The sequence below is a fragment of the Prionailurus bengalensis genome, chromosome D3 (assembly GCF_016509475.1).
Source record: "Prionailurus bengalensis isolate Pbe53 chromosome D3, Fcat_Pben_1.1_paternal_pri, whole genome shotgun sequence".
Taxonomy (NCBI): domain Eukaryota; kingdom Metazoa; phylum Chordata; class Mammalia; order Carnivora; family Felidae; genus Prionailurus; species Prionailurus bengalensis.
Genome location: NC_057356.1, coordinates 37,474,243 through 37,546,331, shown reverse-complemented (window position 1 = coordinate 37,546,331; position 72,089 = coordinate 37,474,243). Strand labels below are relative to the sequence as shown.

General features: G+C 42.4%; 1 pseudogene; it reads left to right on the top strand.

Moving 5' to 3' along the window:
- Nucleotides 1-34,090: 34,090 nt before the first annotated feature.
- On the top strand, nucleotides 34,091-34,276 carry LOC122471109 (annotated as a pseudogene).
- Nucleotides 34,277-72,089: the final 37,813 nt, after the last annotated feature.

Genomic DNA, 72,089 nt, shown 5'->3' with positions numbered 1-72,089 from the left:
TGCCTTATTCAGATGATACATTTTAAACTTATTTTGAGATAACAGAGAAAATATATGAATATGTGTGTGTATGCATACTTTTTGTGTATGTGTGTGTGTGCTTGTGTGTATACTTCTGTATGTGTCTATGTACATACACACACACACACACACATATATATATGTTTATATATAATTATTAAGATGCAGTTGAAAGAAATAACACAGAGCGATCCCACGTGCCCTTCCCCAATGGTAACATCTTGCATGACTATACTATAGTATCACAATCAAGAAATTGATATTGATACAAGCTACCCACCTTCCTGGCAAATGATAGGGGTTTGATTCACCATTAAGTGTAGTCACCATCTGTCACCGTACAATGTTATTACAATAGTAGTGACTATATTCCCTTTTCATATATGTACTTTTCATCTCCATGACTTACATATTTTACAACTGAAAGTTTGTACCTCTTAATCCTCTGTATCTATCTCACCCATCCACCCCCACCTCCCCTCTGGCAACCACCAGTTGTTCCCTATATTTAAGAATATGTTTTGGGGCCCCTGGGTGGCTCAATCGGTTGAGCGTCCACCTTTGGCTCACTTCATGACCTCATGGTTCGTGGGTTCGAGCCCCGTGTCAGACTCTGTGCTGACAGCTCAGAGCCTGGAGTTAGCCTTGGATTCTGGGTCTCCCTCTCTCTCTGCCCTCCCCCCAAATAATAAATAAACATTAAAAAAATTTTTTTAAAAATCTGTTTCTTTGTTTTTTTTTTTTTTGGTTTGTTCATTTGCTTTCTTTTTTACATTCCACTTATAAATGAAATCATTTGCTATTTGTTTTTCTGTCTGACTTATTTCACTTACCCTAATACCCTCTAGATCGATCCATGTTATCACAAATAACAAGACCTTATTTTCTTAATGGCTGGATAATATTCCATATATATATATATGGTATATATACATATATACCACATCTTTATCCATTCATCTACTGATGGACACTTAGGTTGCTTTCATATCTTGGCTATTGTAAATAATGCTGCAATAAACAGAGGCATGCATATATCTTTTTGAATTAGTGTTTTCATTTTCTTTAGGTAACTACCCAATAGTAGAATTACTGGATCATATGGTATTTCTGTTTTTAATGTTTTGAGGGAACCTCATACTGTTTTCCACAGTGGCTGCCAGTTTGCATTCCTACCAACAGTGCATGAGGCTTCCTTTTTCTTCACATCCAACCAACACTTGTTATTTCTTCTTTTGATTTTAGCCGTTCTGACAGGCGTAAGGTGCTATCTTACTATGGTTTTGATTTGAATTTCCCTGATGATCAGTGAGGATGAGCACCTTTTCATGTGTCTATTGGGTATCTGTATGTCTGTTTGGGAAAGTGTCTATTTAGTTCCTCTGCCTGTTTCAATCAGATTAGTTGAGTTTTGGCTATGGAGTTGTATAAGTTCTTTATATTTGAGATATTAACCTTTATTGGATATATCATTTGCAAATATCTCCTCCGGTTCACGAGGTTGCCCTTTTTTTTTGTTACTGGTTTCCTTCACTATGCAAAAGCTTTTAATTTTGCTGTTGTCCCAATAGTTTAATTTTGCCTCAGGAGACATAGAAAAGTGTGGTTAAGGCCAATGTCAAAGAGATAACTGCCTATGTTTTCTTTTACTGTAGTTTTAATGTTGTTGAACCAACAGTTGATTAACAGCTAGCATACTTTTCAAAAACCACACCCTATACCCTGTATTAACTATTTTTAAAGTTTGCTTTAATTATAGGTTCAGAGGATTTTTCTTCCCTTATTCTTTCCCTTCCTACCCTTTGCTTCTTCTCCTCTCCTTTTTTTTTTAATGATTTTAAATAAGAAACAAATTGCTTTAGATATTTGCTGACATATATTGATGTCATTATAAAGCTGAGAGACAGATTATTTGTAGCAACGTTCTTACAGACTAGACTTCATAGTCCAGGGGAATAATTAAATCCCCAGTGAAAGATACTTTGCTACCTAAGAGCCTGTCAAAGACTTTGAGATGTATTAAATCCCTACTACAACACGACAAAGCTAAACAGACAACCTGAACTTGAGATTTAGTTTTGATGTGTTGTTTTATAAGGCTCAGCGAAAGCATTGATGTTGAAATAAAAGGGATTTCCCTTTAAAATATTTCCCTTGAGAAAATGACTTGGAGAAGGAGATTGGGTCTCATTTCTGTCCAATCCAGATGGGACTCAAAGGAGGAGTTCCAGGTCATGGCAGCTGTCCACACAATGGAATGTTTCTTCCATAAGAAAGAACCTGGCACTTGGCAGTGTTGAGTGGAAAGAACACTCTCAACAGGGTACATGACAGGATTGGAGGGGTAAGAAAGGGCTCATTTGATTGAAATTGAGTGAAAGGTAGACCTTTCACTCATTTGAGTAAAAAAGTAGACCTTGAGGGGTTTTAAGCAGCAGATGATGAGATGATTTAGATGGTGGGTACAATGGATTGAAGGTGACAGGGGAATTGGCAGGGAGGTCATTTTGAAAACCATTGCTGAAGTTCAGGTTAGAGACAGTGGCTGGGTTGAACTGGCATCATTGGAGATGAGGAGAAAAGATGGACAAATTTGGGATAAATTTTGATGGTCAAATCTACTAGATTTGGTGATAGATTGATAGAAGGTGAAGTTGAGAAGTGTGGATTTCTGGTGCGAATGACCAGTTGATTGAAATGCCATTTAATGAGTATGCCAGCTGACGCGATGGCGTACTACTGAGTGACAATATTTGGATTTCTAGTGTTTCTACAGAAAACACTAGTACCTTTCTAGCAGAGGTACTAACTGCCTTTGTCCCAGTCTTCGTTTTCAAGGATGTTTGTATAGCCAACAGTCATAAGATAGAGATCACCTCTCTCTCTGGAGGAGCAAAGGAGAGGCTCACTTCGTGCTTAGGATGAAAGATCTGTGTCCCCTGTGCTGCAGGGTCCATCTCTGTATCACAGCATGCCATGTCTGCACATCCCCTGGCCTTCTGCACTGCCCTGGGGGAACTGAGGCTTGCAGCAGAAAAGCAAATGCTGATACTCCAGTAACCATATTGCTGTGAAAAATAAACTATCCTTTCCTTCAGATCCAGAAGGAGAGCCCTTGAAACTGTGTCTTCAACCGGAATCCATGAAACAGTGGCGCGTTAACTTAACGGGGAAACAGGGCAAAATATAGGCCTCTTCACAGCCCTTGACAGGCACCATTCCCTCCATATATGGACAGGTGTCTGGTAAATGGCTGGTAAATGGCTCGGTAAACTCATGGTTGCCTCCACCCAAAGCATGAGCTCTCACCCACTGTCTCATGATTGTAGAAGGGGACCAGATTGGAAAAGAGGAAGGAATGTGGCTGATGGAAGATCTTACGGCTCCCAGGGGGAAGCAGAGAAAGGTTTAATGCAGATCATTGAAAGCTCTGGGCTTCTTGCCTAACCCACTCATCTCACTCGCTATTTTGGATTTTGTAGTGGATTCTGGGACGCTCCACCCAGATCTTACCTTCAGAAAGGAAATATCCATTTCCCTGCTGCTGGAAGTATTAGCAAGTACAGGCCCCCTACCGAGTCCTTCTCCATAAACTGTCAGGCTGAAGACTGCTGCCTTACTTCAACACTTGCCCAGTTCCAGGTCCATGGGGCGGGCTGCTTGGAGATGCGGGCCAACATGAGGCAGCAAGTGATGTTCTGGAGTTTCTGCTTCGAGGTCGAGCAGCTCTGATCTTAGCTCCAGAGCTTCCTGAAGGAGAGACTCAAATTTTCTGCCTTGTTTACACTAACATCACAGTTCAAGTCCTTCCTCCGATCAAACCTTCCTTCACTCCCCACAGTGCTGATCTTGAGAACGTCCTCACTAATTGCCAGTACACTTCTCAGCACATAAACTATGGTAAATACTTCCTGGGGAGCACACCTAAAGCAGATCTCCTATAAATCATGATATGAAGCAAGTGGTCATATAGAAAATGTGCAAAATATTTTGCATGCTTTAAATTGCAATTTTTGTTATCTGTAGCTTTACCTAACTCATTTAAAATATCACTTATAAGCTCATCAAAATCCTATAGTTAATCCAAACTTTAATAATTACATTAAAGTGTAAAAAATTATATTTATTAAAGCATTCCAGTTGTGACAATTTTGTAGTATCTTCATTGAATTGCTTTTCCTGACACTTTATTCTACAAATAAGTAAAAAGCAATAGGAAAATCATTAGCTTATCACATAATGCCCTGATGGAAATTTTAGTATAATTGAATTTCTATTTTCCCTTGAGATACAAATACTGTGAATGTTTCACAGATTATGTAAATGGAACAGTGGGAACCATTTGCAAGTCATACAGTCTAAAACATCTTAGAAAATTATATTAACCTCCTTTCCTATAGAGAGAGGCAAGAAGGTAATATGCTTTTCGGAATGGACAAGTTGGGATTTTGTGCAACCACTCAAGAACAGATTTTTGAGGGGGACGGTGATAATGAATGCACGAAACACCCTCTTCCTGGCTTCTGACTTGAGAATAAACCCATGAGGGCAAGGCCGGTGAGAACCAAGACTGGGTAGGGCAGTACTGCGCCCATGTTATGTCATTAGTGTTATGGAGTCCAACCTTTTCTCAAAGGATGCCATCAGCCTTATTTCATCTACACAAAGTTGTACAAACACATCTACATGATGATTTTCCTGAGGATTAAAGGGCTGGCATGGCCGTGAGGAATGTTTCTGATTCCAAAATGAACTGATAAACTAACAACCATCTCTCCACGCCACCCACACCACCCATAAGTTTTGTCCTGTTTTAAAGTTTATTTATTTTTGAGAGAGAGAGAGAGAGCTGAAGAGGGGCAGAGAGACAGGGAGACACAGAATCTGAAACAGGCTCCAGGCTCTGAGCTGTCAGCACAGAACCTGACTGGGGACTCAAACCCACGGACCCTGAGATCATGACCTGAGCCAAAGTCGGAAGCTCAACTGACTGAGCCACCCAGGTACCCAAGTTTTGTCCTGTATAATAAGCCAACCAATCAGCTTCTTATCCTGTTGAGAGAGTTTTGACTTTCAAACTGTGCCAAAGGGCAGACTATTTCTTGATTGCATAAAAGGACAATCAACACTAAAATAAAATATTTTATTTTATTGTTTTTCAGTTTATTTATTTATTTTGAGAGAGAGAGAGAGCATGCTCTCACTCACATGAATGAATGGGGGAGAGGCCGAGAGAGAGAGAGAGAGAGAAAGAGAGAGAGAGAGAGAATCCCAAACAGGCTCCATGCTGTCAGTGCACACTCAAACTCATTACTCCTGAGATCATGACTCAAGAGTCAGTCGCTTAACTGACTGAGTCACCCAGGTGCCCCTAAAATAAATAATATTTTAAAGGTTCATTTTTTAGGGGCACCTGGATGGCTCAGTCAGTTAAGAGTCCGACTTCAGTTAAGGTCATGATCTTGCAGTTCATGAGTTGGAGCCCCGCATCGGGCTCTGTGCTGACAGCTCAGAGCCTGGAGCCTGCTTTGGATTCTGGGTCTCCCTCTGTCTCTGCCCCTCCCCCATTTGTTTTCTGTCTGTCTGTCTGTCTCTCTCTCTTTCTCTCTCTGTCTCTCAAAAATAAACATTAAAATTTTTGATAAAATAAAGCTTCATTTTTAAAAGTTTTACATGAAAAATGCACATTTCTCCTGAATAAATGCATTGTGTTTCATCCTTGTAATGCAACCAGTTGAACCAGTTATTTTTTAACCAAAAGAATGTTATGCAAAGCCCAATACTCAACTCAGTCATGTAAACAAACAAGGCAAGCAAAATGATTCAGAGTGTGCTGAAAATTTAGCTTAGTTAGAGCAAATCTCCTACGTAATGCAACAACCTTCAAATTGAGAAAGAAATCCCAGAGATAATAAATAGTGTTAATGCAAACATAAAGGATTGTTTGGTTTAAACCCTTGCATAACTTATGAAAAGTTACGTACAATCAACAGAGTTGCATTGTGCTCTAAACAACTAATATATTGCTTCATATTGCTAGTATCATAGCTTCCAGTCATTAGACCAAAAATAAGATAAGAGATTGAGCAAGTTTCTATGAAGGAGCCACAGAAATTCCATCCACAGAGATACTTAAGTTGACACTAAGCAGAAATTTTAGAAATGCATTATTAGGGGATCATTTTCCCTAATGGAATAAAAAGCTTCGATATTTAAGAAACTAGCAGCTTACGAGGTGCTTTATTGTTACCTAAACTCATCATTATTGTTCAGCATTTTCTAGCAGAGGGACAGAGGCAGATGTTTAGCCAATTGAAATTCAGGTGGTAAAAATGAAAGAGGAATTATCTTGAGGTCAGCATTCCAACTCAGAGATAGTGTAGTGTGTGTGTGTGTGTGTGTGTGTGTGTGTGTGTGTGTTAAGGATCAAGGACTCTTTTTGTTTTTGATTTTTTTTATGTTTGTTTATTTTGAGAGAGACAGAGTGTGAGCTGGGGGAGGGGCAGAGAGAGAGGGAGACAAAATCCAAAGCAGGCTCCAGGCTGTGAGCTGTCAGCACAGAGCCCCACATGGGGCTTGAACTCACAAACTGTGAGATCTTGAGCTAAGCTGAAGTCAGATGCTCAACCAACTGAGCCACCCAGGCACCACAAGGATCAATGACTCTTAATGAGACCTAAGATTCCATAGTTTTCCTAAGGAAGGAAATGTACTTGAAATGCCTAATATAATGGCGAAAATGTGAAAAGGTCAATATATGTCAGTCTATGACTCTACATAAATGGAGTATTGCCCGTATATGTGTCCATCACCTAGGATGAAATGATTTCAGGCAGGCTGGGATTGCAGCTATAGAAAATTCCAAGAAGAGTTCCTTGAAATCTGACTGCTCTTGGAGTCAGTACCCCTTACAGATACTTCAGAAGTTTGCTGGAGAAATATTCTTTCTGGCTGTTCTGAGCTGTGCTCAGGGATCATTTGGGAATCTTGGAAGCTGGGCAGAATTTCCTGATAGCCAAAGATTAAAAACAATATAGGGCAACATGGAGAAGAAAAGGTGTGGGCTTCTTCTGTGTGGGTGAAAAAAGATAGCTATGACAGTCACGAATCAAATTTAAACACGTCTTCACGTCCACCAGATTTGGATGCTTTTATGATACATTTTAATACTGAACTTTGGAAATTAATATCCTGGATTACAGAACTGAATCTGGTCCTTCCACTTTGCATGGGCCTTTCTTTCAGTGTTTACCATTCAGAAGCAATGGAGATCCCAAATAGGATAAGATAAGACTAAATCACAGGAGCAGATCTGAAAAGATGCCTCTTTGTGAAGCAAGTTAGTGCAAGTTCCATTGTTCTAATTGTGTAGGTAGAAGAAACCATTGAAACAGAACCACATTGATATCCTACAATATCAAGACTGCACGTTTCTTGTGGATTAAGGGAAAGGTTGCTTTCATTTCCTTTTTCCTTGTATTGAGAAAGCTCAGTTGCTTTCTTTCTACTTGAGATACCAAGCATGAGTAAGCCATAGTCTCTAAAAACTGGCATTGCCTTCAGCAGCATCATGGGCACCTAGTGGATGGGGTTAATGGGAATGTTTACATTTAATTGATCAAATAAAAGTACTTTTACCTTTTGCTGGCTTTCCTGTGTCTAAAATACATCAACTGTTGGGGCACCTGGGTGGCTCAGTCGGTTGAGTGTCCGACTTTGGCTCAGGCCATGATCTCGTATCTCGTGACTTCAAGCCCCATGTCGGGCTCTGTGCTGACAGCTCAGAGCCTGGATCCTGCTTCTGCTTCTGTGTCTCCCTCTCTTTCTGCCCCTGACCCATTTGTATTCTGTCTCTGTCTCTCTCAAAAATAAATAAACATTAAAAAAATAAAATAAAATAAAATAAAATAAAATAAAATAAAATAAAATACATCAACTGTTGACACTCAAATTCAATGAACTGTCCTAGTCTAAATGACAGCCATTCATATAACATAACTGTCTTCACAAAATGAAGAAATGTAGAGAGGTTTTCTGAATGGTAGGGTGGTTATAAAGGAAAAGTACTGAATGGGGATCAGGTGAGCCAGGATTTAATTTCATCTGGGCCATCTAATAGTTTTAGATGCTTCTCCTCATATCAGCTTCATCTCTGTGGTTCACAGATTACTCATTTGCAAAATTAAGAGTAAAAACCTTGAGTTCTAGAATTGCATGAGTTTTGTGGACTCTAAACATCCTTTTTGATTGACTTCTAGACTGAAAATACCATTTGCATTTATTGAAATTCATAGTCCAAGCAAGGGAAGTAATAAGGAAAAGGACTTTGCTAAGGTAGAAGTGATCTGTTGTCCTTTCCTTTTTTATATTTGCAAATGGTTGGGGCAGAAAGTGCTGTGTGTTCATGTGTGGGCATATATCTAGTCATGAATTTGAGATGAAAAATCCATCTGGAGAAAACTCACCTTATAACATTTTGCATGCGTCTATACCCTATTTCACTCTATACTCAACTTGGAATAAACACTGTGCTCTCAGCCAAGGAGGAGTATATCCAGCGTTAGTCATAACTATCCTGTTTCACCCACTCAGGAGAAGCCCACGCCCTTTCTGCTCTGTGTTGCCCTATATTGTTTTCAATCTTTTGCTGTAGGGAAATTCTGCCCAGCTTCCAAGATTCCCAAATGATCCCTGAGCACAGAACAGCCAGAAAAAATATCTCTCCAGGAGGTTTCTTAAGTATCTGTCTGTAAGGACAATTGACTCCAAGAGCAATCGGGCTTCAAAGAACCCTGCTTGGAATTTTCTATAGCTGCAATTCCAGCCTGACAGTAATAAATCCATACTAGGCACCTTTACAGGCAGGCAGTACCTCCATCTACACATAGTCACAAACTGATATTGTACTGAGGCTTCCTCCTAGTCTGGCCATTAAACTAGGCATTTCATGTATGTTTCCTTGTTTAGTCCCATGACAACATGGTGAATGAGACAATTATCTACATTTTCTATGGCGGGAGTATGGCCCAAACAAACCCATTAGGTTACTCCTGTAGCGTGCCCTTTTAGCTTCCCTCTTGACTGTGGATCAATTATGCCTTTGAGAGCTGACCTTCATTCCCTTGGTTTATGTGTATAAACCTCAGATGTTACTGCATTTTATATTGTTAAAAAACAAAATTCAACCAAGTAAATTTGAAGATCTAATTGACTCTACTAAGCAATTCATGAATTGGATAGCAGTCTATCTAACAAGTAGAAGAAAGCTCTGAGGAGTTGTACAAAATGGAAGTTTTTATAGGAAGGAGGGTGGGGCAAAGGTCATTAGCAAATGAAGAGAAATGATTGTTCCAGGCAAGGTCACTATTCCTTTAGGGGAAGGGCCAGCGGTCTTATTCCAGGTGAATTACCTCATCTTCTTTTGCAGAGATGGAGAGGGCCCATGTGACAGATTACCTCTTGATGCTGATCAGAAAATTCCTGACTGGTCCACTAAGACTACATTTCTTTCTTTCTTTCTTTCTTCTTTTAATGTTTAGTTATTTATTTCTGAGAGAGAGAGAGAGAGAGCACACACGTGAGCTGGGGAGGGCTGGAGAGAGAGTGAGAGAGAATCCCAAGCAGGCTCCACGCTCAGCATGAAGCCCCACTTGGGGCTGGATCTAATGAGATCATGACCTGAGCAGACATCAAAAGTCAGATGCTTAATGGACTGAGCCGCCCAAGTGTCCCAAGACTACATTTCTAGGGGAGGTTGAAACTGCAGTTAGGTTAGGTATTAGCCTTGGTTTGGTGACTTGGCCTAAATGATACCATTTTGGGCCTGTGTTCGCTTTTTCATAGTATCTACCAGAACTACTTGCACAATGGTATGTAAACCACTAGCCTTTTGAATAAAAGTCTGCCCTGTTGCTAATGTGCAATCAATCAATCAATCAATTAATGTTTGGGGAGCATTGACCACTGGAGCCTTTCCATCTGATTGAAGATGTTGCAGTCTTAACTACTTGGCACACTGTCATTTGTACTGAGGGTCACAATATCTGACAGATGACTGGTTAAGAGTGTTTTAACTCTTTTACCTTAGAAGAAGGCTTTGAATCCTCTGCTGACATGCTTGTTTCATGCAGTTTCCAGACAAGTCACAAAAACACCCAAGGTGAAACTCAAGCTGAGCAAAAGCAAGAGCATGAGCCAGTGCCTGAACAGAGGAGAGGGAGTAGAAGTAATTCCAGTAAGAGATCTGATCATCATTTCAGGTAACACTTTTATATTGACAAGATATGCAGTTGGGCTGTGACAAAATTGTTTTTGAGACTTTGTAATGGTAAAGCTTTTATTTTATCTTTTAAAAAAATTTTTTTAGTGTTTATTATTTTTAAGAGAGAGACAGAGAGCAAACAGGGAAGGGGCAGGGAGAGAGGGAGACACAGAACCAGAAGCAGGCTCTAGGTTCTGAGCTGTCAGGAAAGAGCCAAATGAGGGACTCAAACTCACAGACCAGGAGATCATGACCTGAGCTGTACTTGGCTGCCTAACCGACTGAGCCACCCAGGTCCCCCTGTAATGGTAAAGCTTTTAAAGAAATGTAGTCAAGACTAAAAAAGACAAGCCTCCCATATCCTGTTTAGTCTCCAGCAGGCTAGTTTGCAAAACACAAGGCTTAGTTTGTGCATACCTAATTTGGGCAGCCAGTTGATTGTCTTAGAAAACAGCTCAAAATTGAGCTATCCCAGCTGCTTATTTATAATTCTGCAATAATCCTCTGTTTGTGGGTCTCAACCTGCCAGGAGAACACGAGGTAAGGCATAGTACAAAGAGCAATTTTCTTGAAAATCGAGAAACCTCAATTTCCTTTCTCATGGAGTGTTTCTAAGGGATGAAAAGTGGGAAAGGAAACTAACGTTTACTATTGTTTCATTTAATTCCTTCAACACGTTGAAGGGTATTATTACCTCTGTTCCCTAAACAAAGAAGGCTCAGAGAAGATGATTCACTTGCCCTCCTCACCCACGATTTGGGGGCACAGGCTGGTACTTGGTGCTGACTCATATCCAGTGCCAACTCTCCTACACCCCAGAGATGCAGGAGAAGAAAATGTTCCTTAAAACTCAAGTCTGTTGGACACCTTAAAATATCTTTATGAATTATTACTTAAATTACTTTGGCATAATAATTCCACTGAAAACAAAAACCTTAAAGTCTCTACTATACATATGGATCACTAGCAATCTGCCCTTTTTCTTTTTTTCATTTTTTCCCTGAAAAATTGTAAAATGGTAAGTCTTGGATATGTGGGAGAGGGTTGGTACTTTATACACTTGCTTTAAACTTAAGATCTTCTTTTTCCTTCTAAATAGACTTCAGTTTTTAGAAGAGTTTTAGATTCACAGCAAACTTGCACAGAAGGTATGGAGATTTCCTATCTACTCCCTCCCTCCACATGTATACAGCCTCCCTCAGTATCAGTATCCTGCACCAGGGCAGTACATTTGTTACAGTCAATGAACCTACATAGACATGTCATTAACAACGAAAGTCAATAGTTTACAGTAGGGTTCACATTGGTGGTATTCATTCTCTGGGCCTGGACAAATGTATAATGGATGACATATATCAACCATTACAGTATCATACAGAGTATTTTCACTAAGAATCACTAAGTATTTTCCTAAGAATCCTCTGTGCTCTGCCTTTTAATCCCTACCCACCCTTACCCCTCAACCACCGATCTTTTTATTGTCTCCATGGTTTTGCCTTTTCCAGAATGTCATATAGTTGGGATCATCACTACATAGCTTTGTTGGATTGACTTCTTTCACTAATGATATGCATTGAAAGTTTCTCCATAGCTTGTCATGGCTTGATAGCTCATTTCTTTTTAGTGCTGAATAATATTCCATTGACTGGATGTACCATGGGTTACTCATCCATTCACCTACTGAGGGACATCTCGGTTGCTTCTTGGTTTCGGCAATTATGAATTGCTGTAAATACCTATCTGCAGGCCTTTGTGTAGACATAATTTTCACATCAAGGAAACAGATACCAAGAAGCAAGACTGTTGGATGATAGGGTAACAGTTTGCTTAATTGTGTAAGAAACCACTAAGTTGTCTTCCAAAGTGGCTGTATGGCTTTAGAATGATAGCATTCCCACCAGCAGTGAATGACAGTTCATGTTGCTCCCCATCCTCACCAGCATTTGGTATTGTCAGTGTTCCAGATTTTGGCCATTCCGATAGGCATAGGGTGGTCTCTCACTGTTGTTTTCATTTGCATTTCCCTGATGGCATATGATGGGGAGCATCCTTGTCTATCCTTATTTAGTATATCTTTGGTGAGGTGTGTATTTAGGTCTCTTGCTCATTTTCTGATTGGATTGCTCATTGTCTTGCTGCTGAGTTTTTATGAGTTCTTTTATGAGTTTTTATTGCTGAGTTTATAGTTTGGATAACAACACTTACCAGATATGTCTTTTGCAAGTATTTTCTCCCAGTTTGTGGCTTGCCTTCTCATTCTTCTGATAGTGTCTTTCTCAGAGCAGAAGTTTTAAATTTGAATGAAATTTGGCTTCTCAATTCTTTCTTTCTTTCTTACAGTTTTTATTTTATTTTTTATTTTTAATGTTTATTTATTTATTGAGAGAGAGAGAATGAGTGGGGGAGGTGCAGAGAGAGAGGGAGAGAGAATCCCAAGCAGGCTCTGTGCTATCAGTGCAGAGTCTGAAGCAGGGCTCAGTCTCACAAATCATGAGATCATGCCTTTGGCGGTGTATCTAAAGAGTTTAGAATCTTTTTTAAATAACAGAATATGTGTTTGTGATTCAAAATGTATTCATGCATCAGACCATAAGAGGATTAGATAATTTGAAAGCATAATTTGAAAGAATTTTCAGGGCCTTCTAATAAATAGGCTTTAATTTGGATAAGACATTAAATATGAAAAGTGAATATTCATAACTTTTCTTTTGTGAGATTCAGAAAGTTGGCAGCAATGTCTCCTATTTCATTAACTTTTCTGAGTCAGAAGGCAAAGGTGCCTTGAATCACCTAGCAAATCATCATACAAAGATGTGAAGTCAAACGTCATTATTTCGCTGAGCCCAATGGGCCGCAGCAGGCAGGCCAGACAACAACCTTGTCTAAACGTTTGACAGATTTGGAATTTTTCTTGCCATGGTCATTTAAACATGTAGTAGGTTTGTCCTAGTATCTGTCACACAGAAAGGTCCTTCTATCTACTTCTAACAGACACACAGCAAAGGCTGCAAGAATGAGTCATGCTCACGGACAGGATGCCATAGAAAAGGTTTTGGCATCACAGTCCTCTGAAGCAGAGAAAACTGTGCCCGTCCCCAGGGACCTGCCTATAAAGTTTTACTTCTTCTTCCTCCCACTAACTGCTGCTACCATTCTACAGAATATCTTGTACGCTAAGGGCAGAGTCTTTTGGAAACTAACAAAATAAGGCCAAGAAACTGAATCCTTAGGGGTATGAAATGTTAATGTGCTAGGAATTTCTTTAATAAGAAACAATTTGAATTCCTTGTATTACATAAGCTAGGCCTAAAAACAACAACTCAGTTCTAGGCTTTCCCCTGTCCCCTTGGAAAATGCCCTGAATTTTTTCCTATCAATGCAATAGGACTAGCTCCCTAGTCCTTTATATTATACAGGTCATGGGTTAAATATATATATATTAATTTTATATGTTTATTTATTTTTAAGAGAGAGTGAGTGCACACAAGCGCAAGGGGAGGGGCAGAGAGAGAAGGAGACACAGAATCTGTCAGCACAGAGCCCGATGCGGGGCTCGAACTCACGAACCGTGAGATCATGACCTGAGCTGAAGTCAGACACTTCAGCTGAGCCACCCAGGTGCCCCAGGTGAAATATATTTTTAAGGCACATTGCAGCTTAGTTGGTCACAGTGCGTCAGAAGAAAAAAAAATGGTGATTTGAAAGAATTCTCAGTGGGATAACACTAAGCAGTTATTTCTTGCTCATCAAACCAGTGTAACTGCAAACAAGTCAATACATGTACTCAGAGGAAGACGTCTACCCTCTTTCTAAGAGAGGGGTAAGTTTTCCTCCTCTGGAATTAAAATATTCCTATGAGATTAAATTATTGATTGAAATATGGGGAGACTCAGACTGCCTGAGTGTCAGCTAAGATGCTTTTGACTGCAAATCTAACTTAAAATGGCTTCAGTGATAAGGGAAGGTATTACTCAACTGGCAGTCCAAAATGGGATGGTTCCAAAGTTGGCTTCATCTAGCGGCTGTGTGTTTTTAGCTACTCCCTCCTTCCGGTCTTACCCTAGGCTGGCTTCACTCAGGGGCAGAAATGAACGTACCAGCCCCAGCCTCATATCCATGGACACCACTATATCCTGGGGAAGAGGCCGCTGGAGCCTCTAGCACAAATTGTATCACACACAAGTGAGAGTATTGTGTTCTGACTGACCTCAGCCTGAAGTCCTTGAACCAGTCTTTGAAAAACAGCCTGAGATGAGCTTGATTGAACTAAAGTAAACAGCGTCCACTCCTCAACCCATTTCCCACACAATGGCGAGGGGTGGAAGTGACACTGAACATGCCCTTGCAATGGTCACATATATTCATGAAATCCTAGCCAACGTTTCATGTATCACAGCAAATACCTAAGAGCATTATATATATATGTTTTGGATGAGAGGGGTTTTTCAGAGAAACTCACTGTAAGAAAAGGAAAGGCAACATTATTCGTAATTGTAGGGTTTAAGCTTAACTAAGAAGTGTGCACCCTGCCTCTCTTGTGCTACATTTTTCTTCTCATGCTGTGACCGCTGACTTTTCTGCCCTATAGGCCACTCCTTGAGTGCCCTGTGCATCCTCTGGGCCTCCCACCCTGTCTCTCACTGCAGCCACTGCTGAAGTGAAAGAGGCACTGAGCAGCTTGGAGCTTGCTTCCTGCTTGGGGTTTCTCTACAGATACCTACAGGAGCCTGCTGGGCAGTGTAGGGGAGTTAATGCCCACAGGCCCACTTTTGACTAATATGGGATGGGAACTGAGGGTCATTAGTTTCTTATTATGTCCTCTGGGCAGACAGCTCCATGAGCACATCCTCAGAAAGTTGATGGGTTAAGCCCTCTAAGCATCTTGTATTGGCTTTCCATCTCCCCCCCCTCTTTCATTCCCCTGTGCCTCACTTCTGCTCAGGGATGTCACGGGAAAATGGCAGTAGGTCATAGGTGACACTTACGTAGACTATGTATATGGCAAACATAAATGTTACATTGCAAATACACACAGGAGCCCCCAAACTTCTGCAGACTAGAGCAAACTCAAGTCTTGGCTTCTGTACAAAAACTAGATTCCCCATTCTTTAAGGCAACCTATATAATGCCCCTCTCTCTCCACACACCCCACCCCCGTCTTTCTCCCCACATCCCACCATCTCATCATTTTTGCCATTTCCTGCCCATGTGTTGCCCTGTTTATGTGCATTCAGAGAGAGTTAAAGTAGCTCACGAGAAGCCTGAAGTGGGGGTAGAGATGGGGAAACAAAAGTGGAGGTACCAGAGGTGCCTGGGTGGCTCAGTCGGTTGAGCAGCCAACTTTGGCTCAGGTCATGATCTCACAGCTTGAAGGCTCATGAGTTCGAGCCCTGCGTCAGGCTCTGTGCTGACAGTTCAGAGCCTGGAGCCTGCTTCTGATTCTGTGTCTCCGTGTCTCTCTGCTCCTCCCCTGTTTGCTGTCTCTCTCTCTCTCTCTGTTTCTCTCTCAAAAATAAATAAACATTAAAAAAAATTTTTTTAAGTGGAGGAACCAGACAGACAAGCTCATGGGGGGGGGGGGGGGCGTTGGTGGGGGATGAGCCATGTGAGAAAAGACACCAGCTGGAAGGTTTGCAACAATTCCACATTCCAGACTCACTCCTGGTAAAAACCTATCTTTGTTTCCTGCCCTGTTCTCCCAAGAAAGGTGGTAATTCCAGATGAAGGGAGGTCATAAGGACTTGATAAAAAAAAAAAAAAAGCATCATCTAAAGTGTTTCTAGCCTAGGCATTCTATAAATACCTCCTGTAGTTATTGGGCTAATTTTTTCCTTAGGCCCTTCTTGTTCCCCGAAGAGTTTAAAACAGCATCTTCTCCTTTATAATCTCCCGACAACCTTTGCTACAAGTTGATGTTATTTCATGTGAAGCTGGGCAAATGTTTACCATGACGAGACCATTAGTTGGAGTTGTAGGGGCAGCAAACTAATTTTTCTCACTTCCTTCATCCAAGAAAGGTTGATGGAAGTACAAAGCACTGAGGAAATGCTTAGTTGTTCTGAGCACACAGCACTGCCTCGATGGCAGAAGGGAAAGAGAGAAAAGCAGAACAGAGCAGAAACAACACTACCTGCACCCGGGAGACATTCAATGTCATTGTCAGTCTCTCTAAACTCTTCCTGGGATTTTCCCAAAGGTTTCAATTCCTGCCTTAAGGGGTACCCTACACACAGTGTAGTGTAAGAACACCACATGTTAACCAATATTTTCTCCCCAAGAGGTCAGGATGGAAAAAAAGACTCACGTAAGCACAACAGGCATGTTGTTTTCAGCAAACATCTTTATTTCTATTCAGGGTGATTTGAGCTGGAGGCAGGCCAAAAGAACTTCAGAGAAACTTATTTGTATTTTTCATATCTTAAGACCATATATATGTATTCTCTGCCCCCCCCCCAACTTGATTGAGGTACAACTGACAAAATAAAAATTGTGTATATTTAAGGTGTACAACATGATTTGATACAAGTACGCAGGTGAAATGGGTACCACAAGCAAGTTGATCAGTATACCCATCACCTCACATAGTTTCCATTTTCCATGTGTGTGGTGAAAATGCTTAGGATCTGGGGCGCCTGGGTGGCGCAGTCGGTTAAGCGTCTGACTTCAGCCAGGTCACGATCTCACAGTCCGGGAGTTCGAGCCCCGTGTCAGGCTCTGGGCTGATGGCTCGGAGCCTGGAGCCTGTTTCCGATTCTGTGTCTCCCTCTCTCTCTGCCCCTCCCCTGTTCATGCTCTGTCTCTCTCTGTCCGAAAAATAAATAAACGTTGAAAAAAAAATTTTTTTTTAAATAAAAAAAAAGAAAAGAAAATGCTTAGGATCTACTCTCTTAGCAAATTTCGAGTGTATAACACAGTATTATTAACTGTGCTCACTGAGCTGTGCATTAAATCCTCAGAACTTATTCATCCTATAATTGGAAGTTTGAACCCTTTGACTAACATTTCCCATTTTCCTCCATGCTCCACTCTGGGAAACCACCATTCTACTCTGTATTTCTATCAGGTTGACTTTTTTTTTTTTTTAAGATTCTACATGTAAGTGATATAACATTCGTCTTTCTCTGTCTGGTTTATTTCACTTGGTAGTGTTCCCCAGGTTTACCCTAATGTTGCTGCAAATGGCAGGACTTTCTTCTTTCTTATGGCTGAACACTCTTCCATGCACATCCGTCTTCTTCATCCATTCATCTGTTGACGGGCACTTCAGTTGTTTCCACGTCTTCACTATTATGAATAATGCTGCAGTGGACATGGAAGGGCAGATATCTCTTTGAGACATTGATTTCATTTCCTGTTGTTATATCCCCAGCAGTAGGATTGCTGGAACATACGGTAATGCTACTTTTCATTTTTTGAGGAACCTCCACACTGTTTTCCATAGTGGCTGCACCAGTTTACATTTCCACCAACAGTGCACAAGTGTCCCCTTTTCTCCAAATTCTCGCCAACACTTGTTATTTCCCCCATCCCTGGCCCACCCCACTCTCGCTCTCTCTTTACCAATAATAGCCACTCTGAAGAGTGAGGTGGTATTTCAGTGTGGTTATGATCTGCATTTCTTTGAGGATCAGTAATGTTATCTTTTCATGTACCTGCTGGCCATTTGTATATTTCCTTTGGAAAACTGTCTATTCAGTTTCTTTGCCCTTTTAAAAAAAAATTTAATGTTTATTTATTTTTGACAGAGACAGAGACAGAATGTGAGTGGGTTAGGGGCAGAGAGAGATGGAGACACAGAATCCAAAGCAGGCTCCAGGCTCTGAGCTATCAGCACAGAGCCCAACGCGGAGCTCGAACTCACGAGATGTGAGATCATGACCCGAGCTGAAGTTGGACGCTCAACCAACTGAGCCACCCAGGCGCCCCTCTTTGCCCTTTTTTAAAATTTAAACACATTTTTAATTTAAAATTGTTTCAATAATGGTGTTGGGGAAAATGGATATCCACAGGCAAAAGAATGAAATTGGACCCTTATCTTACACCATTCACAAAAATTAATTGAAGTGGATTAAAAACTTAAATGTGAGATGTGAAACTATAAAACTCTTAGAAGAAAACATAGAGAAAAAACTCCCTGACAATGGTCTTAGAAATGACTTTTCCTTCCTCTTTCTTTCTTTCTTTCTTTCTTTTCTTTCTTTCTTTCTTTTGGGGTGGATATGATGCCCAAAGCACAGGCAATAAAATAAAAAATAAACAAATGGGACCACATCAAACTAAAAGCTTCTGCACAGCAAAGATAATAGTTAAGAAAATGAAAAGACAACCTGTGGAATGGGAGAAGATATTTACAAACCATGTATCTGATACGGGATTACTATCTGAAATACATAAGGACCTTGTAAAACTCAATGGAAAAAAAAAAGAAAAAAAAATCCATATAAACAAATTCTTAATAAAAACAAAAAAGTTATTCCCTAGTTTATCTCATAGTTAGGTTGCATGTAGTTTATGTTCAACTAATTGTTATGGTTAGTGATTTTATTTACAATATTCATAGAAGTAAATTGTACATGTTCTTATGATGTAGTAAACTTTTTCCTGAATGACTTTGAAATCTGAAAGAAAGTATTAGCAAAATTTGAGCTGTTGCAATTATAGGTCTAAGAAAGACCCATTCTATATTATCTGTATGGCAAAACTTGTGAGCAGAATTTCCTTTATTTATAATTCATTTGTGGTTATACCTTGGGGGTCTTAGAAGCTACTCATTTGTTTTCAAAACCTCTCTCGGGTTTAAAATTCTTCTGAGTAAGGAAAGAAAGCAGCCTAGGCATATGGAAAAGTTCCTTATCTTGAGTGGCCATTAATGGAATCAAAACAGAGCCTAAAGTCAGCTTTACTAGACACAAACAGTCAGGAGCCACACAATAACATCAAACTTCGACATTGTTAGTCAAACCTCCTGTTTCTCAACCCTGAGTCTTAGTAGGACATGTGAGTTAGTAAATACATGAAGGGAAGTAATGATTCATTGTTGCTATTTCTATCATTCAAAACAGAAAATTACTAAGAGTGTTTTGGTAGATCCTTTTTTCCCCTTTTTGATATATTAACTATTAGGAATGAAATAGTAAGCAGGAGATCTTCTGTAGTAGTAGTGACGGGGAGGGGATTTTAACAGAGAAGATGGTACTCCTTTTGGAAACAACCTTAAAGACATGGTTGGGGTAGTTTTGTTCCTGATAGTGGCCTCTTGTAAAAGGGTTACCAGTTGCCAGGTCCCCTTGGATTATGTCCTTTTCTTGGTCACCATTATCAGTATCGGAGTTGGAACTCTAACTTAAGACATAGCATATGAGCATAGAACATTGAGAATTAAGACTGGAAGGGAAGAAATTCAGTGTTTTATCAATTGAAAAGAAAAATGTTTTGATATGACAAAGCAAAGTAGTATGTAATATACTCTTTATAATTAAATGTCAAATCTCAACAAAATATGAAACCAATGGGAAAAATAAAACAAAATGTCAGTCTGTGTTGTGTATTAACTTTTTAATCCTGGCATCTTACAACTTTACTTTGGCCTCTCTCAGTTGCACAGCTGATCTATTATATGTATACACCTCTTCAGTCTCTTCCTCTCTAGTTGGTTTTTTTCTATTAATATCCACATAATGGAAAAATATCTCTGATCTACTTCTTTTTGACACTCTATGATGTTAATATGTCCTTTTTCTGAAATAATTTTTCTAAAATAATAGTGGACTTCTCTTTCCGAGATTATCATGATAGTCATTCCTTTGGAAGCATCCTCTCCTCCCTTCTTCCCTGAATCATTATGTTTTTATATTTTTGCTCCCTTTCCTGGGTCAGCACCTCTGTGGGCCGGTCCCGAGGCAGCCTGGGCCCCACACCATGGAGGTGACATTGCCAGTGACTGGAGCTCTCAAGGCCTTACTTCCCTGATCTGTACAATGGAGAAAACAACAGCAATAACAATAATAGTCCATGCATGGGCTTTTAGGATTCACATAATAGCCAATATTTACTGGACATCTACTGTGTCTGGCATAGTGCTGCATGCTTATCTAGGTTACCTAGTTCATTCCTTGCAACTATTTGGGGCACCTGGGTGGCTCTGTCAGTTGAGCATTCTATGCTTGATTTGGCTCAGGTTATGATCTTGTGGTTGTGGGATTGAGTCCCAAGTCGGGCTCTGAGCTGACAGTACAGAGCCTGCTCAGGATTCTCTCTCTCCCTCTCTCTCTGCCCCTCCCCTGCTTGTGCTGCCTCTCTCTCTCTCTCTCTCTCTCTCTCAAAAATAAATTAGAAAACTTAAAAAAAATGACTATAGAGCTGACCTCCAAGATAAAAGCTATTATTATCCCATGCAACACATAGGAAAATTGATGTTCAGAGAAGTGAACTCACTTACCCCATTACTGCCAGCCAGTCAGTGTGGCAGCTGGGATAGGAGTTCAAGAAGTGTGAGTTGCAGGCCTTCCCTCATACTTCCCTTACCATATTCCCGTCATGAAACATGTAGCAGAATATGTGACACAACAGCACTTGCTCAGTAAATGTTTATTATTTATTCTTTTTTTTCATAACTTTATTGCATTATTTAGAATTCAATCCAGGCAGTGAGAGTGGAGGACCACCCAAACTGCCGGCTGTTCCAGACCACTCTGTGGGCCATCATGGCACCCGGGGCATCTCCAAGGGTAGTCTTCCCACAGGGAACTGCCTGCTAGTTTACCTGCCTCTGGAATAATGGGACACCTCTCTGCTCTGCACCCTGACTGCCTAACACAGTTTAGGAATTCAGTAGGAAGCTGATGCATGAGGGAACATATGAATGTCTCAGTAAATGAAACAGCTATCTCCCTTTGATCTTTCTGGAAAGCAGCAAGTGGTTTCCTCTACATTTCTTTTTGAAGTAAGCCACTGCCTGAGCACCTCTCCACCATCGTCTCAGAGAGATCAGTGGTGATATCACAGTCAGTAAAGACAATCGAGATCTGAGATAATATTTATTTTCTAACCAATAACAAACTCAACATTTAATTAGTAAAGCTCTGTATGTTTTTTTGTTTATTAAAAAAATCAAATTGATGTTTTAATGAGTTTTTTCATAATGTTGAGGAAACAAAACAGACCTCTTCAAATGTTTTATCTAAAATACAAATGAACAAATTCCTACAAGTTCACAACCTTTGTCTGTGCAGAATCAGGACACCTCTTCAATGAGATCAGGATAATTTGTTTTATGTGATTTGCAGTTTCTGGTAATGACTCTCCCATGTTCAAATAGTCTAATTTTACATCATATCTTTGAAAGAGCTGGGGGAAGTGTGTATTTCTAGCAGACAGAGCTGACTACTGTCAAATTCTCCCAGCTTCTTTCAGTTTTCTGGAAACAATTCTGAGGTATGCATAACTTGATGGATTTATTATTAGCCTAGCCGTGAGTCATTCTGATGCCTGACACTGCTGAGTTTGGTGGGAGTTGGGATTATCAAAAATGACTCAGAATGGATCTGGACACAGTCAAGTCACAAAACCCGGTCTCAATTAGAGTACTTTTGCTTCCTTTCAGTCTGCAGGCACACACCAGATAACCTCCTCCACCTCCACCAGCCCCATTACCTCAGGGCTCCGGAATCACCTTCCACCATCTACCAGCCAGTGTTCTGCAAATTCAGCTGCCCTGATCCCAGTGGGAGTGCAAGAAAGAAAATCTTAGAACTTCTATTTATGGTTATTTTAATGCATTTTATTATAAAAAAAATTTTTTTAATGTTTATTTATTGGGGGTGGGGGAGGGGCAGAGAGAGGGAGACACTGAATCCAAAGGAGGCTCCAGGCTCTGAGCTGTCAGCCCAGAGCCTGATGTAGGGCTCTGACTCACGAACCCATGAGATCATGACCTGAGCTGAAGTCGGATGCTTAACCGACTGAGCCACCCAGGCACCCCTTAATACCTTTTAAGTTCAATTTTCATCTATTCTTTTAAAATATACATAATATATTTACAGTTTATAAATAAATATACATGTATTGAAGATGCTCAAAACATCCTTACCAGTGGGGTATATCCCAATAATAATAACAAAAGAATAGGTTTTAACCGATAAGGATGTATGAGAAGACAGTAATCAGCCAGGGAAAGCCGGATGTTTTTGATTGGCTATATGTGATGCATATGCTTTGTTCCCCACTGACTTGGGTAGAGCGCAGACTGATAGCACTGTCAGGTACCATGAGGAGGTCACATGACTGGAAGAAGCAGGGTCCTGGGGACTTTGAGAAGTGAGGACTTTGTGTAGGAAAGACAAATGACAGCGCACCCAGTCGACGTCCTTCCGAAAGGTAGTTCTGGAGGCAATTTGATTTCCTTGAAACGGAGAAGGAAGGTAGCCTTAAAAAATTTCAGCAGGTTATTTACGGAAGGAGCAAATCTCTAATTTGAGTACTGCTCTCTTTATGAAAATTTTGAAGCAGTACAAATTCCCAAGCTTAATCTTTCCGGAAAAGCTCCTATATCGTCATTATACTGCAGAACATGCCTGCGCTGGGGAAGCAATGAACTTGAAAAACCAAATCCTTTCGTAATAATAATTCTGAAGCATTTTATCTCTATATGATATGAGGAGAGCGGTGATGATCCCTTCGGAGAAAGCCCGAGGGATATGAAAACTTGGGTTGTTTTCAGGTTCACTTCTGTGGAGGACATATTGAGGACTTCTTTCTCTCATGCCACCTTGCATGTGGGCAGGAGAGGTTGGGACCACTTCCTGGGTGATGCAGAATAGGATGAAGCCAGCTAGAATAGCTTGTGGTTGAGTGTGTTGCTTTCACACCATCTTTAGAAAGAGTTGGTTGGAAAGCTACTGGATTGGCATGTCAGTTATTTTCCCCCAAGACACAGACTTTTAGTAACTTACGCATTCTCCTTCTGCAGTCTGTTAATTTGCCTGAAATTTTATTACCAAAGGCAAAAATTATTGAATAAAAATCCTTACTTGATCTTTATTTTTCAGTTTAACTAAGAAAACCTGAGGCCATTTTTTTTTTTAAGTAAGAGATTTCAGTCCAAAGTGGAGGTATCCAAGGTATACGAAACTGGCTTTTTATTTTAGAACAGTTTTATTTTGTAAAGGATGGTCCAGTGTCCCAAGGCCAGATATTTTGAACCTTGTTTCCTATATCAGGGAGGAAGGAAATCTGCAGGTTAACCCTGAATGAGAACGAGGTTATTCTGGCTCAGAGTTTTTGAATTGGGATCAGGGCTTAAATAAGACAAATTATAAGCCATAGAAACACTTACCTCAATGGCCAGGGAAAATTCCCAAGGAAAGAAGAGAGAGACGGGATAGAATACACTGAAGAGCAATTTCCTTCTAATCTGTTGTGCGATTGATGCTATTTAACGTGAAATGTGTAGGCACCTGACCACAATTAGGGTGATTCACTGCTAGGAAGCTTGCATTATAGTTTAGGACATGAATAAATGAGCCTTGGTATAATACCATGCAAAGAAAAATTTAGAAAGCCTGTCAGCATTTCCATTCCATTAAATTTACATTTTATGAATGGATGAAGAGGAAAATATTAATACAGAAAGTATAGGGCTAAACATTTACCATATAGGTTCACTTAGCTTTCTGCCCATCAAGACACTTTTTGTTTTAGAAGGATGTTGGTCAGTTGATCTCACTTCAAATAAAATAAGATTTACTGCTGAGGTTCTGATAAATGTCTGAAATGCACTAGGAAAAACTGCTCTTTTATTTCTTTATTTTCTTATACTTAAGAAACAGTATAATTCAAAAGCAAAAACTCAATGCATGTGGGTTGGTACGCAGGATGCGAAAGAGACACAGTCTGTTTAAACTTTCAGGCTAGTCTGCCTTTAAGAGTGTAAGGAGTGTTTTATGGTGTTGCAATGTGGAGGCTATGGTTAGAAATATCAGGAGTCAGCCCACACACCCTTTGCCTGTATTATAGATTTTATTTCATGTTCCTCCTTTTCCTAAAGCTTTGATCTGTCCTCTACACTGCCTGAAAGTCATTTAGTATGTTTTGGGGAACCAGCCATCTCCTTTGGACGTGCAACTTCAAAAAGACTGGCTGACGGCATACGGAGGATAGCGGCTTCTAGCAGAAATGGCTCTATGCTTTCTCAGCTTCACATGTAACACTTGAACAAGAAGAGGACTGTCCATCAAAGGATGATTCTAGAGGCACTAGATGTTTTTACTCACACTGGTCCATAATGGATGGCAATTTTATAGCCACAGACTATGTTTAAAGCCTCCACACTCCTTTCCACATTGATGGTTTGACACCCCAATATTCAGCCACTTCTAGAAATAGGTGTTTTGTTGTCCCCCCACAACTATAAACAGCCAGCCTTTACTGACACTAACACTGTGATAGGATGGCCACCTGTGAATTACTACAGTGTAGAATTATAGCATCTGAAACAGGAGAAGGCCCCAGTCAGACCCACATCCCAGGACCCATGTCAATATTCCTTCAACATCCAACCTTTCCAGGAACACAGCTTGCCTGCTGACAAGCTAAGGAACTTAGCTGTGTGTTTTTACTTAACCTTTCTGTTCAAAACCTCTGAGCCATCCTTGACAACTCTTTCTTCCTAGCTGAACAAAGACTCACCGAGGGTACATTATACAACAAGCAATGTGCCAGCTACAGAATCACATGCACTAACGCCGGGTGAATGGAGGCATGTTACAGCTCACCTGTATTGCCCTCTGAGGTTTCAGAGCACCAGGTGAGGTAGGTGTGTCCTTCCTCCATAAGGCACAGTCATGGCTATGACTAATGTCACTTGACTCTTTCTATCTGTAGTTCTATAGTTGTCCCCACCTCCTATCAGGTCAACCATCAAAGTGTTAGGTAGAAGCTAGACACAAGCAGTGGAAGGAATGTCCTAAGGCAGAGACCCTCATGGTGGAGACATGAGCCGGAGACGGAGTCCCTCAGGATGGAGACATGAGCTGGAGGCAAGGACAGTGATAAACAAGCTGCACATTAAAAGCCTGGGAGCTCAACAACCTGAACTTGTGGCTTCCGGAGACCTTGGGGCTGACAGATGAAGAGCCACAGGTGCAGAACATGTGCTCTCCCCTTTCACTTCTACCCCAGGGTAACCCTAAGACTCGTTATAATGCATTTGCATTACAGGGACAGCACTCCCCCCATGGAGGAAGGCTGCCATGACAGTTCTGGTACAAACCTTGTGGAAAGAGTCCCCCAAATGATTGGAAGCAGCTTCCATTAGAGACCTTCCATTAGAGATCTGTACCTCACAGATCCTCCCAGCCCAGAGACCCAAGAATATCCAATCCCAAAACAACTTAATGCCTGGTTCTCCGGGAACATGCCTGCTCTCCCACCTTGAGAATGTACTTTCATTTTTATTTTATTTAAAAAAAAAATTAAGTTCATTTAAGTAATCTCCACACCTGACATGGGTCCTGAACTCACGACCCTGAGATCGAGAGTCACATACACTTAGTCTACTGACTAAGCTAGCCAGGTGCCCCTGTATTTTCACTTTAATAAACTGCTTTATGCTTGCTACTTTCCTTCTGGCTGGCTTTATTCTGAATGCGGATCCCCATGTGAATCTTCTGCAGGGGAATCCAAGGACCTGGAGCTCTATTCACATAATTCAGACTCCCCTGACCCTAACAAAAGGGTGTCTGTTCACACTGTATAAGGACCTGTTCTCTACCCCCTGCCACGCTCTGGTCTAGTCTCTTGGTACTGGTTCTGTGGCTATTTTAGTATTTGCAGTGTAGTCTCCTCTCCCTCCTTCCATCTGCCCTGCACACAATACAAGTAGAGCAATCTCCCATCACACAGATTGAGAAGGCATTCTTTTTCTCGTTCCCCGGGAGCTTCTTACTATGGCCCAACATATCATTCTGGCAGTAGCTACAACTATCCTCTAGGGCTCACTGCGCTGCCTCATCAACCTTGAATATATTTTCCTTCTTCCCCTTCTGCCTTTCTTCATTCTGTTCTCTAGTCTGGAAATTCCAACCTCAACTCCTGTGAAAAGCTGGCTTCCAGTGACTTGCCCATGCTGAGTTAGTGTGTGGCCTCTGGTGTCCTAGAGTCCTCTGGACAGACCTCTTTTGCCACACTTGACACATTGAATTCTAAATGTTGCTCACGTTTCTGTCTCCTTGCTACGACACTGAGGTCATTAAGGTGAAGAACTTTCTATTACCAGCCCATGACAAAGTCCCTGGTATAGAGTGGTATTCAGCACATATATGAAATCACCCAACATGCTAACTGCACAGTCAAAAGAGTTGGCTGTTTTTGTAACAATGAATGTTTTAGAAGAGACTATTTCTTTTAATAGGCTTACCCTCTCGCAAATAACTGATCAGTAGCGTGGTGTATAGCATAGCAAATCAATGGCATATTTCCTGAAACGGTAGTTATTTATCTTAAGACCCAGGCTATAAATATCACTTGGATTTTGGTTCAAATAGTAAGTTTATTTTTAATTCATAAAAATCCATTTCAAAAAAAGATAAATGACATTGTGGGAATTTAATTGCTTGAGATGTTCACTTTCACCAGAGTAGAAGTGAAACAATGAACTGAAGTGAATTCACTGGCCAGACGTTCAATCTGTTGTGGATATTTAGAAAAAGTGGGAGGGCACCTGAGTGGTTCAGTCAGTTGAGCGTCTGACTCTTGCTTTCTGCTCACCTCACCATCTCACAGTTTTTGGGTTTGAACCCAGCATCGGGCTCAGTGCTGACAGTGTGGAGGCTACTTGGGTTTCTCTCTCCTTCTCTCCCCCACCCATGCTCACTCTATCTCCCAAAATAGATAAATAAACACTTTTTTAAAAGCCTCAATTTGCAGTGCAGTAAAACCCTGGATTGCAAGTAACTTGTTCTGTGAGTGTTCCACAAGATGAGCAGACATTTCTAATAAATTCTAATTTGATAAACAAGCAACGTCTTGCAATATGAGTAGTACGTGATGCAGAACATCCCATGATCACAACTGAGTCAATGGTTCTTCTCTCTCTCCCTGTGGGATTATGTGTGATCACCAACACAAGATCCTCTAAATCCTCAAAAAGAGGCAAAAGCAAATGTCATTTGATAGGTTTCTTGTTAAGGTTGCATGAAAAGAAAAAAGACCAATGCTATTGAGCCAATAGATAGCAGCGATTCCATTAGTGATAGTGAAAATCGTCCCACGAAATAACCCTCCTCTCTTTCGTCTGCCTCACACCAGCCATGAAGGTTTTCAAAGGTAAGTGTGGGTTAATTTGTTTATTTTTCTTTACATTTTGTATTTTCTTCATTATTTTGTATTATATTACAGTATTGTGATCATTTTTATATGAATATTTTTGGGTCGTGGAATGAATCATCTGAGTTTCCATTATTTCTTATGGGCAAATTAGCTTTGAAATACAAGTGCTTTGGATTGCAAACATGTTTCCAGAACAAATTATGCTCATGAACTAAGGTTTTACTGTATTTGCTAATTTCCACAGTGTAAACACTCCCACCTTGGTCAGTTTCGAGCCACCAACGTAAGGTGTCTGAACACATTTGGGAACTGGTGCGAGCTGACTCCAGCACCAGCTCATGACTGTGTGGAGAGAAGGCACTCAGAGGAGGCAAATAAAAACGCTCCAGAATCCTGCTTCTCTGGGGGTTGTGTCCTTGTTATTTCTTTGTTTTGATTAAGAAGATGGAGTTTAAGACCAACCTGGCAAGAGTACTGGCTCTGCCCTAGAGGTTTGGTGCTGGCCAAGTTGCTCAGACTCACTAGACCTCTGTTTTCTCACCAGCAAACGGGGCTGGTGATACCAGTAACAACCTTTCAGGGTTGTTAGAGAAATCACACTGCATGCCAAGGGCTTTATGTAGCACCTGGCACTTTTGAGCACCTAGCAGATGTTATCAGTTGATGTTGGTGACAAGGTAGTAACAATAAGCCTTTTCTCTCGGTATAGTCTCCTGGGGATGCAAGTGCTAGGTTTTGGTGTTAGCTCCCTGGCTTGTGCCTTCTGGCTTCTACAGACCCCAGTTTCCGTGTCTGGGATCACAGTCAGTTTCTTTGATTTCTTTGCCTCATGCTTTATTTTGCTTTTGTGTGGGTCTCTGGGTGCTGGTCAGTTCCATTGACTTTGTCTACCTTAACCTTTTATGGTTTTCTGAGTTTTCATTTCCACTTGGTCTGCCTCATCACTGCCCAGCTCCCTTGCACTTCATCAAAAATATGTGGATGATTCTTTTTTAAAAAAAACAGTTCTTGGTGGTGATTATCATTTCTCATTTTTAACAACTTCTAACCTGTAGCATAATAAAGAAAGTGCCAGATTGTCCCCACTGCTGAATTTGAGACCAAGTGCCTCAAATGTAATAAAGCGTGGATCCCAATTAAGAATTTTTTTGAACTTAAAATAATAATGTTAAGAATAAGCCCCTATTTTCTTAGTGAACAGCAGTTTATATATGTTAGCTCATTTAATTTTTAAAACAACTCTTTGGGATAGGTATAATTATTCCCAATTTACAGATGAAGACACTGAGGCACAAAGAGGTTAAGTAATTTGTTATATAGGCCACGTAGCTTATGGAACATTTAAAGTTTAAAATGAGATCAGAACCCAGAAGAAGCTGCCTCCATAGACTGAGTTCACTTCTTTTCTCTACTCAACTTGTGTAACTTTTTGGATATTTTTTTTCTGAAATATGCTTACCATTATGTTAATTCCATTAACCACAATTTGAGGTAACACTAAAATCTTCTATTGTGATATTTTCCACTTACTTTCAGTTCGTTTTCCAGCATTTTATTACATTCTTATTAATGATAGGAGTACCTAAGTGGCAAATGAACAGTGAGTGGAAACTATGAAGGTATTTAGACCATGCTCTTACCAGTAGACACCCAAGGTCTACATCTTATCCATGTCTGGGGTTGAAGATACAGTACGAGTGTCAGGTGCAGCAGAAATGTATGTGGACACAACTTGAGATGTTCCTGCGATACATAAAATATACTTAATTAATCTGGGTGTGAAAGAGACAATCAACACTCAGAAATCGCCTATTGAAAACATAACAAATAAGGCGTGAAAAAGCCATTCGTATTACTGGAGAGGAACAAAGCACAGCGGATTGCAATATTCTCCCGCCGTGGTAGCAGATGCAGGGAAAAGTTAAGGCAGCAGGCCATTGATTGGAGGTCCACCCGATTCTCCAAAAGGGCAGAAGCTCTGGCTTCTTATGGAAACAGACCGAGAATAACCTTGACTAAAGATCATTGGAAAGCAGAGTGATTTTCTAAATAATCAGGTTTTTACTTTTATGCAGATTAAGCCAGAGTCAGCCAGAGGTGCTGGCATTTTCATCTGTCTGATGACTGGGGGACCTGTGTCTGTCCCAGGACTCTGCTTGTACTCAGAGTACAAGTACTCTACTTGTACCCCAACTGCCCCATCTTCCTTTTGCCTCTGCAGGCAAGTGCCATGTGCAAATTCCTTTCCTTCCCCCTGCCTTGTTCCAGAAGGCTCTGAGCCCAGCATGGACCAGGCACTGCACTCTGCATTTTGCTGTGTTTTCTCATCTAATCCTCTCAATGAGTCTCCGAGATAGGCATCAGGCTCCCCTTTTACAATGGAGAGAGCTGAGATGTCAAGAGATTAATTAAGGAGCCTGCTTAAGGCCAGAGACCAAGTACCTGGTAGAGCCCACACTTAGATCTCTGGAACTGGGTACCCATGGACTTCCATTTACAGAGATGCTTACTGCCAGCCACCTGTCATCTTGCCCAGCTATAGGCCAAAGGATGCATTTCTCTTCTTTTATACCCTGCATGGAGTCCACATTCAATTTTTTAATTAAAAAAAATATACACACACACACAACAATTTAGGGTGACATCGCAAGTTTGATTTCCTTTTATTACCCTTTCCTATTATTTAATCTTTTCCCTTCCTTCCTCCTTTCTTTCTTTCCTTTCTCTCTTCCTTCCTCTCTTTTTCTTCCTTCCTTCCCTTTCCTTCCTTCCTTCTACCTTCTCTCCCTACCTCCCTCCTTCTTTCTTTCTTTCTTTCTTTCTTTCTTTCTTTCTTTCTTTCTTTCCTTCCTTCTTTCCTTTCAAACACCCTCAATGCATAGGATTGACAGATTAATCAGTCCTTGATGATTGAAGGGTTTGTGTCTGTCTAAGGCTCTGCAGTGACTCAGCCCCAACTGCTCACTACCTAGGAGCATTTGGTAAGAAATCAGAGAGAATAAATCTCAATCTGAGAAATCATTAATGGTCCATTAGTCACTTTCTGAGTAAATAGTTACTCCTGCAAATGCCGTCATTCCAGAATCTACTTCTCCATGGATGTGAAGTGTGTAAGTGAATCCATGAAAGTGGTTTTGGCCCTGAACACACAGAGGAGAGGTAATGGTGCGGTAAGGCAGAAATGTTCTTGGAACTATCAAAATTCCCTACCATCAAGTAGATATTGTTTCATACAAAGGAATACTCATGAGCCAGAAGAAAAAGAAAAATGGTTATTATTGTACAACATGAAAGAGATTCAAAATAGAAAGAGATTCTGCTGTAGTTTCTACATGTTATCTTGGCCATTAATGTAACTTCATGGTTGGGTTGTGAGAAGCTATATTCGGTCTCATTCTTTAATATTTAATAGAACTCTGATTTTTAAAGCTGAGCAGTTCACATGGATCCAGTTAACAAGGCTCATGCCTTTGCTGCAAAGGATCATTTGTACCGTAGATACACAGCTTTATAAATGAGCAGTGTTACCAAAGCATAACCGATGCTTACTGCACTGCTGTTTTATTTAATCTTACACTGTTATACTGCCAAGGATCTCTCTCTCTGCCCCCATGTTAAAGGAGATTCTGTGAGAAGGATTGAGGCCCACAGGTGAGTTACTGGGGAAGTGTTCCAATTCTCTATGTTCACATTTCGTCAGTGCTAGCAGTGTGCCCAATTCCTGCTGCTGAGTACTGCTCAGAGCTGGGTGCTTTATAAGCACACAGTGTATGTGAATAACAAGACAGCCTCTGAAATCCTCCAGGACGTCCAGGCACTCATGGCCAGTGAGAACAGAGGCCATGGGAGCCAAGGATGGAGGCAAGCAATGGAGGATGTGTCACCTCATGGGGGAAATATACATGGGTGACCTACTGTGCTCCTCTGTCTGGTAGGTGTCCTGCAACAGAAATTAAGTCAATCCAGTCCCTGCCACCCTGCAATTACACCTTCTTGTAATTACAGTTGCCCATGCCTGTGTTTTGCTTGCTTCCTTTCTCATGTTCCCATGGTGAACGGTTTACAGAATGGGACCATGCATTCGTTCATTCATTTAACAAACAGGAGATGGGACCCCAGTATTGTGCGTCTTTTACAATCTCCCACTGTGAGTCCAAGCTAGTCCGTGTTTCTCCAGGCATCTGTGCGCATGTGTGAGTGTGTGCAGAGGTGTGTGTGTGTGTGTGTGTGTGTGTGTGTGTGTGGTGTACATACAAAATAGGGGTGTGCTAATGCAGCTTTAGAGGAACCAAAGAGAATTCTCAAGGCCATTTAAACTCCTATCTTCAGGAAAGTCAATTTCCTCTACGAATAGGTAACCAAAACAAATCTGGACTTCCAGAGCTCCATATGTTTAGGGTGGAAGGCAGCAACTTAGTTAAAAATTCAACCAATTACCATGCGCTTCTGTTTCCTAAGGGATGTGTGTTCCGGAAGAGAAAACATTAGCATCCTATCCATCAAAGTAGAGAACACATTGTTTTATCTCTTTCCCTAGGAGTTTCAGGAATTTCCATTATATCCTGTGGGAATTGAAACATCCTTCAAAGGTAATCTGCTTCATGTTTCACCCTCTATCTTATCTACCATGCATTCTTTATGCATATGCTGATATCAAGGAAGGGATCTTTATTTAGAATGATATTGTTTGGAAATCAACAGTTTGGCATCAGTTGACATACTCTCTCACTTAAAATATTTATAGCCAGAAAAACTTCAACGTTTCATAACATCTACTTGGACTTCTGATAAAGTTTTAAGGACGTGATTACTACATATCTGGTTGCAGAACCTAACGGGCAGTGTGTCTGATCTGATCAATTTCAGGGCAATGATTGGAACTCCTTCAATCATGTGTCCATCTGAGTTATGTTCGTTTGCATTGACAAGACAGAACTTTGATATGTGTTAAAAGTGTGGGTTTGGGGAATGCTGCTATGGTGGTTGCAAATGTTGGAGAGCCAAGAGTTGGTTAACAATTAACAGAAAAGTGATGGAACACACAGACTGTGGCCATAATAGCTGGGGAGTCACTGTAAGAAGAAACTGGGGGAGGTGTAAGTAAGGAGCAGAGAGAATCTGGAGTTAATCAGAGCAGAAACTGTAGTTTGTGGATAGGCACCCGAGTTGGGGTGGGGGGCTGGTATGGTACTCAGAGAGACAGACAGTCCAAAGAGTCTGGGTGGGGGGGATTATTTTTCTGTCTTGTGTTGCTACTATCACCCTTAGCTAAATAATATCATTCACTAGAGGCAACTCATTTCCAAATAAGAAACTCCATTGGAAAAAAAAAAGAATCGATGTTCAAAATTCAAAAATATGCATTATGTGTTATGAATATTTTATATATTGTAGACTCATCTTCCTCTCAAACCCTGAAAAATTTCTCGGCATGCTGTGCAATGTATTGCCTATTCTTTTGTACAGAATGATAAATTCAGGAGCTATACCTTAGTGCATTATTATTTTGCTTACTGGCAAACAAAGAAGCAGTAACGGGAAACTAATCTTTCTAAAAAATAATCATGTTCACTAATATGGTTGCCTGTGGGTAAAATATGGCCCACAACATTCTGTAGATTTTGGGTTTTGGCCCCTCAGTGTTTTATTTTAATTTTTTAAATGTTTATTTATTTTTGAGAAAGAGAGAGGGAGAGAGAGACAGAGAACACAAGCGGGGGAAGGGCAGAGAGAGAGAGGGAGGCATAGAATCTGAAGCAGACTCCAGGCTCTGAGCCGTCAGCACAGAGCCCAACGTGGTGCCCAAACTCATCAGCCTTGAGATCATGACCTGAGCCAAAGATGGATGCTCAACTGACTGAGCAACCCAGGTGTCCCTTAAAATACTGAATACAAATGTCTTTAGGCTGATCAAGTTTTCTCCATTCCTACAGGGTTCTTCCACTCCTGGTTTAATCTTTGCAGATTCATATACATATCTGAATTCTGTGGCCCCAACACTTACAAGTGCTCAATAAATGCATAAAACAAGCTAACATTCATTGAAGGCTCACTATTTTGCAGGCATAGCCCTTTGAGCTAAGTACTATTTTACCTTCCATTCTAATGTACAGACAGACCCTACGAAAGTTGCCCCAGGCCACCCAGCTGGTAAAGGGCAGAGTCTGGGTTACAAACCCCATGAGCTGCCTCCATGTCCACAATGTAGTGAACCCTCTTTCACTTTATGGAGGATTCGTATTCAAACTGGGTTCCTAGTACAGCCCAAGTTTTACCTCCTTTGTAGATCAGATTTGGAAATGCCTGAAACCCTCATGTGTGCTTGCAGGGGCACAGGAGGTGAATTGTCTGAGACCTGAGGGGCTGACCAGAAAAGACCCTCCTCTGGTCATAAGCTCAGCCTTGCAGCCAAGTGCTAGCTGTGCGATTTGTGGGGCCCAATGCAAAATGAAGGCATGGGGCGCATGTTGAAAACACAGGAGCAGCTTTGCGCAGTGGCAGTATCGTAGCCAATGAGGTTTATCCGAGGCGCGATTATTGCTAATTGAAAACACAGGAGCAGGTGCAGTTAAAATATAAGACATGAAATGTGTTCTGTCCCTCTCCAGCCTCTTCTAACCTGTAATGGTGGTTTTTGTTTGCTTTTAATGTGCTCTCTCATGGAGAGAGGGACATTCCCAGGGGGAGTGCAGGCTCCCAAGTGCCTGGTGGTTCTGCCCGTGAGGCTCCTGTGGCCACGGGTGACTGGATTCCCTCCCCCTGCCCCCGTCCCGCCAACAGCTGCTGCCACCACAGCCAGCTGTGGCCCCCCAGGGTGGGGAAGTCCAAGTGCCATGGGCCCATCACACAGTGCACAGCGAGTGGATGATTCAGTGAGTGAATGCATGGATGAAGCATTTCGTGAATCACTTTCCAAGCACCAAGAGCAATAAGAGCACCAAGAACCCTCCGTGGGACACACTAACCCAAACTGTGACTCAGACACTCCTTCAGTCTAGGCTTCTCTGTATCCATAAGGTCTCCAAAGACCACAGGGCACCTGGGCATCTTGATGGGTCTAGTGGCAGGCGGGAAGGCATCCAGAATCTGGAAGCACTGGGAGCAGTCCCACGGTGTAGAGGCATAATAGAGAGACTGAGCCAAAAGGTAGGCAGGTGAAGTGTGTTCACCTGAGCTGCAGGTGTAAATGGAAGAGGGAGAGGAGAGATCCCAGACAGTTCATAGGTGTATTTATCCACAGCTGTGCTACTTCAATTCTCTCAGCCTCGCTTCATCATTTGAAACATTGCATATTGGAACATGACAACCTTGAGCAGTTATTGTAAGGATTAAATATTTAGACGTTATGTAAGAATGCTTACAACATTTCTGCAACACAGAAAACAATATGCAAGCCTTAGGCATTTCAAAAAATTTTTTTAATGTTTATTTATTTTTGAGAGAGAGAGAGAAAGACAGAGCATGAGCAGGGAAGAGAGAGAGAGAGAGAGGGAGACAGAATCCAAATTAGGTTTCAGGCTCTGAACTGTCAGTGCAAAGCCCGACGCGGGGCTCGAACCCACGGTCCATGAGACCATGACCTGAGCCAAAATCCGACGCTTAACTGACTAAGCCACCCAAACACCCCTTAGGCACTTTTTAAAAGTTTATTTATTTATTTATTTATTTATTTTGAGAGAGAAAGAGAATCCCAAGCAGGCTCCATGCTGTCAGTGCAGAGCCCGATGTGGGGCTTGATCCCACAAACTGTGAAGTCATGACCTGAACCGAAATCAAGAGTCAGATGCTTAACCTACTGAGGCACCCAGGTGCCTCAAGCCTTAGGCATTTTTTTTCACTTATTATTTATTATTATTTTCAACCAAAACTAACACTTGGATGCCCAGTCAATATTTAGTAATCAGGAGGTAATTGAAGTATTCCAAGATGTTCGAGACTTTGTAAGGCAAAAAATGTTGACAAAATAATCTGTCCTGTGAAAGGCAGGGTGACAGGTGCTGTGGGACATCCAAAATGACATGACATAGTCCTTACTCTCAAGGATGTCTAGAGTGCTTGGAGAGGTCACATGGAAGTAAAGAACACTAGAAAGAAGACAGGGTTATTGAATTGTATGGACAATGAGTGCTACAGGAGCTCAGATGGCAGAAGCCAAGGAAGGTCTCATCAGCAGGTCCATGGGAGTCATACCCTGTAGGATGGGAGGTCCCCAATATCAAAGGATAATTTTTAGGTAGGTAAAATCATGACTCTCTTAAAAATGTCTTATGAACACATGTCAAGATTTTATTTCACTTATGAATTAGTGAGGGAATCATTCAAATTAAAAAAAAAAAAAAGTTCAAGAGAGGATCCAAAGAACATATATATGCACTTAGGAATACTGAAATAAATAAATAGATGCAAACTGGCCTCTTCCCCAGGTGGGAAATCAATTATATCTCCACCAGAACAAAATTCATTTGCATCTTCTCTGTGGACAAAAATCACTGGAAATTACTATCAGTTTTCTATGACTTACAGAGTTATAAATTAACTCAAGGACAAGCAAAGCGTAGGCCCCAAAGAAGCAGATAATCCCGAGGGGTGTGCCCATCATCCCACTGAAAGGTTACTCAGCGTGATGGTTAATTGAATGTGTCACCTGGACTGGCCACCAGTGCCTGGGCGTTTGGTCAAACACTGTAGTCCATGTGTCTATGAGATGTTTCTGGATGAGATTAGCATCCAAATCAGTAGACTGAGTAAAGTAGACTGCCCTCTGTGATGTGGTGGGCCTCATTCAACCTGCTGAAGACCCGAAAGGAACAAAAAGGCAGAGAGAGGGGAGGTACTCCTCCTGACTCTTCCTGCCTTTAGACTTCAACTGTAATATGAGCTCTTCCCTGGTGCCCATCTTGCTGACCTTTGAACCAGAACTACACCATCAGCCCTCCTGGGTCTCCAGCTTGCAGTCCAACTGCAGATCCTGGGACTTGTCAGCATTCATAATCGCATGAGCCAATTCCTTATTATATTTGTATAATTTATGTGTAATTTGTGTAATTATACACAACATATATATAGCACTACTGTTAGTTCTGTTTCTCTCTAGAACCATGACTACACCCAGTAATCTTCTCTACTGTACCCATTTCAAAGTGTGGTCATTTTTCCTGACTCCTGTGCAGTCAGGAATGTGCAAGGAGTTGTGGAAGAGACGCACCTGTTTGTCACCATGGACACAGAGAAGAGAGGAAGGTTCACAGATGGCATTGGCTGGCATTGCCTGGACTTCTCTTATCAGACAGTGGGTAGTTACTACCAGGCTAGAGGCAGCTCAGGACCTCTCAGCCTTTAGGAGCCTTCTAGGCTCCTAGGCTTTAAAGACCTCCTAGGGCTTTAGGAGACAGCCAGCTCTTTCTGCTAAAGGGTCCAAACAGCCTCTGGCCATTTGAACACCTTAAGGTGTATCACTTATTTGCACCTTGCTCAAGGTCAAACAGGGGCTGCCTTCGCCAGAGTCATTTCCTACTTCATAAAAGTTGAAGGCAAGACAATAAAGAAGTGGGTCTCCATGGAGGAGGGGAGTAGCTACGTAGTATTTACAAGGTTATAGGAAATTCATTCCATTTCTTGTGGATGTCACAGCAATCCTACAAGGTTAGTAGCATTGGCCCCCATTTTCCACAGGAGGAACTGAGATAGGAAGTTGTTTTCCCAGAGTGAGACTTACAGGGGTAGAGGCTTACTCCAGGCTTTATACCTGGACCAGGAGTCAGGAAAGGAGGGCTGTGTTTTGTCCGGGGACAAGGTGGTGGTCAGAGTGTTGAGGCCTGAAAGTGGCAGGTGCTAAAGATTTTACTCTGGCCGTGACTTTGATGCAAGGTCACTGCATCGATTGTCTAAGTGTGGCTTCACCACTGGGCGCGGCAGATGGGCCAGTGAATCCCTGGGAAGGCCCAAGAGCGTTCCCAACATTGCTGCTTATAGCTGCAGGCAAGTTGCTTCATCCCACCGAACTTCTGTTACCTTATCTATGAAACAGACGGGTTTGGGCAAGAACACTTCTCAGGCCTTTTCCAGCAATAGTGCCGTGTGACTCTCAGAATCTCAGAAGGTAACTGAAAACAGTAACGTGCAGTTGAAACCAGCTTGTCACAAGCACTAGGGAAAATATGTTTTAAAACAGTGAGTTCTATCCAAAGAGGAACTCAGCTCCTCTGTAAGTTAAGCCTGCCAATTCTCTCTGCCCGGTTAAATACAATCCTTCTCAGCATTTACTTCCCTCCAGGTTAATAAACATCATGGAGTAGGATACTTTCAGGATACAGTTCCTTGTTAAGCTTTTTAAAGGCATCTTTGGTATTGGTCCATTGGTATTCGTGTGACCGAGAGGCAAAGAGGTCTGTGCCCGGCACTCTGGACACCACAAACCTGGGGGTTATTGACTGTCCAGCTGTCTCCTCTGGTTACCGCCGGCCTTCCAGCAGCCCCGGTGCCATTAGCCTACACCGCCATGACAGGTCTGCTCAGACTTTTCACCTTCACTGTTGATTATAAAAACCCAGCTGGAGGCTGCTCTATGCAAACCCACAAGCTTAGCATCAAGTGAAGGGCAAGTCAGCCAGCAGATGAGGTAAGCGCTTGAGAAAACTGACTCTGGGTCTGGGCCCGGTTTTTACCACATTTCCAGGAGTCAATCCTCCAGCCGGGCCAGGCCGAGATCACACAGCCAGCATGTATGTTCTAGCCCTCCCACCTCCTGACTGGGGAGGCTGGGTCTCCCTTCCCTGACTCCAGTGCTCAGGCCTTGAGGGAGGACATGCAGGAAGTGTATCAGCTGATGAAGCTCCAAAGAAATCCCTACTTTCTAAAGCCTTCTCCTAAACCGTGGCATTTTTCCTAAAAGCCCCCAGGCATTTGCCAAATGTTATCGGTCATATGTGGTGAACACAATATCCAAAAAACAAAAACACCTGGATACTTATCTGTTCATTCAGTCACTATTCAAGGAACAGATACCGTGCACTATTCTGTGCCATGCACCCTTCCAACAACAGGTGATATAATAGCGACAGTCCCTGACCTCCTGGAACTTGCATTCTACTGGGGAGAGTCAGACAATGAGCAAATGAATGTTTGATATGAAGAAATATGCAGAAAAATAAGGCAGAGAAAAGGGTTTAAAGGGTGATGGAAGGATGTTATTTTATTCATGACGTCCAATAAGGTGACATTTAAACAGAGATCTGATTGAAGGAAAAAGTTGCCCATGAAGTGACATTCCAGGCAGCAAGTACAAAGGTCCTGTGGCTCATATGTGCTTGCAAGTGGGTGGAACAGCACGGAGGCCCTTGTAGCTGGACTGAGTGGTCAAAGGGAGAGTAGGAGATGAGCCACAAAAGAGGGTAGGGGGATGGAAGCACAGATCAGAATGAAGCTTCTGACCCGTAGTGAGGACATTAGCTATAGGAAAGCCATCACTGGGTTTGGGACAAATGAGTGACATCCTCTGACTTATATATTTAAAAGATCATTCTGACTGCTGTGTGAAAAATAGAATTAAGAGGCTCCGGGATAGAAGAGAGACAATTAGCAGGCTGCTGCACTCATCTAAATCAGAACATCTCTAAATTTAACGTACAAACGGACAACCTGGGGACCAGATAAGATGCAGTTCGGACTCGTCTTGTCTAAAGTGAGACTGAAATCCTGCATGTCTAACAAGCACCCGGGCAAGGCTGGTTCCACTGCTCCACACACCACACCCTGAGTAGCAAGGGTCTACGTGATACAGAAGAGTGCCCCATGATAGGTAGCGGTGAAATTGATGAGCAAACTTCAGATTCCGGATGCACTTTGAAGGAAGAGCCAACAGGGTTGTTGGTGGACCAGAGGTGAGGTGAGAGAAGAGTTAATGGTGTTTTGGACCCCACACTGGAAACACAGAGCTACCGGGTATGGAGCAGGGAGAATACAGGAAGAATTGGGTTGGGGTAAAAAAAAAAAAAAAATCAAGAGTTTCATTTTCGTTATGTTAAGTTAGAGATGCCTGTTAGAAATCCCAGTGAAGGTACTGAGTAAGCATTTGGGAATATAACCCCAGAATTCAGAGACAAAGTGTGGGCTTGAGATAAAACTCTGAGAATCATCAGCTTGTACAGTTGACCCTTGAACAACTCGGGGGTTCTGGGAATGACCGCACAGTTGAAACTTTGTGTGTAACTTTTGACTTCACAACTTAACTACTCAGTATAGGCTTAACTGCCAATAGCCTACTGTTCTTGTTGACTGGAAGCCTTACCAATGACATAAGTAGTCAATTAACCCATATTTTGCATGTTGTATATATTACATACTGTATTCTTACAATAAAGCAGGCTAGAGAAAAGAAAATGTTATTGAGAAAATTGTAAGGAAGAGGAAATACAGTAAAACAGTACTATACTTGGGGCGCCTGCGTGGCTCAGTCAGTTAAGCGGCCAACTTTGGCTCAGGTCATGATCTCGTGGTCCGTGAGTTCGAGCCCCACGTCGGGCTCTGTGCTGACAGCTCAGAGCCTGGAGCCTGTTTCGGATTCTGTGTCTCCCTCTCTCTCTCATCCTCCCCCATTCATGCTCTGTCTCTCTCTGTCTCAAAAATAAATAAACGTTAAAAAAAATTTTTTTTAAACAGTACTATACTGTATTTATTGAAAAAAAAAATCTGTGTATAAATGGACCTGAGTGGTTCAAACCCAAGTTGTTCAAGGTCGGCAGTAGTCTATATTTAAAGCCCTGTTGCTGGACAAGATCACAGAAGGTATGAATCTGGATAGAGAAAAATACTGAGGGCTCAGCCTTGGGGTGCTGCAGTATTTGGAAGCTGGGAAGATAGAGAGGCTCCAGTAGGTGTGTGAAAAGCTTCCAGTGAGGGAGGACAAGAGATAAGGATCTGGAAATCAAATGAACAAAGAATTTCCAGAAGGAGGGTCATCACCTCCAACCAATGGTGCTATAGATCAGTATATGAGGACAGAGAATGAACTGTTGGATTTGGTGACTTGGAGGCCGCCAGTGGCCTTGATGACAGCAGGGTCAGTGGAGTGGCAGGGAGTGTTTTGGGTGGGGTGGGGGGGAAGCCTGGTTAGAGGTGGCTCAAGAGAGAATGGAAAGGGTAGAGGTACAGGCAGAATCTGGACAATTCTTTAAAGCAATTTTGCTGTAAAGTGGAACTGAGAAATCAGGCAGTAGTTGGAGAGAAATTTTTTTTAGGAAGATGTAATGTTACAGCATACCATCGTTCTGAGGGGAATAATGCAGGTTAGAGAGAAAAACCAGTGATTCAGAAGGCGGAGGCGATTTGAAAATGATTGTCCTGGAGTGGATGACAGGGCTTGGCCACAGATAAGCACATGGGCCATTGTGTCATGTACCAGGAGAGAAGGCAGAGTGTGCACAGATGCAGGTAGGTGGTAGATTTGGTCATCAAGGCATGTAGAAGTTCTGTTCTAATTCTGTTTTTTCAAATAAGATGCAAGTTCATCAGCTAAGAGTGACGCCCAACTGGGAAGTCAGACCAAAGTTGAGTAAAAAGGTCCCTGTTTTCACAAGATCACGTTCCAAGCATGAGGCCAACAGACTAACCATTGTGCTAGAATGTTCTGGGGGCTGTGGCAGAGGTAAGCACCGGATGCCATGGGATCACGTGGAAGACCGCTAAAACCAGCACGGGTACATCAGACAAACCTCCCACCCACGCGCCCCATATCAAGGTGACATGACCCAATGGGAGTTGGCCATGCAGGGGTTGAGTGTGGAAATAACATTCCTGGAAGAGTGCCCTGCTGAGGCTGAGATTGCCTGGCACTTCCAGACCCCAGTCTGCCCACCAAAGCCCTATTCCTGCTAAACTGAGAGAAACCAGGACTGCCACCATGGAGGTGTGGTTCCTGTGAGGCTAAAAGCAGCAGCACAAGGGAAGAGTGGGGGCTGAAGCCCAGCACATGGGAGGCCAGCCTGACTCTGTGTCTGTGAGGTTGCATTTGCCCCAAGCGGGGTTCCGTGCTTCTAATCTGTCCACGCCAAGAAGAGCCGTTTGCATTTTCTAACTGGTATAATGTTGTCCTACAGGCTGGGGAACCCAGCTAACCTCTCTAGCTTTTCAGTATACTTCAGAGTTGCAAGCAATTTTACTGGGTACTGAGTAAAAGAAACAACTCACTGAACTACTTTAGCTATGGTAGCAAAAGTCTTAGGTGAGCCTCCCTACACTTGGGTTGGTGTTCTACCTCTTTGGAAGCTCGGAGTTTTGAAGATGGGAGGGCAGCCCCGCTCCCTTGGCATTGGAGGCCACACCAGCCTCTCTGGATTTCTACAGACTGGGAGGCTGGGAGCAGGGAGGGGACACAAGCATGTGGCATGAGGTACTTCAGGCTCAAGGAAACAGAGTAAGACCATCTGTTCCCCACATGACCGCTGAAGGCTACACGCCATCCTTCAGACCCGGCTGTGGATGCAGAAAGGAGAAGTCAAGAGACAACCAGGCAGGTGACTCGAGGGTGCCAGCACTGCATGGTACGCTCCATCGAGTCAGGAACCAGGAAGTAGGCATACAGTAGGTGCTCAGTGAATGTCTGGTGAGTGAATGGCAGCCGGAGTGGACAACAAACAGTTCCTAAAGAGTAAGCTCGAACCTCCACAGGACACAGGGGAGGTAAAGGAGTGTGAGAGGTGGGGGCAAAGAGACAGGAAATTTGTGCTCAGGGTGGGAAGTTTAAGACTCCAGAAATTCTGACGGGCTGTGTTCATCATCATCATCATTACTGGCACGTACTCCCTCAGGGTGGTACGGCTTGGAAAGCAGTTATTATACTGATAGGCAGCAAATAATTACGCTGTTGGAGCTTGGAAAATTTGTTCTCCGACTAATTAAACTTTATGTATCTAGCTGTTCCCTAAACATTATTCTAATATTGCGCTAGGAACATGACCACCTTATGCACCATGGGCACCATTAGATTGCCATTAGCGCCCACCAGGGAATATTTTCTGATGTGTGCTGATAAACTCCCAAGACAGATGAAGCCGAGACAGAAGGGAGCACCCCATAAAACAAATCTTATTGGACTTTCATTTTGAGCGTTTGGCATTCATAGTTAAAATGATAACGTAGAGCCCTTTTGCTCAACACATAAAACTCAGGGAGCACTATGAGAGCTCTGTCTTTTTATCAGCATCTCATATGCTAGAAAAATGCAACTCTACTGGAGACTGTGTGGCAGTGGAAAGTAAATAGGTATTACAACTCCAGCTGTGAAATACCCTTGAGCTAAAATCCTGGAGCAGTCATGAAAACTCCAGTTGTCAGTTTGCCGATGTCATTTCAGAAAGAGTTTTTGAGGATTTACATTGATGTAGAGACCTGATAGTCACCTGTGAAGAATAATGATAGTCCTTTAAAGCAAAGGAACTCAAACAAACTGCACTGTATACTTTGCAATGTCGAGCATTTCGTTTTATTTATTTATTTGTTTAATAGTGTTAATTTAATTTAATTTTATTTGAGAGAGAGAGAGAGTGCACATGAGTGGGGGAGGGGGCAGAGGGAGTGAGAGAGAAAGAGAGAGAGAGAATCTTTAGCAGGCTCCACACTCAGCATAGAGCCCGACACGTGGCTCCATCCTACGACCCTGGGATCATGACCTGATCCGAAATCAAGACTCGGATGCTCGACCGACTGAGCCATGCAGGCACCCCTCCAGCCTATAATTTAAAACAATCTAATACCTATGTGAAGATATAAACAACGCCATGTACCTTCAGAACACATTGAGAAGACAAGCTGTCACCCTTAGAGGTGACTGCCATGCATGACATTTCCTAGGAGAAGACCCTTAGAAAGTAAGACTGGAAGGCTGTACAAATATTCTCGCCCAGCTGCAGCCTCAGCCTAGCACTCACTTAAGGCAACAACAACAACAACAACAACAACAACAACAGCATTCATTGTTGTCAACTCATCCCATTTTCTGTTCTAGCACGTTAAAAAATACTTAGATATTTGCTGAAGTTTCTAAGGAATTTTGAATAACTGAACAATAGCATAACTTATAAAACATAATGAGAAGTCATTAGAAGCTGCTTGTAATATTTCCTGGCTGAAGGTTAGAAATTAAAGAAACTTCCTTGGCTGGGGCTAACACCCTTGAGAAGGGCGGCGTGACCATCACCTGGTTGTCACAGCACAGGACTTGGCTCCAGTGTCACGGAGAGGCCGGGTGAGCAGCTGGGTTTGCAATTCTTGCCCGCACTTCATCTGCATGACCCTGTTCTCTGACATCTCCAAAGTGGCTCTAAATTTCCTGAGAGCAAGATTTATTTTTAAAATATCAGAACTGTAGTTGGAAAATAGATTTTGGATGTATAAATCATAACATGGTAGTTTGGTTTGGCCAGGATCTTGTCTCCCTCTTAACAAATCATTTCTGAAATACAAGCTAACATGAAAACGTGCAATGCTTTGTAAACATGGTGTACTGAATCTGGGTAACTGGATCTCTTGGCTGCCTGCAAAGCCCAGAAACTTCCCTCTGAGCCATCCTGTGCCTCATCGATCCATGTGCTTCAGAGAAGCCAACGTCCTTAGGGATAGCTGGCATTTTAAAGCTCTAACAGGAACAGTGATAGTCACCAAAACCCAGTCTCCCATGAGGAGGCAAGTGAAACTGAGGATGGAAAGGAATCAACAGATGGAACAAAAAGGAGGAGAACAAACAGTTGTTGAGCACTTCCCGTGTGCCAGAGGCTTTATATACCTTGTCTCATGTATCTCTCATCAGAACCCTACCTGCTGGATTTCGTTATTCTCAATTTATAGACTGGAATGCTTCAAGTAGAAAAAGCTGAATGAGATGCCCTGAATTACTCATAAAGCTAGATGAGCACCTAAGGGAGGATTTATCTCTTACTCATTACTCACGAGAGAAATCTCTGCATACTTGGGGTTAGTGAGGACTTCCTCAGTACCAAGCATTGTGTTAGTCATCCAAATGGAAATAATAGATAAGGCTCAGGCTCTGGAGAGACCGTGAGCTTCAACAATCCTTCCCCACAGCTAGAAACCTCTGCATATGCCTCAGCCTTCTTCCTAGAACTTTAACCATGTCCAAAGGCATCCAAAATCATAGAAAGACAGCTGCGGTGTAACGCGTACTTAATTTGTGCCGATTGTTAGTTCTTCAGAGAATCCAAAAGAAACAAGAATTTGAAAGAACAAATATATCCAAAGATTGAACCCAGGGCCATTTGGAATTTGCTACAGTATGGCAAAAATAGTTTGGTAACTTGCCCCAAGCCTGAATATTCAGCGTATGAACATTCTCAAATTGATCTCCACCACCAGGACCTAACTTCCTGCCCAGGGTGGGAGCTTGGGAAAGTCAGAGCCCCAAAAGTGGGCCCATAGACAGCTTTTTGTGTACATTCTACAGAGAAAAGTAAACAGCTTCTGAAGTTCCTGTAGTATGGTCCGATCTCTGTTTTGGACAGCAGATTTGGTTGATAAGCCAAATACACAGCACATTTCTCTATGATTTCCAGAGTTTACTACTGGCTAACGTTTAAGCTCAAATTTCAAAAGGAAAAATAATTTTACCTTTTCAGTTTTATTTATTCAACCGGGCTAGGCAACAGGATAAGTAGGCAACTTGACATTTACATTTTAACTGCTCATTATGCTGACAATTCCCCCATTGTTTTTCAGAATTACTGTAACTGCTTAGTCTCTGATCAATGTTTTTCCTCTAGGACTTTCTTTCTATCTGCTGAGAAGGGATATTTGTTGCTCTCGAGAAGATTCTGTTACCTCAAAGTCACCACAGGTGAACTAAATTATTCTTTTATGAGGCCTTCAAAAATATTTCGATGATATTGCAATGGCCTCCTCTGATCGAAAGACTGGAGAGGGGAAGTTGGGAGACTGAAGTGAAGGAGGGATTGAAGCACAAAGCAGAAGCGTTGTGCCTGTGGAAAGGAGCAGCCTTGCGGACGCAGGGCCGCTGCGTGGGTGCCGATTCCCTTCATCCGCTGGGGAATGTTGTTACCAGACGACCTCACTCCCTAGCCTGGTTGGTTAACTGAGATGTCACTAACCCCCCAAAAATGATCACCGAGAGAATTAGCAGCAACAAGCAGTGTCATATTTTTCTGTAGACAAGGAGAAGTCTCCCTAAACACACAGCATTCCTGTGGGGCCCGCGCCCTCTCTTCCCCGCCGGGTGCAGGCGCTTCCTGGCAGGCCTCCCTGGCGGCAGCTGCTTGGCCACCTGACAGCTGAGGACTTAGCCAGCTGCCACTTGTTTCCGCTACATCCAGAGGTGACAAGGACAGCAGTTCCCCAGGGCTGAGCGCCAGTGCAGAAACACCAAAGAGAGAATGAGAGCCACGATTTGTAGGACAGCTAAGGCATCCCGGGAACTCTGTCGACACCTCCTGAACAGCACCGGGTTATTGGTCGTTTGGATCACTTATTGAATTAATGGATTCTTGCCTTACCTCACCCAACCCAACAGATTTCAAGCACCTTGTGCCATTCATTTAACACTTTTCTTTATGCCTGTATGAAGCCAGTGACACAGAGGAATGAGAAATAGTTCTTGTCCCAAAGAATATTCTAGGGGTGAAATCAACACCATAAGTGAGTAAACAATACAATTTGATGGCAATTGGAGCATGAAATGGTTAGAATCAGAGGGGAGAATGGTAATAATTGTGTGTTGGACTTCATACGGCTTTGAACAGTGATGGGTATGGAACCGCGGATGTCCTAGGGTGGGTGGTGGGCCAGCCAAGCCTTAACATGAATGCTGGGAGAGCCCGAGTTTGCACCCTAGCCACTGTGTGAGTTTGCATGGCCCCAACCTCTTGTCTGTGCTCTCTGACAAAATGGAGGCATTGGGCACCCTAATCTTCTAATCTCTTCCATCTAAAAATGTTGTTTGGGGGAACCTGGGTGGTTCAGTTGGTTAAGCTTCTGCTTCTTTTTATTATTTTTAATGTTTATTTATCTTTGAGAGAGAGACAGAGAGAAACAGTGTGAGTGGGGGAGGGGCAGAGAGACAGAATCCAAAGCAGGTTCCAGGTTCTGAGCTGTCAGCACAGAGCCTGACTCAGGGCTCGAACTCACCAGCAGTGAGATCATGACCTGAGCTAAAGTCAGAAGCTTAACCAACTAAGCCACCCAGGCACTCCTAAGCTTCTGACTCTTGATTTCAGCTCAGGTCATGATCTCATGGTCATGAGACTGAGCCCTGCCTCCAGCTCTGAGCCGACAGCATGGAGCCTACTTGGGATTCTCTCTCTTCCTCTCCCTCTGCCCCTCCCCTGCTCGCTCAACCTCCCCCCCCCTCAAAAAATAAAACAACATAAAATAAAATAAATAAATAAATAAATAAGTTATGTTTTTGTAAAACACTTTGTCTGGTATGTATGAATAATGCTGGCTTTTGTGTGGGTGTAGTCTAAAAGTATCACAACGTCACACAGAGGCCCTTTCTATATGTTTTGCTTAATGACAGTAATGGTTGCTGAGATCTTGATGTGAAATACACCAAGCACTTCACTCACATAAAACACCTTCAGTGTGCCCATGATCCTATAGAAGAGGCACTATAATTATAATCTTCGATTTGCACGTGAAGATGTGGAGACCCAGAGAGGTCAGCTCACTTACCCAAGGTCACACAGCCAGTACACGGCAGAGCTGGGACAGAGATGGAGACAGCCCCCAGAGCCTCTGTTCTCAACCATCACTTCCTATGACTTTCTGGAGTTGCCTGTAAGCAGCCATGGAGGGATGCTAGCTCCGTGAACGATAAGAAGCTTCACTCTGAAGCAGCAATAAGGAGAAAGAAGGAAAGACTCAGAGACTAGGGTGACTAAAAACACTTGATAGGAGCTGAAATAAACAAAAGAAGGGGCACCTGGGTGGCTCAGTTGGTTGAGCATCTGACTTCGGCTCATGTCATGAGCTTGTGGTTCGTGAGTTTGAGCCCCACATCAGGCTCTGTGCTGACAGCTCAGAGCCTGGAGCCTGCTTCAGATTCTGTGTCTCCCACTCTCTCTACCCCTCCCCCACTCTCACTGTGTGTGTGTGTGTGTGTGTGTCTCTCTCAAAAATAAATAAAAACTTTTTTAAAATAAACAAAAGAAAAGGTAGAATCAGAGAAGAGTGTCAAAGGGTACGGTGTCTGGTTCCTGGGAGTGTGAATCAGAGGAGTCGCCCTGGAACTGGAATGTGGCTTTGGACCTCAGTTTGGAACAGCCGACTTGGTGGCGAGGGGACCTGAGATTCAGGAATAGTATAAAAATCTGCATCTAGCTCTCATTAATATTATTTATTAGCCAAAGCATTCCTTGTCACTGACAGCGCAAACCACGTTTGATGACTGCAAGGGGTCACTGGGCATTCTGAAGGGGCATGAGCTACCTGAATAAAATGTCTTCCGCAATTCAATTTAAATTAAAAAAAAATTTTTTTTATATTTATATATTTTTGAGAGGCAGAGAGAGACAGAGCACAAGTGGGGAAGGGGCAGAGAGAGAGGGAGACACAGAATCCGAAGCAGGCTCCAGGCTCTGAGCTGTCAGCACAGAGCCCGACACAGGGCTCAAACCCACAAACCATGAGATCATGACCTTAGCTAAGTCGGAAGCTCAACTGACTGAGCCACCCAGGTGCCCCTCGATTTAAATTTAGTAAACATCTGTTGAGAATCTAATACATGTTGGGTACTGTGAAGTGATTCTGTACTTGCCATTTTATCCCCAAGTTCAATGTGAAATGAGGCATCACTATGACTAGAGTGTAGCCTGACTCATTGTTTATCATAATGTGAATTAGAATCACTACTGTTTATCCAACATCTCTTTTGCAGGAACTTTAAATAAAGAATGTCATTTATCCCCCCAAGATAACCCTATGAGGCCTGAATAATCATTCTTATTCTGTAGATGAGGAAACAAATATCAAATAAACTCAGCTCTCCCCCAAGGCCTTAAACCCAGTGAGGTGGAACAGAGAGGGACTTGAAAACAGACAACCAAACAAGAGCAGAATTAAATATCTACTGAGATGAGACTATTTTATAAAACAAAAATTAGTGAAAAGATAAGGAATCTTGCCAAATTGTCTTTTCCCTACACAGCAGGGAAAGGGGGTTCAACACGGAAATAGACTCACGCAATGGTAGTCAACTGACCTTTGATAAAAAGCAAAGCGATTCAATGGAGAAAAAAATACTTTTCAACAAATGGGGTGGAACAATTGGACATCGACATGAGAGAAAATGAACTTTGGACACAGAGCTTATATCTTTGACAAAAATTAATTCATACTGGATCATGGGCTTAACATAAAACAGAAAAGTATAAAGTCATAGAATAATGTAGGAGAAAATTTAGGTGATCTGGGGCTGGTGATAACTTTTTAAGACATGACACTAGAGGGGACCTGGGTGGCTCGGTTAAGTATCCGACTTCCACTCAGGTCCTGATCTCCTGACTTGTGAGTTCAAGCCCTGTGTCGGGCTCTGTGCTGACAGCTCAGAGGGGGACAGTCTATCCCCACAAGTGGCAGAAGAATGGGACCCCTCACGGTAAGATGCTTTCCAGAAACAGCAAACCCAAGGGAACTAGTAAGACCATATTTCTACAGGCTTTTTTTTTAAATTTTTTTTTTCAACGTTTATTTATTTTTGGGACAGAGAGAGACAGAGCATGAACGGGGGAGGGGCAGAGAGAGAGGGAGACACAGAATCGGAAACAGGCTCCAGGCTCTGAGCCATCAGCCCAGAGCCTGATGCGGGGCTCGAACTCCCGGACCGCGAGATCGTGACCTGGCTGAAGTCGGACGCTTAACCGACTGCGCCACCCAGGCGCCCCTCTACAGGCTTTTTAAAAGGGCTAAGGTAAGCTTTCCTTTTGCTTGTATAAATGGCAAAACCCAGCCTGACCCCAGGTCTGTGTGATTTGAAAAGCCTGCTTCAGATTCTGTGTCTGCCTTTCTCTCTGCTCCTTCCTTGCTCGTGCTCTCCCTCAAAATTAAATGAATATTAAAAAAAAATGTTTTTTAAAAACGTGACACTAGAAGAACAATTTGTGAAAAAACAAACTGTTACGCTGGACTTCATTAAAATTAAAAACTGCTCTGTTGTAAACACTATTAAGAGAATGAGAAGGCAAACTGTAAACTGTATGTATCCAAAATATACAAAGAATGCTTAAAACATAACAAAAGAAGGCAAATAACTACATTGAAAAATGGGCAAAGACCTGAACAAGCCACCTCACCTAAGAGGATTCACAGATGGAGAGTAAGCATATAAAAAGATGCTGCAGGGGCACCTAGGTGGCTCAGATCAGTTGAGCATGCAACTCTTGATTTTGGCTCAGGGCATGATCCCAGGGTTGTGAGATCAAGCCCCACATTGCGCTCCATGCTGAGCATGGACGCTGCTTAAGATTTTCTCTCTCTCTGCCCATTCTGCCCATCTCCCCTGCTCATGCTCAATCTCTCTTAAAAAAAAAAAATGAAAAAAGAAAAGATGCTGCACATCATAAGTCAATGCAAATTAAAACAACGAGATACCATTAGACACCAGTTACAAGGGTGAATCTCTAGAACACTGACCATACCAAATGCTAGTGAGGATGGAGACCCACAGGGACTTCCATTCATGGCTGGCAAGAATGAAAAATGGCATGGCCACTTCAGAAGACAGTTTGGCAGTTTCTTACAAGCTGAACATGGTCTTAGCATATGATCCAGCAGCTGTGCTCACAGGTATCCATCCCATTGAATTGAAAGCGATGTCACACAAAAACCTGCACACAAATGTTTACAGCAGCTTTATTCATAATTACCCCAAATGGAGAGAAACCACGATGTCCTTCCACAGGTGAATGGATACACAAACTGTGGGAACAATGAAATATTGCTCAGTGATAAAAAGAAATGAGACATCAGGCTATGAATAGGCACAGAAAGCTTAAATGTGTATTGCTAGGTGAAACCAGTAGGAAAAGGCTACCTACAGTATGATTCCAACTATATGACACTCTGGAAACACCAAAACTATAGAGATAGTAGAAAAGATCCGTGGTGGCCAGAGGTATAAAGGGAGGGAGGAATAGATGGAACACGTGGCATTTTTAGGGCAGTACAACTCTTCTAGATGACACTGTCATGGTGGATATGTGTCATTATACATTTGCCAAAACACATAAGATGTACAACACAAAGAGTGATCCCTCATTCAAACTATGGACTTCAGTTAGTAACAGCATATCAACATTGGTTCATCAGTTGTAATGTGTACCACGCAAATGACAGATGTTAATAATAGGGGAAAACTGCAAGAAGAAAGGGGGTATGTGAAAATATATTTTCCATGAGATTTTTCTGTAAACCTAAAAATGCTCTAAAAAATAAATTCTGTTAAAAAAAATTTTTTTTTAAAAACATCTGGTGATGTGAGAAGAACTACCCATGCTCACCCTAGGGAAATGCATGCATTCAACCAAGTTCTGGTAGGCATTCCCAGGTAGAACACAAAAGACACGTCCCAACATTTGTGATTGCTATCTTACTATTAGATTAGACTATACCTCCTCCAAATACTATGTCTCCTATTTGGATCCTTTGTAATGGATCCTTTTGGTCACAGGAACCAGCACACCCACACAGTTCACAGAAGTGAAAAGATAATGAGACCTGGATCCTCTCTCTTGCTGTAAGATGTGTACCCCACGGACACATCACTGTCCCCTGATGGAGCACCAGGGAAGCTAGAAGAACCAGCAGAGGGAGGAGTATGGAGGCTATCAGGATGGGTCCAGGGCACAGGGACCACCCTGTGAACGGCAGTGAATTTTCTCCTGGGGGCAGCACATACAGTTTTGGATGGGGAGCTCTAGAAAGGATGTCCCTTTGACCGTGACTGTTAGAGTGGTAAGGTCAGGAGTTGGAGACCTCTTCCTGGTGACGGGTCTTCAAGTACCTTCCAAGAAACTCAGGCAAAGTACAAAGTGGCAAGAAGTTTAATCTTTCTTTGATCATATTGCAATTCTCTACTGAAATGGCCTCAATGCTTCAGTAAAGAAGAAGTCTTACCTGCACAACCTAATCTACAATTTTGAGCAAAGCAAAGAAACTAGATCTAAATAGAGGCGCTTAAACTCTGGAGCCCATCGGAATGACCTGAGCAGCTTACAAAAGGTACTGATGCCTGAGGTTCACCCCCAGAATTTCATTGATCTGGGAAGAGATCAGGGATTAGGATTTTTTGAAATTTCCCAGGTGGTTTCAATGCACAGCCAAGTTTGAGAACCATGAGGCAGGAAGCACAGGAAGCTTGTTGTACTTCACCTCTTTTCAGGCCCCCCAGGGGGAGGGGCATCTGTCCATTCCATGGGCTATGACTCAGCAGAGTCCAGCACATGGCCAGTGACTAGGGGAAAATAGTCTAGCCCCACAAGTGGCAGAAGAATGAGAACCCTCACGGTAAGACACTTTCCAGAAAAGACAAACCCAAGAGAACTAGTAAGACCACATTTCTACAGGCTTTTTAAAAGGGCTAAAGTAAGCTTTCCTTTTGCTTGTGTAAATGGCAAAACCCAGCCTGACCCCCAGGTCTGTGTGATTTGAAATCTCATGCTCCTTTTCAAAGCCCCAGGGAAGCAGAGATTAGTCAGTTTTGGTTTTCTCTGGCCATTTTGCTGCAGCCACACGAAAGAATATGACAAGGAACCCAGAAGCTTACAGAATTTATTTTCAGATATCTGACAGGACTTCCATTCTGTAGACTGTACTCATTTTAGAAGTCACAGGGATGATCACGCAGTTATTGGCTATGTACGTGCAATAAGACTTCTAATCAGGAATGCTTAGGAGAGGACAGTGCTATAAGCTGACAGTGAGCCCCAAGGAGTCTAAAAATTCACACTTGCTTAAGATTTTTTTAAATCAGAGATAGAGAACTAAATTTAGCAATTTTAAGGCACTCGGTGCAGGAATGCTCACCAAAAAGCAGAGAATAAAAGCGAACAAGAAAATCGGTAACTCGGTGCTTCATTTTGTCAGAATTAAACCATAGTACAAAGTGTCTGCATGGAGCTCGGCGACACTATATGGTGTCCTCGACGTCCTATATGGCAGGGGAACAGACATATACCCTGCACCATCCTTCTTGATAAAGACCTGGGGCTATCTGTCCACCAGCATTGGATTAGGTCTCATCGCCCCTGACACACTAGGTGAAAGCAGATATCATACCTGATGGGAACTGAGGCAGGCATGTGGCATATTAAGGACATTGGAGTGCCCTTCTAAAATGGTCTCAGTCCTTCGGTAAGGAGAAACAATCTCGCTTTACCATCTGACAGACAATACTGGGCAGACCAACAGGACTAGATTGAGGTTGAGGCACCTAGCCTTGGCTCCCCATCATAATGATCTGATAAGACTTTAGAGACGTGGATGCCTGAGTGTCACCACCAGAGCCTCAGTTACCTGCCTTCTGTAACTGTGAAGTGCCAGACCAAGGTCAATACAACCGAGCAGTCGGGAAGTTGCAGTGGCTATCAAACTTTTCCAAGCAAAATTTCATGGCAATTCACTAGGCTGAGGGACAGGTGAAAGAAGCAGTCTCTGAGTGAAGAGTTCTGCTCAGATCCTTCTATTAATGCCTATCGATATCATGATCATTGTTAACTGGGTTATTTAGGAAAATGAACAAGAGCAGCATTTGGAAGAACAATTTCTTAATTTTTTTTGAAGTCTATTAATTTATTTTGAGAGTGGGGGAGGGCAGAGAGAGAGAGAGAGGAATAGTGGGAGACAGAGAATCCCAAGCAGGCTCCATACTGTCTGTGCGGAGCCTGACGCGGGGGCTCAAACCCATGAAACTATGAGATCATGACCTGAGCTGAAACCAAGAGTCAGACGCTTAACCTACTGAGTCACCCAGGCACCCCTGGAAGAACAATTTCCTCTACTGAGCAAAGAATATATGGAAACTGCATAAAGGGAGACATGATGCAGATAGATGTAGTTCTAAGAAGCAAACATTTGTTGAGTACTTGCTATACACTAAAATGCTGAGGAAGAAACACTCAAAGGACACACTGCCTCTGTCTAAAGGGGCTCACAACTTACAATAGGTGACAGACATGGAAAGACACAATGCCCACTTAATGCTTATTGCTACTCCAGGCTGATATGGAAGATGTGGGAGTGCAGAGCCCATGCTGGGGTTTGTGGAGGCTTCCAGAAGAAGGAAATGCCTGAGCTAAGTCATGGAGGACAAGTCAGCTAGGTGGAGATCATGGAAAGGATGCTCCAGGCAGTGGGCCAGAGTGAACAAAGAAAGATGCAAAGTCAAACAAGAGCTGGTGGACGAATGCAGGAGTCCTGAAGGGTTTTCCAGATCTGTTGTGCACGTGTTACTGCTGGATCATCACTTGTGTGGAAAATAATGTCTAGAGAGCATTAGAACCAAGGCTGGTAGCCAAGCACCCCTTCTCACATCCCCCCACTGTCTCCCTGTATCCTCCATAGACTGCCCTCTTGGGATGTGCCCTCCCCTTTCCATCTTCTCCATATTGTCTCCGTGCTGGGATTGCTGCCCAATCCATGGCCAGCTCTGGGGACATGAAGCACACACTTATCAGTGCTTTGAGGTTAAACACATCGTCACCAAGTTTATCTTGAGTGGGATTGTTACAACATTCTCTCTATCTTTTCTACTGTGGAGTAGAAAGGCCAAAATTTGGTCCAGATAACTCTGGGTATGAGTTTCTCCCGTACCACATGTTAGCTGGACCACATTCTCACGGACTATTCCCAGATCGTGTGAGTGTGATCCTGGGCAGAGGGCTTGCTCGGGAGGGCACTCAGTAACTCTGAGAATCCTGTGTTGGCCTTTCATTGCCTTCTCTTTGCTCCTGTGTAAGCCAGAGCCCATTCTAAGATGTCCCAGTCATTGTACAACTAAGGTCTTGGGGGTGTGCTCCTCTCCCCAGCAGAAAAGACAGGAAAATCAAGCTAGATAAACTAAACCTCACAGCAATTGATTTTTGTTGAACTTACTCTACCCTTGGTCATGCTATGTCACCTATTTTTAAAAGATTTTTATGTCAAAAGATCTAGTGACTATTGGGTAATTATTAGCGTCCAGGTAATTTCTTTTACAGGAAAGATGATAGCACATTCAATATAGTGAATGAAAATAACCTTAATGCCACTCCACTTGGCAAGTCATAGGGCCATCATCATGATATATGTGTTTTTCCATGTAGGTAAATAATTACAAGAAAACAGGAGCATAGCTGGAAGCAATGTATTTTAAGTGCTTATCCTCAAACCATTTTTCATAAGGAATATTCAATTACATTTCCAAAGGAAATGAGAAAATAGGGTTCTGACTATTCAAAACTACAGGCTTTGTACAATGGCTTACTTCTTAATATTTTTCAAGGCATTTTATATCTATCTTTTTAATCAAGGAATATGCAAATTCCTCCAGAGAAGACAGCATAGCACAATCAGAGCTGTACGGATGTCTGTTTCAGTTAGATTTCATGATTTCCCAGGAGGCAGTGATTTAGTGGCAGGCTTTGTATCCCTCCCCACATTTCTTCTCTGCTCAGCTGACACTGCCGATCCCTGCTCCGGAGCCTGCGGCAGAACTAACTTCTCAAAGAAACCCCTTCTTCTTACCTTGTTCCATTCTTTAGCCCCACACCCTTCTCACCTCCTCATGCCCTTAGCCCTACTCTTGAGTTCCCATCAGAAGCAATTAATCTCTCAGTAAACACTGAACACAGCTCAGGCTACAACAGTGATTTCTTTCCTCAGTCTTTTTAATACAACCGTTGTCTTAGTTTGGGTCCCCCCAAGATCTGATCCTAAGACCTCCCTGAGAGTGCAAGCCGCTGATCTGGGAGGTGATTCCAGGGAACACCAACAGAAGAATGGAAAAGTTAGGAAAGGAAAAGAAGTGAATCAAGCTTCATTATCAAGCATAAGCCCACAGTCACAGACATGACAGCTGTTTAACAAGGCTACCAGCGTTTCTTAAAAGAAGGAATTACATCTGAGGGGTGAGGAAGCTGGGGTATTTGTACATGAACTTCCACCAGCCATGTGGCCCTTTACTGTTAATCCCCAACGTTTCTAGCCTTTTGTGTGGAGGTGACAAAGTGGGTTCCTTTAGCAGGTGCATGCAGCTGGAAGTCTGGCAAGTGCACACTGAGATTGTAATGACAGGGACACATGGGCAGGGCATGGCAGGGTCTGCTACAGCCACTGCCATATTGACTTGTGTGGATGGATTCCTCTAAATGCTTTGCTTACCCACAGCTTGTAACGGTGAGTATGTTTCACATACGAAATGTGTTTCGCATATGTGTCAACGCCAATCGATCATTAGTGGCTTTGTTGAGAAAGATTCTGGGGTTATGTTAAAGGACAGTGGGAGAGAGAACCGGTGGTTGTCCAGAGATCTCTGGCAGGAAAAGTTGGAGAAAGACTGGTTATATCTTGCCTATTGTTTGTTGTCTTGACTCCTGGAAGTATTTCTGAAAGTGATAGGCAGACCCGAGCCCCCTGAACGTCCAGAGGAAAGTGAATATGCCACCGGGTATGTGGATGGGTGATCAGGACTCTGTTGAAAGAACCCCCTCAAACCAAAGACCCTGTTGAGCTTCATGGGGGCCAGGGACAACCACACTCCATAGCTTCGTCTCCGGGCCATTATTACTTTTATTGAGCTTCCCGACATCATCTGAGCGTTAGACAGCTCGTCTGGTCAGAAGTGCAAAAATGCGCTCAGCGGGGAAGAAAGCAAGTGAATTAGCCTGAGTAATGGCAAATTTTAGATGAAGATTGAATATTTTGTGTGGCTTTTTTTAAAGTTCAACACAGGTTTTTTCTAGGTTGAATATTAATTAATGCATTAATTGAAAAGGCACTTTGTGACCATCTGTTATAGGCCAGCCATAATTATTTGCTCTTGGAAAATAAAAAGATTAACAAGGCATAGTGCAGGCCCTCAGAAAATCCCACAACCTAGTGGGAAAAGGCAACATACACCTGATCAAGACATCCTAAGAGAGAGAGTGGTAGGAGCACAGACTCTGGATTTTAATCCCGAGCCTGACGCTTACTAGCGGGGTGACTTCGAGACATGTATTTAACCTCTTTGTGCCTCAGCTTCCTCACTGCTACCTACTTCATGGGGTTGTTCTGGAAATTCTATCTGACAATACCCGTAAGATTGAAATAATGGCTGATGCATAATCAACGTTCAATACATGTCTGCTCTTCGCTTTTCCTACAAGAGCACAGATTAGGAGCATTTCATTTCCTGTCTGGAGAATCCAAAAGACTCCAGGGAGGAGCTGATACTTGAACTGTGCACTGGAGGAGGAGGAGGACTTGACCAGTGGAATTAGAGGAGAGCTCCTCCAGGCAAGAAGAAAGCCACATGCAAAGGGACAGAGACAGAAAAGGGAGGCGGGACATCCTAGAGGGAGCCAGCAGCACGGAGGAGGAGTGAATGTCACACTTCCTTTTCCTGCCAGGCAACGAACATAGTCAAAACTACATTTTAGAAACATGGCTCTGGCAAAGAATCTATGAATATATATGAATTGCTATAAAGTTCCCTCACCCTTTTCCTTCTAGGTTTACCAAATAGGCACTGAATCTAAAATAAAAACTTACCAACTTGAATTTCCTGAGCAATTGGGATCCATGCAGCAGCAATGCTGGCATCAATTCTGTAACCTATCAGGTCCGGGAGCGCTGCTCTGGACCCAGCTCTTACGAGTCTCGTGGAGCTCCCGCAGAGCCAGATAGGGCAAGGTGCCACGTTCAAGGACCTCAGGCGCCTTCGTCTGCGAACATATGCAGAAAAATCAGCAGCTTCCACTAAGACAGCTCTGGAAATCCAGCTAAACCAACCTCCTTGAGTCTGATTAACAAATTACTATTTGCACCAACTGTGGTTACACTGAGTCCATGAAAACAGAGGTTTTGTTAAAATTTATCTTTGACTTTGTTTACATGACATAGCTTGCAGAATGCATCTGAAAAGCAAGGAGAGGAAAAGGGAACAGGGGGTTATCAAATATATCAATCCCACACGAATATTTCTCTGCTTGTCCCAAAAATGGGCAATTAATAGCAGAATTATACACTGTTCTGTTCAAGCTGAGGACCCTTTGAGACTGTCTAGTTCAGCTCTTGCCTCGTCACATGAGGGAACTGGGGCCTCTGCAGAAAGGAGTCTCAGCCCCAATCTCTCAGCAAGTTATTGGCAGATCCAGGACTAGAGTCCAGGTTGGTAAACATGGGGAAGAAGTTACTCTTTTAATTGGCTAAACAACATTTAGAGGTAACATACTGACTTCATGATTATTCTCGTGAAGGTATAGACCAGCACTGGCCAATAAAAATATAACAGAAAAGCTTATGATTTTATGTTTTCTAGTAGTCACACTGAACGAAGAAAAAGAACAGGTGAAATTAATTTTAACATTATATTTTACATTTTATTTAACTCAATATATCTAAGGTGTGATTTAAATATGTAATAAAACTGAAAATTGTTAATCAGATGTTTTACACACTTTTTTGCTACTAAGTCTTTGAAGTCTAGGGGACATTTTACACTTACAGTACATTTCTTTTCTTTTTTTTAATTTCTTTTTTTAATGTTTATTTATTTTTGAGAGACAGAGACAGCATGTGAGCAGGGGAAGGGCAGAAAGAGAGGAAGACACAGAATCTGAAGCAGGTTCCAGGCTCTGAGCTGTCAGCACAGAGCCCAATGTGGGGCTCAAACTCACAAACTATGATATCATGACCTGAGATGAAGTCAGACACTTAACCAACTGAGCCACCCAGGCACCCTCACTTAACAGCACATTTCAATTTGGATGGACCACATCTCAAGTGCAGCCCCATTGGAGAGCACAGGTATAGACAACAGAGCTTTAGCCATTCTCCTGTGAAGGTTTTATAGATATTCATTCATTCATTCGTTCATCCATCCAGTGAATATACAGATGGCTCCTATTTTGTGTTTATCTCTGGTTATGAAACAGACACACATAGTTCTTGCTTTCAGAGTCCTGAGAGTCTAGTGCAGGTGACCAGCAATAAGTTGGAAAATATACACACCAAGATATGTACAAATGTATGTATATGTGTGTCTACATATACAATGTTAGTTCATCAGTTTTTAATTGAGGGCGCTCCCAGGAAGGAAAGCAGTAGGGTGCTGTTAGACATCATGGTGCTCCTTTAGGTCATGAAATCAGGGATGTCTTCTCTGAGGCTATAACAACTAAACTCAAACGTGAGAGGAAACCAGTGATTGGAAAAATCAGCCAGAGGAAAGCATTCCAGCCTGAGCAATGGACTTAGGGGAAGAACCAGAAAAAGGCCAATGTGGCAGGCATGAAGTGAGGGGGAAGCCCTGATGTTTTTTCCTAGGCTTGTTTACATGTTAGAGAGAATGATCATATTTCATGCATTGTTCATTTCTCTGAAAATAGAAAATAGTCACGACTTGATGGAAGCATACGGCCTGATTAGGAGGAGCAGAACAATGGCACAAGGCCATGGGAAATTCCAAAGGGCAGTGGAGAGCCTGGCCCATCCCAAGGCCAAAGCTATCCCTAAAAGCATGAAGGGTCTGAACATAAACAAGATGGGTGTCAATCATGTGTGCTATGTTGGGGCGTGGCTCTGGCTCCCTATGAGAACCCCCCACCATTCAGCACTGGATTAAAGCACCAGGGATAGTGCCTTAGTGTTGCTTGGGAAAGCGTTCCCCCAGATTTTTGCTCTGCCAATCTGGAATCATCTGATCTCAGAACCAGAAAAGACTGCAGGCAAACTTTTAGGGTAGTCATTTACCATGGGGAATGACCACAATGAAATCATTTCAGAAATGAGTTGTCTTAACCTCTAGAGAAAAGGATCTCACATTTTCCTTGATTAATGGCTTCTTGTGGTTTAAGCCTTTTCTAGGAACCTCCCTTAATGTCTGATCACACCCTCCCATCTGAGTTTAGCAGCACTACTGAGTGCTCTGGGGGCAGAGTAGGTACTTTAAAGGGATTCAGAAGTGGCTGATCAGACAAGGCTGCAGCATAACCCCCCTGCTGGCTCTCAAGGGAGCACCGTGCAAATGTGTGTTAAAGCAACTCGCACTTTATATAATTGTTCATGTTCTCTCTCTCTCTCTCTCTCTCTCTCTGTCTGTCTCTCTCTCTCTCTCTCTCTCTCTCTCCGTCTTATGACTCTCTTTGGAACTAATTGTCTTTATGTTCTCCATAACTTCTTCAGCTGTGGAGAGCAGAATCAATTGCTGGAAATTTCCATCAACAGAGATGAGTCATTGGAAGATGAACTGATCTTCCCATTAAATGGAACAAAAGAGTCATGCCTTTAAAATACTGTTGCCTGTAACCCCCAGGCACTGCAATGCCACTTAGGAGAAAAGGTAAATTAGGCCATTATCAGCCACAGGACTTAAGTTGGATGCAGGCTATCAGATTCCCCAGCAGGACCCTAGAAGGTGGGGCTAGTGAGCTAAAGGAAGAGGGGTTAAGAAAGAAAGGGCAATGCAAAGATTCAAGGTCTCCAGCAGAGCAGGGGACAGGCCTGTGAAGACATATGAGTGGGGCATTTGAGAACCATGACGGCTGTGAAAACCCAAGGCAAGTTGCCAAAAAGGGAGACAGAATTCGGAAGCTTTCAGAGTTAAAACAAACTTGTCTATTTCACAGTTTTTCCTAAGGCCAGCCTGCAAGAAGCACTAACCTTGTATGATATATGAGATGCAGCTTTTTTTGCATCAATGCATTGCTCACCCACCACTCAACATGTATTTATGAGGTGCTCACTGTGTGTGAGACACAGCCAAGTGCTGGGGATATCACCATGTCCTGAGGATCTACACTCTGGATGGAATATACCTAGTTAATTTAGACCATTTTTCAGCATGTCTTATGCTTTATCATTTTGATTTCCCATTTGCTCAATATAATCCTATCCTGATATGTCACTTTTTTTTCTTTTTTTTTGAGGATTGAAGTGAAAAACCAACATGATATTAAAAGCTGGGCTGGGGCGCCTGGGTGGCTCAGTCGGTTGAACGTCCAACTTAGGCCCAGGTCATGTTCTCACAGTTCGTGGGTTCGAGCCCCGCGTCGGGCTCTGTGCTGACAGCTCAGAGCCTGGAACCTACTTCTGCTTCTGTGTCTCCCTCTCTCTCTGCCCCTAACCCACTCGCATTCTGTCTCTGTCTCTCTGTCTCTGTCAAAAATAAATAAACATTAAGAAAAAATTAAAAAAAAAAAAGCTTGGGCTTATTCATCACCTATTATCAACTTCTTCTTCCAGTGTAAATGAAGGAGAGGTGACCCCTTATTCCTTCTCTTGTGCTTATCAGACTGGTGATCAGAGAAGAAGGAACTCACATTATTTGAGCATCTATTACTTTGTTAAGCACTTTACTTACATGATTTCATTTGTACCTTCTAATAACTCTATTTTTTAATGATTTTTTTTAATTTTAGAGAGAGAGTGAGTTGAGGAGAAGGGCAGAGAGAGAGAGAGAGAGAGAGAGAGAGAGAGAGAATCTCAAGCAGCCTCCATGCTTAGTGCAGAGCTCAAATAGGGCTTGATCCTGCAACTCGGGGATCATGAACTGAGCCAAAACCAAGAGTCAGATGCTCAACTGACTGAGCCACCCAGGAGCCCCTAACAACTCTATTAATTTTATTTGATAGGTAAAGAAACTCAAGCTTCAGAGGACTGAAGTAACTTGCCTAAGCATGCATAGCTGATAAGGGACAGGGTCAAAATTGGACCCAGATCTTTCTAACCCATCAAGTCAAACTCTTTCCAATGTGCAAGAGTTTTCTGCTAATTTTAAATCATGGTGGCTAAGCACACAAATCTGTGGGTCTGGGCAGGATGGGTCTGAGTCCCCACCTTGCCATTTTCTAGCTGTATGAACATGTGCAAACCACTTCATCCTTCTGTGTCTCAGTGGCATTATTTATAAAATAGGGCTCCAAATAATACTTGCCTCATGTCAGATGGGGACGGAATGAATGAACTAATATTATAAAACACTTAGACTACTGCCTACCATATAGGAGGTAACCAATGAACATTAGCTGCGATAATTTCTAGTAGCACATTAATGAAAAACAGTGATTACTATAGAAATATTCCATGGTTTTATTTTCAAAAGCATTTCTAAGCAGCTAACTACTAGAGCTAATAGATTTTTTTTGCCTTGTGCCTTAAAGTCATCGTCTTTTTCTATGCCAAAATTCATATTAATCAAAATTTGCTTCACCACTTAATATCCAATAGAATAGCTAAGAAAAATATGCTGTAGCTACTTAATGGCATATTAAACAATTTTAAATGATGACAAAGAGCTAGTGCCCAAATGGAAACATGCCTTCAAAATGATAAGTGAAAAAAGAGGGGTGTAAAATTATGCAAATGCTATGAATGCATGCAAATGAAAAAATAGACTGGAACAAAAAGACCAAAGTTATAACTGTTTTTATGTGAGTAATCTGAAATTATGGGTGAGTTTTCTTTTACTACATTTTTGTTATATGATTTGATTATTTTTATACATTATAATAAAATAATGCACCATAATACATATAGAATAATACATATAGAAACAACTATATCTCCTGCGATAATAATTTTAATTTCACATGTATGTTAGAAGGTGACTTTTGCATAAAAGACTAAGAGTGTTCAGAAATAGCATATAAAATGAGTTAAAAACTTTTAAAAAGAGTAAGAACCAAAGTCCTTTTATAAAAAAGTAACTTTTCCTTAATAGCTAAAATTGGCTGTCCATGCTAAGAAAATGCTAAGGGGCCAATCTGAGGCTGCTTACATTTCCGCTGTGAAGTATTTCTGATGGATGGAGACTTCCTCTCCTCTTTCAAGCCTGCAGGAACTCTGTCCAAATCAGCAGCCAATGTGCTGCCGATGTGACCCCTTACCCTACCCCCTTTCCCCACAGCGCTGTCTTGGCATGACTTGCCACCTGTGCTCCAGGAGGGCCCCAGCTCGCCCCAGGATCTCTGCAGGCTCTGGCTTCCACAATTCTTGCCTTATCCTTCTCCCCTCCTTGCTCCTTCCCTCTCCTCTCCTTTCTTCCCCGCCCCCTTTCCTGACAGCACTAGGGCAGTTCATGGACATCACTGGAAATTTGCAAAAATGCCTGCCTACCATTGTCGGGCCCACCTGTCACAGAGGGAAATAAGGCATCCGTGGCGGCCAGTCGTTGCCCAACATGGCGGTTATGCAGGAGCTCTGGCATCTGACTGTCTGACTCAAATTCACTGCTTGCCTGGCCACTTAGCTGGCTGATTTGAGGCATGTCAATTTAACGCGTTAAACCTCAGTTTCCCCATCTGTAGAGCTGGGGTGATATTGACAATATCTACTATATAAAGTGTTGGCGTGGTCGGTGCTCAGTGCACATCAGTTACTATCATCGCCTGTTTATGGATACTGCAGTGCCACATTTGCCCTGGAGATTCTGCCTCCTCAACTCTTTTCAGAAGCCCCTTTCAGCACTTGAGCCAGTCGCAGGTCCTCCTTGCCTTCCACCCACGTCTTTCTCTCCGCTCCCACTACACATTATGCTACTCTACAAAGTGAGCCTGATATATACTGTACTTTCATCACTAGAGAAGGGCTGGCTGAGCCACTTACCCAGAGCCTAGCAAGAGCCACCACTGGCCCCCATCTAAACCCTACTCTTTATTTTCCTCCTGTTGCAGCCCACAGAGACCAGGAAACCTGCCCAAAGTGCCTGCCACAACGTAGTGGATCTAAAACACTCACCATGCTTGTCTGGTAACACCAAAGTTCCGCATATACCCCAAAGACACGCATTTAACTATTTTCTCCTGTCCTTTTCAAGAGGATTGACTGAAGTGCCAAAGAATGAATCAGGAGTCAGTAGGGGAGGAAAGCCGCACACCAGTTGCTGGTGAATCCCAGGGTCTCTCTGGTCACACCTCTTAACAGAGCTCTCAGGCTGCCTGGGGGCAGAGCCGCCTTATTCTCAGGTTCTCAGCAGAGCCCAGCTCCTAGGTGGACGTGGGAGGGGCGAAGAGAGGAAATCCCAGTCATCTCTTGCTTCATACAATAGAAATTTCTTAAGAAATTGAGTATACATCTTTGTAAATTGGGTCATATTTTCAATTGACATTTAATTTCACCAATGTGTTCCACAAAGAGAAAAGAAACTGGTCCCGAGACCACAAAAGAATTCAGTAAACCATTTCCAATCATGCATTTAGACAGCAAGTATTATGAAATGTTTTACACATCCAATTAAGTAAAATAATGTGATAAAAATAGAGCAGAGACCACCAGAAACTACAAAGAGGAAACAGATTCCTTTCTTTGGAGCCCCTCCTGGGATTCGTGGGGGTACATATTTTCTTTTAAACAAAAATTACTCTCGAGGGCCTATTCTTCCAACGGCTCTTCTACCCATGCACAAGGTGCAAGTTCTCAGTGGCTCCCTCTCACTTACTGGCCTCTTTGGACACAGTAACGCCTCTAGCTGGAACTCCTATCCCAGCCTCCTGGGCTGTCTGTGTGATTCAATCCTGGCCTACATGAGCACATGGAAAAAGTGTTGGCATGGTCAGTGCACAATGAAAATTAGCTGCTGTTACTACCTCGTTATGGACGTTCTGGCTCAAGTTTTGCCTCTTGGAAGTTCGTTATTTTACTAAAATGGGTGGATGGGAAGGAACTTATTGGCCCACTATGGACTCTAAGAGGTACCAGACATGGTGACGTCAACTGGAGGCCAGCCGGAAGTGAGCTTGCTGCCTTCTGTTCCCTGGCAACCTGCCCTCTCACCTGGAACGTTACCTCACATTATAGCCTGCGTGCGCCAACGTCAGATTGGTTGTTCTGGGAAGGGCATTGCTTTCTGAGAAATGGGGAGAGAGTTAAGGAAACCAGAAAGAGGCACAGAATGTAGAGATTGCATTCCAAACATCACATGATTTCCATGCACTGTGCTATAAATGGTAGTTAGGGCCTGGCTAAACTACTTAACCCTGATTTTCTAGGAACTAGGCCTTGTCTCTCAGGTTTGGGGGCCTGACAATAAAGGATAGAAGAGAGGGAATTCAGCATGTGGCATATCACAGACTATCTGAACCCTTCTACTCATGTGCAGTATCCTGAATCAGGGCTGACTCTGCTCAAAATGTGAGATCTGTTTGCCTCCCTTTCTGAGCTGATTTCCACCTGCCTGGACTCTTGCCCACGGTCTCAGAGCCCTTATGGTATCCTGAGTCCTTCTCCAGGGTGAGCCATGCTACTGCCTCAACACCTGAATGATTCACTTCTCAGAATCCATTAATTTAATTCGGGGGTCAGGAGAAAAACAGCTGATTTACTCAATATACCCTAATATATAAATGATTAATGGCTACTCAAATCTTCAAGGCCTGTATGCATTTTTGTGCACATTGACTACTGACCCATGAAAACTTACTGGTATGGAGCGAGAGAGGAAATGTGTCCCCAGGACGCACTTGCTGGCAGGCCTGCTCTGACCACCAAATACCTTGGACCCCTTCTGTCCTCTTCCTTCCTTCCTCCCTGGTTGTCTTCGGTTTCTTCCCAAGCTGCAGATTATCTCCCAACCTGGACTGGTAATTGGCAGTGGTAGGATTGCTACTGTGATCATTATTCTATAATCACCAATCCATCATCTTCCAAACCTCAGCTTGTTCATCTGTAAATGGGGTTTAATAATATCTACCAAAGATCGTTGTGAAGACTGAAGTAGTAGGTGGTAGATAAATGTTAGTTTTATTCTCCAATAATTCCAGCGCTCTCAAGCCAAGGAATTACCTTTACCACATGGGAGGTATGCAGATCTTGGGAAAAACACACTTTTGAAAAATAATCTTAGTGGATGTACAAAGTTTTTACCTAATGGCATCTATTCCCACTTTTTCTAAACCCATCATAACCCTCCTTACATGTCCTCACATGTACCAGTCTATTGTAGTTTGCTTAGAACTGGTCCCTCTGTCCTTTCTAAAGATGGGCATATGATCCCTTGACAGCCAAACAGCTCATTCTATGCCACTGGGTAAGGAATGGGTCCAGGGATGGCTTTTGTGGATCTGCTGGGAGCAGAAGTTCCTTGCTCTAGGGATAAAAAAGAAGCCTGGAGCTGCCAGAGGCTACCAACAGGAAAGTCCTACTGAGAGTGAAATTAACACACAAGAAAGCAAAGCCAAGTAAAGTAGAGAACAAAGGATGTCCTTGTGTATTGGTTGATTCTCTGGATCCAAGCATCCCTGAACCTGGACCCGCCCTTGACTTTTTAATTATATGAACTCAGTAATTCCTTTCTTGCTTCTTTTCCTGTAACTCAAGGGACTTTGAATCCTAAGAATTATCTCCTTTTTGTGATTACAGCCAACTTTATTTTTGTATTGCATTTGGCAATGCTGGTTTCAGTTATTGACTCAAATATTGTTACTGAAGCCACTTATCAAACTGAAGAGAGTCAATGCTTCTGAGGTTGCCCTTGAAACATTAACGCTCCCTAAATATTAAAATCTTGGTAGCCTGGTGTACTATATAAAGTAGGACTTTTGCATTCCACTTGAAACTATAATCATTGTGTTCTTTGTTATAAAAACATTTCAAGTTATGAGCTATAGTGCTTTAATCTCTTCTCTATCTGCCCACATTGTTGAGGAAAATTGATGGCATTTCTCCTCTGGATTGTTTCATATCCCAGAGGTACCCATGACTAAATTCGAGAAGCACTCACTACAAGAAGCCAAAACAAGACATTAGGCAGTGAACTCAGCCCTAAGAATGTCAACCATCAGAGAAATCTGTCCTGCTGCTATCTAGCAATCTATTGAAATGCACATATTTACTGTAAGAGGAGTAAACTTAAAGGGACGTGCTTTGGATACAGTGCCCTCAATGACATCAGTGGAAACGTGCAGGTCCTGTAGGCTTCCTGCTGTGTGACAGTGACAGCAAAAAGAGTGAGTGAGGCCAGTGCTCCTTGAGAAAGCAAAATACCATCAGAAGCATAGAATTGCTTGAGGGGGTATTTCGTTTCATGTCTCTGTTTTAACCTCTTCCGGGCTCAAGACAGAAAATGAGCAATACAGAAATGGGGACAGGGATGATTAATTCTAAAGGAGCTCTGCCTTTTTCCAGCAGTTATCTCAGTCCTTGGGCTGTTGCCCACTTGGCTTCCATCCCTTTCCTTTTGTTTTTCCACCTTCCCTCCTTAATCTGCCTCTTCTCTGTGGGGAGTTCGTGCCATGGCTAGCCAAACAGAAAATGAATTGGAGACAGAGAAGGTTATGCCCTTCTCCAGAAGGATCCATGAGTGTAGTCTCCTGTTGCATTTTTAAAACCTGCCTCTGGATTTGCAAACCTTTCCAAGGTTGTGAAGTTTTCTGTTGGCAATAGTAATATTTGATCATCGTGTGGTAAACACACACCGGTAGCAAATGCTTACAAGCAAATGGAATCCTAGAGATTCTGATATTTGCACTCAGACAGATTTAAGAGGTGGGGGAAGGTGGAGGTAGGAGGCATCCTTTGAGGTCAATAATTACATGATAAGCAGGCAGAAATGATCTAAGAATCATTCAAGACTGAGGTATAGTTTTGGCCAAAAGATAGAAGGATTTGAAGAAAAAAAAAATGTATTAACTTGAAATCCTTCACTTAAAATGGAATAAACTGTACTTGAGATTTGGAAACTGCTTCTCAGGCAAAGATAAAGGCACTAAGGTTTCCAAATGTAAGATTGAGATAAAATGTGGGGACTTCTTGAGATTTTGAAGTTTAACTTAGAAATTTGGAGCAAAAACTCCTTGGAGGACGCTCAGTGAAGAAAATATTTTTCTTGGCACGAGGTGGTCCATTTTCCTTAGGAAAAATTAGAAAGAAAGAAAAGGCCAAAGAAGGCCGGTTTGCATAAATGGGGCAGAGTCTGAAATAAAAATAATAAGCCATTCAAACTCATTCCTTTTCAGCCCCACAAAGCGAGAGGAAGCAAGCAAAGAAAAATGAAGACAAAGAATTTGATCAGAAACCATTTATTTTGAAGCAAAGGCCCTGTGAATTCTAATCAAAGGGGTTGTGGAAAGGCTTAATTATCACAGAGTAACCATCATCAACAATAGTGAGCACTATAGGGGCGCCTGGGTGGCGCAGTCGGTTAAGCGTCCGACTTCAGCCAGGTCACGATCTCGCGGTCTGTGAGTTCGAGCCCCGCGTCAGGCTCTGGGCTGATGGCTCAGAGCCTGGAGCCTGTTTCTGATTCTGTGTCTCCCTCTCTCTCTGCCCCTCCCCCGTTCATGCTCTGTCTCTCTCTGTCCCAAAAATAAATAAACTTTAAAAAAAAAAAAAAAGAAAAAAAGAAAAAAAAAAATAGTGAGCACTATAAAATAGCACAACCCTAATCTGCCAAAATCCTGAACTTGAGAACGGGAGATGTTTCACTTGCAAGAGACGATACCAATGCCTGTATCAGCAAAAGGGCTACGGGAGGTACATTCACCTAAATTCCTTCAGCTCTGATTTACAGGATAATCTTACCACAGTTTCTGTGGATGAGGGTGGGAGGCGGGAATCCTGTATCAGGTATGTATCCGCCTGCCTAGATATCCCAGTATCCCCGGACAGAAACAAAGAAACTGCAAAATGTGTACAAAATCATGGTTGGCTGTTTCTCCCTCAGGTTTTTCATTTATACAGAAGTGGGAACCCGTTTGTCAGGTTTGGCCACAGCACGTCTCTAGACTAAAATTGTAAACCTAACAATGGGAGCTAATAACAAACTCTGTCAGAACTTCAACCGTAGTGTTTGGAAACAGCAGTTCTGGTAAAGCTCATAGAGAGTTTCAGGATACAGTCTTAGTCGTGGAATCTTTTTATTTCACTTGAGACTGAATGTTCATCTATTCCTCATTACCTTGAAAAGCGAAACGATGCCAAACAGCAGAATTATAGATATCACAGGGTGTTAAATTTTCGGAGACAAATCTCTCTCTTCAGTTTAAACTTGAATCCCAACATGCTTATTACTTTAATTTGGGGAGGCTCCAAATTCCAGTGATTTTCAGAGCTCGGCTTAAAACTACCACACCCTTCCGAAGAGCTAGGAACAGCTATGTCTGACCACAACATCCCTCTAGTCTGAAGCATGCTCCAAAAACTCGCTTTTGATGTTCCTAAACACATAGCTATCAAACAAAACATCATGCAGCAGCGAACTTAATGTCTGTCTTTCCAGACGGGTATATAAAACTCTAATTATCTAGAGTCTAAGTAACAAGAAACTGCAAATAACTGAACGTTTCTTTCTGCATCTAGAGTAAAAAGTTAAGGGCAACGAAACCCAAGAATTTAACATTTTAGTCAAAAGACCGTTTCTAGTTCATATTTCAGGGTTGGCAAACACGCAGGTCACTTCTGGGACGTCTATTCAGATACGGGTCTTAATCCTCGCTCACCTCTATAGGCCTATAGAAGCCAGGCCTACCTCTGGGCATCCTCACCAACGTTCCTAAGTTACTACTTTGAAACAACTAAACTAGGTGCCATGATTATGGGTCTCAGACTCTGGTGTGATTCCCAGGTCAGTGCTGGGACCTAGGAACCACCTGTAAAATGGGGATATGGACTACATCAAGGTTTTTCATTTTCTTTTTTTTTTTTTTTTAATTTTTTTTTCAACGTTTATTTATTTTTGGGACAGAGAGAGACAGAGCATGAACGGGGGAGGGGCAGAGAGAGAGGGAGACACAGAATCGGAAACAGGCTCCAGGCTCTGAGCCATCAGCCCAGAGCCCGACGCGGGGCTCGAACTCACGGACCGCGAGATGGTGACCTGGCTGAAGTCGGACGCTTAACCGACTGCGCCACCCAGGCGCCCCAAGGTTTTTCATTTTCGAAAAGCTTTTTTTTTTTAATTTTTTTTCAACGTTTATTTATTTTTGGGACAGAGAGAGACAGAGCATGAACGGGGGAGGGGCAGAGAGAGAGAGAGACACAGAATTGGAAACAGGCTCCAGGCTCTGAACCATCAGCCCAGAGCCTGACGCGGGGCTCGAACTCACGGACCGCGAGATTGTGACCTGAGCTGAAGTTGGACGCTTAACTGACTGCGCCACCCAGGCGCCCCAAGGTTTTTCATTTTCGAAAAGCTTTTTTTTTCAGACAAATGTAAAAATATCATTATGTTCCCTAAATATTGTAAAAAATAGTAGTAAATATAGTAAAAGAAGTCAAAATATTCACCATGTCCCATGTATCAAGAAAATCTTTTGAACTACATTTTCTGAAATTTATATGAAAATAATGTAAAATTGTAACATCGAATGAGTATCCAGTGTTAAAAAAGAAAAAAAAACACATTCAGGGTGCATGGGTGGCTCAGTTGATTGAATGCTGGACTCTTGATTTTGGCTCAGGTCATGATCCCAGGGTTGTGGAATCGAGACCCGGGTTTAAGATTTTCTTTTTCTCTCCCTATGTCCCTCTCCCTGGCTCACACACTCATTCTCTCTCTCTAACTTAAAAAAAAAAGAAAAGAAAAATACATTAACTTTAAAGAAAATTCAATATTATAATTTTATTTTTGAAATATTAAAAAGCCAACTTATTACGACCGTGCCCTGAAACTCTGTACACATTTACAGATTCCCTTCTTGCCAAAACTATTCAAGTATTCGTTTCTCCAGGAATATGCCATCTTTTAACCCCTCTAATTTCTGTAGATCTCCTGGTGGAGTATTTGGGTAGGTGAAATACTGACATGAGAATTTAGAACCACATTGCCCAGGGCACCTGGGTGGTTCAGTCGGCTGAGCGTCTGACTTTGGCTTAGGTCATAATTTTGCAGTCTGTGGGTTCAAGCCCCGCATTGGTCTCTGAGCTGGTAGCTCAGAGCCTGGACCCTGCTTCGGATTCTGTGTGTCCCTCTCTCTCTGCCCCTCCCCACTCATGCTCTGCCCTCTCTCTCTCAAAAATAAATCCATATTAAAAAAAAAAAAACCATTTTAGAAGCACACTGCCCTGAGATTTACTGGCCTGGCTCATTGATTGGAGGATTGAGAATCTAGTAACAAGAGATAGAGTGTTAGCAAATATCCTAATTGACTTACACATATCCTTTCCAGAAGCTTCCAACTACCAGGAGATGTGTAAGGCAGAAATAGCTGAGGACATCAGGCATATCTAGTGGCTTAGTTACCATGGATGGATGTAGCTGGCCAAAAAGAGATAAAAGAGGGCAGAGTAAGTCATTTGAAATCTCCTAGAGCCCTCTGTGACTACGGGTTTTTCATAGCATCTATTCCAAACATCACCTGCCACAGTTCAACAGTTCGAAATGAAACCTCCCTCAGCTTTGAACATTCTATCAAATTGTCATCATGTCGGCAGGGGAGCGGGGGGATCCTATGGCAGGTTCTAGGCTGCATCCTTGGTTTTCTAAGTTAGGATGTCCTGATCGGATCATTTCAGCACCATTTTATTAATGATCATGTGAAGAAAACCCTTTCCTTTAAAACAATCCTTTATGTATATTTAATTAGTAGTGAGCCCTGACCTTGACAGCAATTGTTCAGCCCTGCCATGTTGGGAAGAAACACAAAGTGCTCCTTGCCATTCTGACGGGTTTTGAATGTTCTGTCCTAGCCTGCATGTTGTGGGGGACTGTGGTGAGCCCCAGGAAGTGCTATTTATTTGACCTGTTGTGGGATGTAAAATGGGGAATTGAAGCGGGGCTCAGTGTGAGAGCAAGCTTTTAACTATGGTAATCCAAGTAAGGTAACTTTGAAACCACTTCTTCAGTCCTAAGGTCAAATTCAATTTGCTGTACTGTTGTTCTTTTCAATAAAATGCTTGAAAAACCCGTCCTGAAGCTGACTGTGATCTGGGCAGTAAGTAGTCTTTAATCTTGGGACATAATTGCTTAATGAATATGATACTAAGTGAGAACAGTGCTCATATATCAGTTTTTCTCAAAACCCTTCACTAGATTTACCCTACTAATCTTTGCTTTGGAGGAAAAACAAAGATTTGATAAGTGTTATTTTTTATTAAGTTTATCTATTCATTTTGAGAGAGATAGAGCATGAGTGAGGGAAGGGCAGAGAGAGAGAGAGAGAGAGAGAGAGAGAATCCCAAGCATGCTCCACACTGCCAGTGCAGAGCCTGATGTGCGTGGGGCTCAAACCCATGAACTATGAGATCATGATCTGAGTCGAAATCAAGAGTTGAACCCTCAACTGACTGAGCCACCCAGACACCCCTGACAAGTGTTATTGTTAATATTGCTTTACCAGGGTGATTGCAGAGTGAC